Genomic DNA, 68948 nt, shown 5'->3' with positions numbered 1-68948 from the left:
CGTCGAAATCGATGAGTGATGCAAGTTATGTAACGTGGCTCGGAACTTGCGCTCTCGCAAATCTTAGCTGCAGTATCCTTGACGCCAAGCGTTGCAGTCTCCGTGGGCCGCGCGGCGTGGCTCCGTGGCTAACAGTAACTTGTGGCCAATAGCTGACAAAAATAATATCGCGTCTGAAAGAAGTACCTTCAAACGCTTTATGGCGTCCAGTAGTACGTCTCGAAGGTAGTGCGGGCGTATGTTTCACTGGTGCAAGTTTTAGATTGCTGACAGGGACAAATTGACCTTTAAAGTACGGAGAAGTGATGCTGGAATTTGGTGATGGAACTGGAAGGGTAAAGGCAGAATCATCATTTTTCGTGCCGCTGTAACTGATAATCTGTCCAGAGGACATCCTCAAAGTTGGAAAACAGATACACCCAGTCCAAACTCTGAGCGGTGCGAATTAACTTTGAAAGTCTCGGAACCATTATTTCACAACGGCTGCTCTCGGACGCACGGCGCCCGCCACCTGGTGCTAGTGGCAGCGGCCAACACGATTCGGCTGTACGGAAACTACAACCTAGGCCATCGCTGTCCCTGCTCCCGAGATTGTGGGCGCGCAGGCCCAAACCTTTTCATGTAATTTGCTCCACCAGTCGGTTCTGCGAAAAATGAAGGTTCTCAGGCAAACATGGAATGGCCTTGTTCGTTTCTCAACTCATTCTTACGCGCTCTTTTCAATACTAATGAGACCGCTTGTTTCCAAACGGGTGAGGGGGCACATTACTTTTCCCGGCCAAAGGCTGAAGGGCCATTCTGTCCCACCGCGAGGGTGTCCTCCGGTTGCCATTCTGGCGACGCGGGGCATGATCCCCTGGTCGATCCCGAGACCCTTAGAGGAATACAACATATCACATTCGTCCCATCCCTGACCCTCGAAAACTTCCGAACCTCGCAGTTGACCACGGATCGACGCAGGAATGCAATTGACGCAAAGGCCCTCTGACTGGCATTTGAGATCACAGCCACACGAGCAGGAAGTCATCCTTGGTGTGAACTACGGCCAGCCCTTCGGGCCTGTACGTCCTCTAACCGGGCCCTTGATCGTCGGTTCTGGTGGGCCGTCCGGACCCTTTCCGGGCCTCATCGAGCACTGCGCGTGGTCGCCTCGGGGCCTCTTGTAAACACAGGGCCCTCTGCTAGGAACTGTGGGGCCCTGAAAGATGCAACGGCCCCGACTAGTATAAATCGCTGGCCCCAGCTTTGCAGCTGATTTGGAAGTGGGCCCTCAGACCCCAGCTAGCACGAATTCGACTGTGCGGCACTGGTGTTGCCTGACCAGCATTTAGGCCCATGTCGACTCAAGATGCTCCCGATCGGCGCAGAGGGCCCTCTGACTGTGATTTGAGGGCCCGTCCCCGCAGGCCAGGGCCCCTGAATAAAATTCCGACCAGCCCTTCGTGCCCTTAGAACTCCGATTGGGCCCTTGATCGTCGGACCCAGTGGGCCCTCCAAGCCCTGCTGGCCTCCTCGAACACTACCTCTGGCCGAATCGGGGTCCCTTGCCAACACAGGGCCCCGTTAGGTGCTATGGGGTCATGACGTACGCTGGGGCCCCGGCCAATGTAAATCCCTGGCTCCAGTTTTGTCGCTGCTTGGGAAATCGGCCCTTAGGCCCATGCCACCACGAAGCCGACTGTGCGTTACTGGTGGTGCCTGACCGACAAATAAGCCCTTGTCGATTCAGGGGGCCCCTGATCAGAGCCCAGGACTCTCTGACTGGAATTTGAGTGCCGGGCCCGCGGGGCCGGGGACCTTGAACGCGGCATACGGCCGACCTGTCTCTTATTCGCCTGGGCCTTCTCCCCCGTCGCCGTTTAACAGGAGAGCTACTCATTATGAGGGATGTGCCTGTTTCCGACAGCTTTCGTCTTTTCATGGCACGAAGACAATTTGCAGAGGGGGAGTCATCTATTAGACTCTTGGGTTACGGTGTAGCCGCTGTGGTGGTGCTGAAGTGCTGTGCCGATACTACTGAGGTGCCGTTCTGCGGCTGCGCCGGCGCTGCCAGGGCGCCGTGCTACGGTTGTGCTGTTGGGATGCCATGCTGCGGCCGTGCCGGTGCTGCCAGGGTGCCATGCCACGGCTGTGCTGTCGGGGCGCCGTGCTGCGGCCGTGCCGGTGCTGCCAGGGTGCCGTGCTGTGCTGACGCTGCCGCTCCTCACGCTCCACACGCCCTTCAGCACCTTCCATCTCATGACAAAGCACAGCGTCGTGACGGAAGAGCTGTGGGCTTTCCACACGAACATGGTCAGAGTTGGACGGCACAATTCCACTGGACTGGAATCCACTGGTGGCGTTTTCCGGTCCTGAAGCACGATCTTGTAGACTCGTGAGAACAGACCGCCTATGTCTATGCCTGTGATCCTTCGGCCTGGGAGAGCGCCGGGGAAGATCTTTGCTTGCTGGCCCAGGCCGCTTTGAGAGCCCCGAGTACGGTCAGTTCGAAACACTGCAGGACGTGTGAGCAGTGCGGCGGTGTGGTCACGACATCTACCCCATGCTTTCACGCTAAGGCGACGACGTCCAGACTGACATGGCTGCTGTGGCTATCCAGAACTGGCAGAGCTTCTTCGTCAGACACTGGAGCGGCATGCTTGACGAAGTGCCGAAACCAACGTACCGAAAATCAGTGGCTGTTCCAGCCGTTGTCGCTGACGGCGTCTGCAGTGCCGACGTGAGCGTCTTGGCTAGCGCCGGATTCTTCTTTTTTCCCACAGAAGGTCATCATTGGCGGGACTTCCACCCCTGCTGCCCTGTTGCGTCCTGTATAATCGGCAGCTCGTTCCGATCTGTTGTCGTAAGTTGGAAACCTTCCGTTGTCCTCGTTCGGCCACCACTTTCTGGTTGTCGGGCACAGGGTTCAAGCAAGTTTCATCAACATTGTGCACCCCGCGTAGGGGTACGGTCCGTGCTCTGGTATTCCGCGAGCAAGGTTGCCGTAGAATTTCCGCACTTTGTTCTGGTTGACGCTTTTTTACCTTGCCCCACTGAGCCCTTTGGTTTTCTGAGCACAATTTTCGGGTGCCTTTTCAGAAAGCCAGTCACCTAGTCCGGGCCAGTACAGGTCTTCTAGTGAGTGAAGGGTTGCTGTATCTTCTGTCTTTCGACGCCTTCGCATGCAGCGCTGGCTGACACCTCACTCGTTATGCCAATGTATATGCTGGGAAGATACAGAACACTCACTGCTCCAACTCTTCCCCAAAATCGTTGGACTTGACTGTCTGCTTGCCGGAGCAGTGGCGGTGTATCGCGGGGCGGAGGGGGGGGGGGGGGCGACAACGGGGGCAAACTCCCCCCCCCCATCGTTTTTGAGGCGAGGTAAAAGTATCTTTTAGCTGCTTCTCTCATAATTTCAGATGGCCCAGAAGGAGCTCTTGGGTATGTGGTAATGTTTGCTAACAGTGTTACCAAAGTAAGCGTCGAGGGTCCATGTCGGGTCCGGAAAGAGACCCTTTTAAGCTCAGAAGGAGGTCGTTTCGTGCCTGCGGTCTGGTGTTTGGTGTTTGGTGCCTGGTGTTTCTGTGGCTGCGGTCTACCGGTCTCCGCGCGGCGCTGTGGCTACCCTCCAGGCGGACTTCAACCATCTGGAGCTACAACATCAGCGAGTACGTTTACAGCACCCCGGAACGATCGTCACCATCGGTGATTTAAACTGTGATTGACTGTACCCTGCTAGTAACGTTGCAAAGGACTGGTTAAACGAGACGCTCCGATCGTTTCATCTGCACCACTTCGTCAGAGAGCCCACTTTTTCTTCCGGGTCGCTTTAAGACGTGGTCATGTCTAATTCAGATAACGTCGTTCAGCGTGTTGGAGCTTTTTACTGGGCTTTTAGCCCTCACCATGTTGTTCGCACGCTCAAAGTTTCGCTTAACTGTCGTGTCAGGCCTTTCCGTATCAATACTTGACTGTTGAAGCGGATTGACCATGTTTGTTTGCTTGGTGATTTGTACCATGCCGGCAGGTCCGATGTTTTTAGGCGCCATTAGTCGCTGATATGTGGTCCCATTTGCTTGACTTACGTCTACCAACCATTGACAAACACGTTCCGATCAAACTAACATCATTGAAGGAATCCAGCCGCGCTAGCTGTCGCCGCGATGACCCCTGACCTCATGGCACAAAGGAGGGGTGTGTTCGCGTCATGAGGGGAGATCGCCGACTTTTTGCGAACAGGACCGGAGGGTGAGATCGGCGATCAGGCGAGACTGCAGGCAGATATTGAGGAGAGGTTGCGTGAGCAGGGGAGCAGTTCTCTATGCCGTCTTATTTTCCCCGCATTACTATTATGCAGTTTCCTATAATTTATATTTATTTCCTATCAAATATTTCCCGCATTATTTTATTCCCCCCGCTGCTTAGCGCGGAAAAGCAGTGCTCGCCATCTCCCAGTCGCGACCCGGAAGAGATGGATCCTTATTTTGTCAAGTCGGCCCCCGCGTCGCAGCCAGCCTGGGTGGTCTCGGACAGCCACCTGACGACCCGTGTCGCTTGCTACCGGTGGGCGCTCGCGGTTTCTGGGTGACTGGCACGACCCTTGATGGGCTGCACCAGGTTATGTTCTCCGTGAAGCGCTCCGGGGCGTGTGGTTCGTATCCTGCTTCTCCGTTTCAACGTCATCGGTCCTATCGTCCTCCATATTATAAACAGATGCCTCACCTTCTGCGATTTTCCCGATTGCTGGAAGCGCTCCCTGGTTCATTCTACTTTCAAATCCGGCGATCCAACTCTTGTCTCCCATTACCGTCCTATAACTGTCGTTCCTACTATGACCAAAATTGTCGAGCGTGTGGTGCAGCGCCTGGTGTTCACCTACATGTCCGACAATACTCTTCTGTCCTCATTCAACATGGCTTACGTCCCTGCCATCTGACTGAGACTGCTCTTCTCGCCGTGACCAACCGCATCTTTTTTAAGGTGGATCATGGTCATCTTTTATTCCTGTGCGTCCTGGATCTCAGTAAATGTTTCGACGTCATTCATCATGCGCAACCACTTCCCAAACTTCTGCTCTACAGTACTGGCCCGGCTTGCTTCTCCTATCTTTCTGAACATTTCCAGTCACTCTGTATCTCTTCTACTTCTACTTCTGGTGACTGAATGTTCTATTTGACAGCCACATGAGCTGGGACGCACACGTCAATGATGTAGCAAAAAGATGCAATTGGCGTCCTAATCGGTTTCCGCCACCTGAGACATTGCCTCCCGCAAACGAACGCTGTTGACCATGGTGCGGGGTCCAGTCATCTCGCGCGTGAGACACTGAATTCCGTTTTTTGGCAGAGGGCCAGCTGTTAATGAGGCCAGACTGCTAAAATAGCTAACTTCACTATCAGACTAGTTACTGGCCTCCCAAGGTATGACCACGTGTCTCGCGCACGGGATAACCCGTACTTTGCCACGCCTCGCCAAATGTGTGAAGTACAAACTGTTATCGCTGTGCGTAAAGCCCGTGAGCGATGTGAACCTGCAGGTCTTGCTTGTTTGCTTCAAGCATTCGCTGATGCGCGAACCAGTTACCGAACTACCCGCATGCACCATAACCTGCGCCCCCCGGCGCTGCGCACGGCGGCAGGACAGCGGATCTTTGAACACCGAGTGGCGTCTCACGATAGTGAGTTACGTGTGGATGTTGGACAACTGGATTCAATCAGTTTTAAGCGCGCTGCCAGGTCTTTTTGCGCGATCGGGTTATCTGATGCTGTTTATGCGTGCATGCGTTTGTGTGCTCCTTTTCCTTATCACTTTTCGCTGTTTTACGACCTACTGTTTTATCTCTTAGACAACTGATTCGTAATAGGCGCGTATGTAGCTGAAGTGTCAGCTGATGTCAAATGCAACCACATTTTTCGAAGAGACTTGTTTATTGTGTCATCCAAGTAAGCGTAGAGGGCCCATCTCAAGTCGGGAAAAAGTCAGTTTCAAGGCAGGAGACCTCTATTACAGGTCTCAGGCACGAGAAGGGTCCATTGTAGACTCAAAACGGCCCACCTCTGATCAGGACTGGCCTATCGCAAACTCAGGATGGGTCTGTGGTGTCATGTCTGAGTGGAGCCCATTGTGACCATAAGAAGGGGCCGTCTCAGGCCTGGAAGGGGTCATCGTAGACTCAAGAAGTTCCCTTCTTAAATCATGAAATGACACGTTTTAGACTGATAAATGGGCATCTCAGGTCCAGAAAGGGCTGATCTAAAAACAAAAACAAAAAAACTTGAGCCAGAGAAAAGGCTATCTCAGATCCCACTAGTTCCATCTTGCATCAAGAGAGGGGTCAAAGTTGGGTACGAAGGGATGGGGTTGACACACGGCTGGCTAAAGGGCCTCCGGCGAAAAGGCACAAAAAACCCGGATTAGGCCCATTTTTTAGGGGCCCAACTTTCTTCATTTGCCATCATCGTGCCGACGAATGCATTTGTTGAGGGATTCGGTGAATTGAACACTTAAGAGACCCCTTAGCTTTCGCGGACAGGGAGCCCCGTAAGTAGAACACACGGGCCCCGTTGTCTTTCTCTGTCAAGGGTTGAAGGGGTTTCCGTTTCAACCCGTAACCCGGGATATTTGCCGGCCTCTATTTTGGAGACAAGGTGACCGGGGCCCCCTGGTCGATCAGGAGGACCGCAGAGGAACGCATCATGCATCAGTCTCCTCCCTGACGCAGAGGCTCTCAGACCGGAGCGGTTGATCCCGGATCGACGCAGAGAGCTCAACGACGCCAAAGGATCGCTTACCCACAAAGGGGTCCAATAATTGGCACATGACTCCAGTTTGGTTTATCGGGCCCCTAACCGAAATGAGGGAAGGTCTGGGCCACGTACGTTCTTGGGCCCGTGTCCGATACAGGACGTTTTCACTGCCTCGCTATGAACCCTTCCATTGTCATTTATCCTATCTTCTTTCCTCACTGTCATTTATCCTATCTATCAGCGGGCCCGGTCAACTTAAGAGGCGCCCTGTCATTCCATTGCCTCAGAGACCCCGACCAATGTAAAGGGTCCTCTGACTGGCAACCGCGGGCCCCAGGATGGACCCGGATGTGGAAATGGGCCTCTGGTCTCGAGGGGACAGACTGTTCGTGGTCGTGGATCGACTGACGGACCACCATTGCTCCCAGGGGTGCCCATTGGGTGCAAGGGGCCCTCTGGTGGACGTTTGCGGTCCAGTATTCCCCTTGATACAGCCTCTAGCTAACTCTTCAGGCCCCTAGCCGCACCCTTGATCGTCAGTCCCGAAGAGCCCTAAGGGTCCGTCTGGACTCGAGGGGAGATATGTGTACCCCCGATGTCCACTCCCCCTCTCCCTGCATGCGCCTCGCCTTCACCTTATGATGAGCCCATCTCAGGTCTGAAAAGAGTCCACTTCCAGGTAACAAGCGCCCATGTCAGTTTAGGTCTGGAAATGGCACATCTTTTATCAGAAAAGGCCCATCGTGAATTCAGGAAGGGCCCTTGAGGATCTTCCGTTAGGAAAAGGCTCATAATAGGCTCAGAAAAGGCCCTTTAAGTTCTGAAAAGGGCCAAAGCAGACTCAAAAGGGCACTTATTTGTTACGGTACCACTCATTTGAGGCTGTAAAGTAAGCATGTCATGTGTCGAAATTGCACCTCTCATCTCTTAGGCCCGGGGTGGGCCCGCGTCTGCCTTAGCTCAGAAACGACCCAGGTGAGGTATGGGAAGTGTCATTTTTATGCCTAGAAAAGGCACAGGTCATGTCCGGAACGGATAAGTTGTTGCTTTTAGACCTGAGGACATTCCCTCCCAGGCCTGAGAGGAGATGATTCTATCTTAGACCTGAGAACATTCCCTCCCAAAGACCTGAGAGGAGATGATTCCATCTTAGGCCCAGAATAGGGATGGGGATGGGCCCCATCTTAGGCCCAGAATGAGCTTTCACTAATCGGGAGAAGGGCCATGTTGGCACACCCACCTGTAGAGCACATTGGTAGCAAAGCAGGAGTTTTTCTGCCTCCAATATCTCTATGATTTGATAGTATTTGGAAGCTCTACAATCGGCTTCTGCTTTCTGCTTCTGCTTCTGAAAAAGTAGCGCGTGTAGAGAGAGGGGGCACAGGGGCACGTGGTCCCCGCTGGGGTTCCGAAGGTTCCTCCGGGCCCCTTGGGACGGGTCGTATTCAGCAAGCCCGACCTCCAAGGCCGGGCACTCTAATGCCAACAAAGGGTCTTCCGCGCGGATGTAAGGTCCCTGAATCAATAGGGACCTAAAGACCTATATATGTTACTGGTGGTCAGACACCACCAGTAACGCACAGTCGGCTCCGTGGCGGCACGGACCTGAGGGCCCATTTCCCAAGCGAGGACAAAGCCGGAGCCAGTGATTTGCATTGATCGGGGCCCACGGCGCCTGACGGGGACCCTGTGCTGGCGAAAGGCCCAAAGTTGGCCAAACGCAGTGTTCGAGAAGGCCCCAACAGCCTGGAGGACCCACTGGGTCCAACGATCAAGGACTCGGTTGGAGGGCCTAAGAGCACAAAGTGCTGGTAGGAGTCTTATTTAGAGGCCCCGACCTGCGGAGACGGACTCTCAAATGACAGTCAGAGGGTCCTATGGGCCTATATGTCGGTCAGGCACCACCAGTGCCGCACAGTCCGCTCCATAATGATGTGAGCCTGTGGGGCCCACTAGGCCCAATCAGATACAAAGCCGTGGCCAGTGGTTTACACTGGTCGCTGCCCCCGTATCTGCCAGGTGTCGGACCCCTGTATCCAACAGCAACTAACAGAGAGTCCTGTGCTCTCAAGTGGTCCCGAGGCGATCACGTACAGTGCTCGATGAGGCACAAAGAGGGGCTCGGGCGGGCCGCCGGAACCGACGATCAAGGGCACAGTTGGAGGGCAGAGTTCCTAGGTTTGAGGACCCCTGAGACAATGCGGGTGCCTTAGTTGGCCATAGACAACGAACACCAAACAACTGGCTCCCTGTCAGTCTGAACTGGGGGGCCCATTTCCCAGACAGGAGCAGGGTCGGGGGCTACGATTTGCACTGGTCTGGGTCCCTGAAACAATGACTGGGCCCCTGTGTGGGCATCATTGCCAGGACATTTGTGTATTTCCGGCGTGAGTATGATCTCATTGCATTGGACATCCAGGAATTCAGCCGGTCAGATGTTCGGAACATCTCCATCGCCCACCTGAGTATGTTTGTCCGTGATCGCCACCAGTTGTGTGAACTGGGTCATGACCCTGGATAAGGTCCTCTGACCTGTCAAACAAGTACTGAGGCTTGCTCTTTGCTTCTGTGCGTGTTGTGATTTTATACCTGTATGTGTCAAGCTATGTACTGACCTGGTGGTGCAAGATAAGCCGCATTTTTAATGTTATTATTATCTTTATAGGACCTCCACCCAGAGCGAAACGACGGACTTAGAGCTAGAGAAGGCTCTAAGTCCATCTGGACCCTTGAAACCAATTTCCCTTTCAGGTTCATGGTCGGGGCCCGCGATTTGCACTTTTCGGGGTTCCAGACACAATGAGGGGCTCCTGTGTCAGCCAGGGGCCACAGTGCCTAGAAGGGGTCGCGTAGCGGCGAGCGGCCCGAGTCGGTCAGGAGCGGTGTCTGAGGGTGCTCGAAAAGCGACTGAAAGGTTCCTTGAAAACGAAGACCAAGGGTCCGACTGGAAGGCTAAACAGCCCAAAAGGCTAGCTGTGGGTCACATAAAGGACTACAACCCGCAGGGCCGTGATCTCAAACGTAAGTTAAAAAGTCTCTCGCACCGATTGGAGACCCCTGAGAGAGAACGTCCCTCTGTTTCGGCCAGAGATCACCAACACCGAACAGTAGGCTCCCTGTCGGTCAGGGCTCTGGGGCCCATTTCCCAAACAGGGACACGGCCCGGCCCGCGATTTACATCAGACGGGGCCCCTGAAACAATGCGGGGCTCCTGTCTCGTTCAGGGGTCCACAGCACCGAACAACGTGTTCCGTGTCAACAAGGGGCCTCGAGTCGGTCAGAGAAAGATGTGCTCAATAGTGACGGGGACAGGACTCCGAATGACAGAGGCCTTTTACGTTGGTCGGGGCCCTCTGACAATGAAAGGGAACATGACAGCTTATGATGATTGTTCACATTGAGGCAATGGAAGGGTACTGTGCCCGTCAGAGGCCCCAATACCGAACGGTGGGCCCTTCAGCCCACCTCCAGCATGTGCCCGTTAAGCCGAGCTGGGGCCTATGTCCCAATTATTGGACCACCTGCGCCGATCAGGAATGTTGTTACGTCGGTGAGGGTTTCTGCGTCGATCCGGGGTCAGTTACGGTCTGTACGGGTGAGGAGGTCTCCAGCATCGGGGATACCAATGTGATACGATATTTCGCTCTAATGGCTCCCGGATCGCTCAGGGGATCCCGCCCCGTGTCGTCAGGATGGCTGTCGGAAGACACCCCGCGGTGGGACGGAATGGTCCTTCAACTCTTGACCGGGAACAATAATATACCCCTAATAGTCTACCCAAGGGCGAGGGGGGAGGGTGGTGAGACATTCCGGGAAATAGGGAGTGTCATTAGTGTTGAAAAGAGTGGGTCAAAATGAGTTAAAAAAACGAATGAGGCTATTCCATGTCTGCCTGAGAACGTTTATTCTTTTGCAGGGTCGACTAGTGGAACAAATTATCAACAGGATTGAGCCTGCGCGTCCGCAATCTCGGAAGCAAGGACAACGATAACCTGGATTGCAGTTTCCGTGAAACCGAACGGCGTTGGCCACTGCAAGTAAGACCAGGCGTCGGGTGCCGTGCGCGCGAGAGTGACCGTCGTCCAACAATGCTTCCGAATGTCTTATAAAAATGATCCGTACCGTTCAAAAGTCAAGCTGAGTGTATCTTTTTCGCAACTTTCACTTTCTTCCATGGAGAGATTAAGAGCTACAGCGACACGAAAAATGGAAATTCTACCTTTGCTTCTCCAGTTCTACCACCAAATTCCAGCACCACTTCGCGGTGCTGTGAGGGCCAGTCCGTTTAAATTGTCGATCTAAAAATCGCACAGGTGACATATACGTCCGGCTACCTTCTAAATCTTCGGTTTGAAGTCCTAACGCGTGGAAAGGTACTTTTGTCAAATATCAAATCAAAGGTACATTTTCGTCCATCGGTTACCCACAGCTTTGTGCTAGCCGCGGGGCCGACGCCGCGCGGCCTACGGAGATTGCAACGCCTGGTGTCGACGTTTTTTTGTTTGTTTTGTTTTTACTAAGATTTACGAGAGTGCATGCTCGAAGCTACGTTACACGATTTGTATCACCAATCAATTCTGACTGGATGTGGAGCATTTCCAGACAAACATGCGTTGTGATGTCAATTCAAATTGTTGAGCCATTTCGATCTACATTCGCGGGGTCCTCTGCACAGTCCACGTAAGGTTTCAGCAAAGCTTATGAGTTATATCGGTTTACAAAAAGTCTGCTGGACCATTACAAAACTGATAAGCATGGACAAAATTTAAGAGCATCCCTCCATTAACAAATGGGCCATATTTGATGATTCTTGGTTGGGGGGGAGGCTTTACGGCTGTTACTATTAGGGGGCCCTTTGTCAACCCTGTGCTTCTCCCCTGCCAAGGCTCTGGCTGCACGCCTGTACTGAAATGTGGGGGCTCGTTGGTTTAGGGGCCCTTCGTTAGGTATTTGCTCCGCCCCCATCCCAAATTCGAATACGCCGCCCTTGTACCGAGGCATCGAGGGCCATCTGGTTCTAACGGGCCGTCGTCTTTTAAGCGATCCCTGAGGGTTGAGTGGGGCACGCCATACCTCCTACAGACCTGACGTACCTTTAAGCCCCCACGCACAGGTTTTATGGAATTTTGAAAAGGAAAAGGCTTGGGTAAGTAATAGCTACAACACGACTAATTAGTGATATGCAATTTTATTTTCACCGTATCCCTAACAGTCATCAGTTGTCTTAACATCTGTCCAATCATTCTCATTTTTTTTAAAAATCCAGGCAAACACCGCCTGGGGTAACACCGCGCGTGGCAGGGTAGCCCCGCCAAAGCGGGCGGTGTTCCCCGAAGACCTGTCTACAGCACAAGAGCGTAAACGGCGCCATCGCCGACCACTCCTTGTACAATCCAGGGTGCGCAACCTTGACGGAAATACATATAAACCTCAGAGAAATCCTCACACGTTAAAACATAAGACTATCTACCACCGTTGGCGAAATGCGCTCTTTTTAATATCACTACCTGCAAGGGTAAAGTACGCTGTGTAAGAGAGTTCCGGCGCCCTACACTTCTCTTTGGCGTAATGGCTGAAAATGCCCGACAGTTGTTGATGTGCAATGTCAAATATTCTCGATACCGACGCGGGCGGTGTTTCCCAGACGTCGGTGCTGCCCTTCCCTCCCCTATACCAAAACACGCAATCTGCAGTCACCTCTCGCCTCGCCCTCCGCGAGCTCCACTGCCACACCGCTAACTGTGGCTTCACTGCCCTGAGCTTGTTACTGGCCATTGCGTCCAACACCTGCTGCCTTGTACGCAGGCAGTGATGGCAGGGTAGAAGTGTTCGGTCGGGAGAGGCATCCGATGCGAATAGGGTGCATGAACTGCTCGTCTCACCGCAGAGTCGGCTGGTTCGTTTCCACGGATGCTGACGTGACTCCGAATCCAGCAAAGAAGAAGCGTGTTTCTTATCCGGTTCAGTGCAGTGAGACGCAATGCAATGTTTTGTACAAGGAATAAAAAGTGGATGAACAACTCAGGAGTGGATAAAAGGAGTGGATAAAAAGCCCTCGGCGACAGAAGACTGCTCAAGGAGTTCGTTGAAGTGAGGTATAAAATCTCATCACCTACCTCGATGTAACAAATCGCTCTCAAAATAGCCAAGAGTTCCGACGTCAAAAGCGTGGCACGCGCCGGCAGTGAAAGCGATCGGGTCACTGCGACACAAGAAGACACCACCAACGCTGTCTGGTGTCTTGAGGCTACGTGTGAGCATAACCATATGTGATTGGTATGATGCAAGGTATTCTAGAGCTCTGGAACGAAAGACGATCGGTTGTACATCTGCTTTGCTGACCTCCGGGAGCGAGAGATCTTCTGTTGGCAAAATCAACCGCCATGGACAGGCTGGCAGGTGGTCTGTACGCACGACGCCGCTCACACCAATAAGTGCGCGCATTCCCACACGGAACGGAGCAGCGCGTTGTACAGACCAGGTGCACATCAAGGAAGAACGCTTATGATCCCAATGTGGGCGTACGTAGAATCGGCTAATCGGAAATGATGTATTTGGCTACAAACCTTGCCGAGAGCTGTTCATTCGAATAATATGAGCGAGCCGTTACTGTGTGCTGTACGCTTCCACGAGATTGAATCCACTAATTCTACTTGTGCCCATACTTGCAATAAGTGCTTTCTTCATTGCCACGCATCTATGCGGAGATTGAGTCGTAAGTTGATTAGAAGCCGGGCCCTGGTGTCCATTTCCCGTTTAGCCAACGCACGCGTTCCTGTGTGCTCTTGTCAGCCGCGCAACTGTAGTTGTCGGTGCTATGCGCAATACCTCGGTTCTGACGCGTGGATTAACCGCGGCACAAATGAAACGGTAGTGTGGTCCAAGCGACACCAACTCCTCGCAGACGGAACGCCGCTTCTGGCCGTAGCACATCAAACACCGCGCGCCCAACAATGTACAATTTTATTAGAAAATCGAAGTACACGAAGGCGAACTGAACAGAATCGTCCGGCACTGGCTGGCATGATCCGGGCTTTGTCTCTCCTGGCCCGCGCCGGCGGCAGCGGGCGCGGCCGGTCGGTTTCTCGCTGTCAGTCTGTCTATCTTTCTCCTTCTCTCTCTCGGGCGGGGGGCGGGCGGCGCGGGGCCGCCCGCCGGTCGGCCTGCGGCGGCGCGGCGCGCGGTGACGGGAGGCCGCGCCGCCGCGCGGAACTGCGCCCGAACGGCGCGCCACCGGTCGTAGGTCGCGTCCGAGACTGCCGCGCGACAGAGGGCGGCGGGCAGCCGACAGGGCGAGGGGCGCCGGGCACCGCACGGGCGCCGCGCGAACGCAACAAAGAGCTAGCGGCATGCAACAAACGCTAATCAAAAGAACGGAGAAAACGAACTGTCACGTGGTATATGCATGGAGGTCTGTGCAGACGTGCGTGTGGCTAGCGTGTTGAGAAACCCGCTCAGCCCGCCTGTCCGGTCTGTTTCGACTGTCGTGTGTGGGGGCGGAGTGGCGGGTCCGCAAGGCGCGTTCAAAAGACCCGCAGGTTGCGCAAACGGTGCGGGATCACGCGTCTGCGATGAGAGCTCGCCGCGAAGCGAGGTCGGCACGCGCTCACACATGCGCCGACGCAGGTGTGTGACGTGAGAACAGCAGCAAGACGCTTGAGGCAATTTCAAGTGGGCGGCAGCTGAAGGTGGTGGCAGAGACGCCCTCCGACGCTGGCGGAGCACGCGGCGCGCGGGACGGGGCGGTCTCAGCGCGGCTGCCAGCCTTCGCGCCGGACTGCCAGCAGCATGGCGGCTGACGGGTGTCAAGAAAACAGTGGGTCGACAGTCGACGCGTGCCAGGAGCTGCAATCCGGAGCTGTGTGTGTGTGAGCGTGGCGTACCTGTGTGAGTGCGAATGCGAATGTGAATGTAAACGTGTGTGTGTGTGTCCGTGTGTGTTCTGAGCGGGTCGTGTCCGCGCGGTGTGGCCAAGCACAGACGCTGGGACGGCGAGCGTGGCCGCGGCCGCGGTCTGGGCCAGGTGCGGGTCCGTCTACATCTGCCTCCTCTCTATCTCCCTTACACAATAGCTTTCTCTCTCTCTCACTCTCTGGTGGACAGGCGGCGTCACAGGTCAGGGTCCGATCCAGTCCGGGGCTAGGTCGCGCAGGTCCGATGGTCGACCCGCTCGGGGCAGACGGAGGCGCGCGTGGAGGCGGGAGGGACGGGGGCGGCCGTGGCCTACTTGCGGCTGCCGCGCGGCTCGCCGCGCCGCCGCTCGCCGCGGCCGGCCGGCCGCGGGCCGTCGCCGTTGCGCTCGGCGCCGCCGCCCTCCGTGTGACCGTTGTATCTGCGGACGGGCAGACCCGGTCAGGTCGGGTCAGGTCAGGCGGGCTCAGCACGTGGCCCAGCGCCGACTGTGGACTTGTTGCTCATGGATCGCGGGTGTACGCGGCCCCGCCACACCAACAGACGGGCTTTTCACCACCCAGCCCGCCCGCCACGCCGGGCGGCCGCAGTCTCGCGCGTCCGCGTGCCCTCGGGAGCCGACCACGTGTGCCCAGCATCACTATGCTCCACCTCTCCACTCGGGTCCCCGCGGAGCCGGCGCTCACCTGGCGTCTCTGTTGTCCCTGCCGTCGCGGGAGTCGTAGCCGCCCCGGCCGCGACCGCGCCCGCGGCCGCGGTACGGCTGGCCACCGCGGCCGCGGCCGCCGCCCTCGCCGTCGCCGCTGTAGGGGCGCTCGGTGCGCGAGCGCGGCTGGTAAGGCGCGCCGCCGGGCGGTCCGTTCATGGTGCGCAGCTGCTGGTCGATGTCCAGCTTCTCCTGCCGCAGCTGCTCCACCTCGTGCAGGTGCGCCAGGTGATACTCGAGCAACACCCGCGCCATCTCGATGGCGTCCATGGTGCCGACGAACACGAACGGCACGAGGCCCTCCTCGCGCGGCGTGGTCGGGTTCGGCTCGTTCTCGCCCTCGATCTTGATCCGCACCTGCCGAGGGGGTGTGACGTTAGAGAGCGGGCCACCGGCCGCGCAGGCGAGGCGGAACGGGGCAAGCGGATGCCATCAGCAAGTTCTAATGCCAGTTCTAAAGACAGGATGTCTGAAATGACTCCGCGGTCTTCCACTCGGTCAGCTTTGGGATTGACGACATCGATGACACGCGTGGGAGGGAGAGAAGGTAATAGCACGTAGACCGGTGAGCCCATGCAGAGAACAAAGGCAACAGCTTTCTCCTAGTGGATTGCCACCAAACTGCCAAAATGGCAAAAGTGCATGTGCAAGATCTTTGACAAAATCCAACATGAAGTGCGTTCTAATGACCGTCGATCAACCACCCGATCATGCACTTCCAAGGACAATGCCGGGACAAAGCTTTGCTTTGTTTAATTAAGAAACTCAGAACAAGACACTTAATGCAACAACCAAATACCGAGCAGCACGAATGCTTGCACCCCGACCAGGATTGGCAAGTTTTCGGCCAAACTAACAAGATACAAATCAGCATCAGTTTGGACATGTTCAGATTGCTCTCATGCGACGTCACCATGCGGTGGCCCTGCAGCGCTCCCGGAGGACTCACCACGCCGCTCTTGTCGACAATCTCCTGCACCATGCGTCCGTTCTTGCCGATCACCTTGCCGACCAGCTGCCGGGGAACCTGGATCGACACCTCGCTGTACTCGAGGATGCTCCTGGCCTTCTTCACGGCATCCTCGGACTGCGAACGGCACACGCGCGGTAAGAGGGTGTCCCTCGACGCTGCCATGCGACACATAGAGCCACGGGCGGTCCAGCCTGCCCCTGAGTGCGCCGCCGCAGCGCGCCACTCGACGCCGTCAAAACGTGCCCAGGTCTGAGACCTACACAGAGGCGCCGTCAAACTACAATCGTTCAGAACCTCAACCCATCATACCGCACCGCAGCCCCGCTCGGCTGCCGAGTTCCTCAACAATTCTCCACCGCGACGACGAGCGTGCTGTCCGCCGCCACCCAGCTCGCCCCCCCCCCCCCCCCCCCCGAGCCTATCAGCTGACGAGCGATGGACGCCCCGCGCCGGCGCAAGCCCGCCGCCGCCCGCGCCGCTCCCACCTCGCCGTATATCTTGAAGACGCACGTCTTCTCTTCCAGCTCGATGTTGGTGATGCCGTCGAGCCGGCGCGCCTGCTGGATGTTGGCGCCGTGCGCGCCGATCGCCAGGCCCATCAGATCTTCCACCACTGAGAACTCCTCTGTGTACCTGGTCGTGGAGGGAGAGGGCGTCAGGCGCGCCGCCGCCGACAGCCTCAATGCGTACTTGGCGACGGAGCGAGACACAGCGCTTCGTACTTCACCACATCCTCCGTGTACCAGGCCAAAGGACACAGGACGCTGGGTGCCCACCACCAGGGCCTCTTCCGTGCACCTGGCCATACAGTGACACGCACGAGAGGGAGAGGGACATTACAAAGCCATCCAGCACAGGACACATCTGTCAGCACCCAACCACAGAAAAATAGTGTAAGGTCCTCCAAAACCGACATAAACAAACATTTCCTTGATGAGAGGAGCTTGAAACTGAGCTAGTTTGTTACCGCGAGTTCCTCCGTGTACTTGTCAAAGGAGAAACCAATACAATGCTGAATGGTTTGCCGCTTAGACAGCCTGCATATTAATACGCATTTACATGCAGCAAAGAACAACCTCGCTGGACCACGCGGCACCGCTAAAACTCCCGTGTAACGCTGTCAACAGCGGTAGAGAGCCGTGAAGGGCGACGAGAGCTCCCCTGCCGCTCACTCCGGCACCACACGCCGGTCAGGTGCACGCACCACCCGGCAGGGCGCCGTGCTCCGTCCACTCGACACTGCGACAGCCTGGCCCCGCAGCCGACAGGGGACACTGGTACTCTCTCCCCCCTCCCGTCCGGCGGCGCTTACACGGAGCGCGAGTGCGCTTTGGTCGACTCGAGGTGGCGGGACGCCTCCTGTGTGCGCGACAGCAGCAGCGCCTTCTGCTTCAGGCCGCGGAAGTGCATCTCCGAGAGGATGTTGGCGCGGTTCTTGACGGTCGCGGTGCGGCCCTGCGGCGGCGGCGGAGCGTGAGCGGGGGCGGGGCGGGCGGGTAGCCGGCCGGCGAGCCGGTCTGGAGCGCACAGGGGCGTACAACGACGCAGACGACGGAGCTGCTCAGTTAACCGTGAACGTCAAATGTGACAAACGGTGAACACTTCGCACGGCTGCGTATTCCGTTCGATCTTTGTCCCCTTGTCTTGTACTTTTACCACAATTCCTTTCGATAACAGAACCCACAGAGCTGCAAGACCAAAAACTGACAGTTCAGGGTAAATCCAGTCACTCAAAAGCATGAAGACACATATTACATGTAGTGAAACATACCATTAGAAACAAGCTGTTCTTCTCAGGTATGAATTTACATATTGCGGCTCCACAGGCCTTTTGAAACTCTTTGTGGGCATTCTGTAGATGTGCACTGAAACACAAAACAATGTCACAATAAGCCTGAACTATCCAAAAAACAATGCTGACAAGTTCTACACTTGAGACACGCGATAATCGTCACGAAAAACGCCATTGACTAGAGATGGCTTATAACAACTGTTTCAACACCAATGTTAAGCCACAGTCTGCCTTTTTGTATACAGCTGAGAATGCTAACTTGTGTCAAAATCTTAAGCCAGCTGTATAATGCAGGATACAACATGATGAAACATGGCAATCTCAACATCAATGGGATATGCAGTAGAAAAGGCAAGCCCTATACAATAATAGCATGATGTAAAGCAAAAAAGCTACACAAGCATCTGCAAAGGCCAAGAGAGCATACATTTTCTTCTCTGAACAAGGAAAATAATAATCTGTCAATACTGCAGCATGACTGCATTACAACATCACCACCACACATGTCTTTGTCACCCTGCAATCAACAAGGACCGAAAACAGCCATAACACACGCGTGATCGCACGGGTATGGCAAGCCTACATCCAAGAGCTGGCACCTGCTGCCAAGCCCACTCACTACTCTAGTAGGTCTTCGGGCACGGGTATGTAGCACGAGTAGAAGCTGCTGTTGGTGATGGGCGGGTTGGTGTTCTGGGGCCGGATCTCATCCTGGCCGATGATGTCCGTGCGCCGCACGTCCCCCAGCCCGGTGAATTCCACCACGCATCGGTCCCCCTTCACGATCTGCCGAGCCGGGGTCAAGCGCGCCTCAGGTTAGGTCAGGTCAGGTCAGGTCAGGTCAGGTCAGCATTGCCAGCGGCACTGCGCCCCGCCGCCGAGCGCTACTAACCCCTCGACGCAGCCAGACTGTTCCGGCTCTACAACGCAGCAGCCTGCTAATCAATGGCCTTAGCCCATTAAGTAAACAGAAATCACCTAAACAAACCGCGAGACATGCACCCGGGCACTCATCTCACGCCCATCACCGGCGGCCAGCACGGGCGAGCCTGCAGGGGCCACTGACCTTGACCACGGCCGGCAGCCAGCCGAAGGGTGCGTCGTCTCTGAGGCGAGAGAACACCTCCACCTGCTCGCCCTCGGCCGGCGGCGGCGCGTGCGGGTCGGCGGCGGCCGGCGCCAGGCGCGCCTGAGAGAGCGGCACGTCCGCCTCCGCCAGCTGCCCGCTGCCGGCGGTCAATGGAACAATCAGGCGCGTAATGATATGGATGACGACAGAATGGATAATGATGATCTGGATACTCTATGGAAACTAGGCATGCATTTCATGTCAAGACACAGCCACTAGTGACGGACATGTCAATTAACTGTCCTATGCTTAATTTTTTATTAACTTAATAATTAACTGTCCTAACATGTCAATTAACAAGCCCTGTGCATGCAGCAGAAGTCAGACTTGAACGCAGTGATGACCACTGAGGCATGGGGGAGCCACCTGACTTGTGTGAGGGATCATGAGTGGTTGTGGTGCAGCAAATCGATTGTTGTCCATTTCCCTTTCAGTGCACCATGTCTCTTTGCTATGCCTGAAGATGAGTAAACCCAAAAAGTCATTACTTTCTTCTTTAATTCCTTGTGGACTGAATCCTTACCTTCTTCAGCTGAAGGTGGCTGATCCACAATCATGTTTGCATATTGGACACTATTCCCTGCATGCACTCTAAACAGTTCAATGACTTCAATAATGCATGTTGATCACTGCTTTATATTCAACTGTACTATAAACACTTAAAGAAGTGCCCTTTTTGTCTAAGGGAAAGATACTGCATTCATAACCTGGCTGCACTGAATTCTGGGTACAAGTGCCAGAGATGGGCTCCATGGTTTGATCTGACTGACATGACAAACTCCAACTCAGTTTTTTAAAAATCCATGGGGCCAGGCCAAACTGGGCCAGGAGCTGCCATGCCACAGCACTATGTGGTGTTTAACATGGTCAAGTGTTGCCTCACAACAGGTTGAAGGCAAACTGTCTGACAAAGATTGGGCTGGCCAATCCTGGGTGGCATGTACATGCAGGTAATACATGAAGGTAAGGTGTGTTTTGCAAGTGTTTTACACCAAAACCACTCATGTAAAACATTCCACATAAATTAAAGACATTACTTCAGCCTTCCAAGAAAGTTGGGGAGGGAGGCAATCCAGGCAAAACCCCCTGATTGTCATTTACCACACTTGTACATGTAATATGGCATACACTAATGCCACTATAATGATTAATATGTACCATGGCAGAATGTTCTTCATTTTCACACCTGCTTAAGTGTGGGGGCTGGACTAGGCCTCCTGTGTGGGAGCCTGCGACCACACGTGCAGGATTGGTTGTACTTACTCATCAAATTTCACCCGGACTGTGTCTCCTCTTCCTGCATCGATGACTGATGCCTGCAGATCACAGTACGAATGTCAGACATTTTGCACGCGGGTACACCAATGATATGCCAGGGGGACTTGCACTGCTGCAGGGTGTGCAGCCTAGAGACCTTATAAGGAGATCATCACTCTGATCTTTTGGGGTTCCCTGACTTTGTACATAACAGCAACATGATGATTCATGCACAGGAAACCCATGTATATTTTGGCTGTGCCAGGCTTATGTGAAAGGGCAGAAGGCATAGGATTAAGTGTAGTACATGGTAGTGTCAAGATTCAGGGGAAGTACTCATACTGTATGCATGAAATGTCCCAACTCTTCAGCAAGACATGACTTTTGAAACAGGCCAGTATATCACACTCTACATATGATGATAATGATGATGATGTAATATATCATACAGCTAAAACATGTAACAATCTATCCATCAGGCTATATGACTTTCTTGGCAGATCAAAAGTCAATACTCTCAACAGGTACTGTCTCAATGCAAGTTGTTTAACACGCATTCCCACAGCTCATGTGGTCTGAATGTGGGTGAGACCCGTGACCTCATAAATCTAGTTATATGCCTCATTTTGGCATGATGTAAAGATACTTCATTAAAAATTGGACACCAAATTTATTTTGTTTCCTTGTTGGGTTAAAGTGTCCATCCAGCCAGGAAATGGAATAACCATCTCTATGAAACATCCTCAAGATGGCATAAAATGCCTCTTGATATCATGTGCCCTTAATATCAACATCACTGACACCATTCAATGACAGCATAAATATGCAATAAAAACAAGCACAAATATCATTTGCAGGGCTGAACTGAAAGAGTTGCTTCCCCTTTTGTCAATCCTTGTCATAACTTGCATACTTAGACTACAGGAATTCAGCAGTAAAGAAAATCTGGTTACCGATAATTACCCCTTACTGTTCAAGAATAAACACTTTTACCTGTTTCTTTACCTTTACCTGTTCCAGCATAATACAGTGCACTGTAACTGACATGCTTCCACGACAATTATCTAATTCCAGGACAGCAGGTTTGTTATCATCAGATCTTGTTGAGCCACACGTCACCTGTTTACAATTATTACTTCACATGGATTAATATGCCAAAGCATGTCCCACAAAGCCACCTTGCACTCTGGCGCACAACATTGTACCAAAAATTAAAGGCAGGTTACACCATCTATTAGGATCATCATGAAAAAACACACAGGTTTTATTAATTCACACCATGGTTCATCCTTCACAGAGTCTATTGGTCTTAATCGGTGCCGGGCAGCATTATTCCCACCAAAAAAGCCTTCCGTCGAGTTCGTCTCATTCACTTACTAATGCATTTTACTCGCCCCCGGGGCCGAACATACAAAATTTCGCAGAGGAGCTTAGGAAGAAATTTCAAAGAGCGTAACCCATCACTTAAAAATTAATCTTGGACTTACTTTGTAATATCCCCCGTCCTCTCTCCGCACCTCCACGGCAAGTTCCTCCATCTTGTACGACAGTCTGCGCTCGTCTGTGCTCTGCTTCAGAAATGCTGCCAAATTTAACCATGAATGTTCCAAAATTATTCCTGTCAGCAGTTTTCGGAGATGCCGTATAGGCGTGGGCGCGGTCATGCTTTCGAAAACTGGGATGAAGGGAAAACTGCCACTAGCATTTGATTTGGAAAGCTTTGGCATGATTTTCAAATGGGCATAGAGCAAGCCAAGAGACCTCTTGGCCTAATGGCCAACAGCCTCACGCCCCGATCAAGGACGTAGTTTCGCAAAGCGATGTAGGGAGCTGACAAGTGAAAAACGACGAAACCACTTTCCCCTAAAACAAGAAAGCAAGTATCTCTCCGTGTGTTTCACTTCATCTGAAAATTAATTGAAAGCGGGGCTGAAGCAAGTCAGCTGAATAAAAAACTTCCCCATGGGCGTCATGTTGTCTTAGAGATGGGGCACTTGTTCGCGTAATCTCCTCCTACCCAGCGTCTTCTTCCCCTGGGTCCGAAGCTGAACATCAATAACCCTGCAGTGTATGTCAGATGTTCATAGTTAACTATAAGCCGCGAAAAATAGCGGCCGCGGTTGCTTTGATTGTCCACCAGCCAGGCAAACTTCTCGGGGGCATGGCGCGCATGCGCCAAGAGCATTATGAAATCGTGTTCGAGTCCGCAGGGGCCGTGGGTTACCAAAGAATTTCAGCCACCTCACGCTTTTGCTTAGCCATCAACGCGACGTGTTCAGCCTATTTGCTTCACACTGAGATCGATACGTCGGATCCCCCTCTCCCCTACCCAATTAATAACGATATCAAGTATCTCTTGCTTGACATGCAATCGTCCCATGGCTGACGAAATCAAAGTACCAAAATTCTGCAAAACTGTTCATGCAACATGACGTATGGCGGTGTCATAACAAATGATAAAACAGCAAAGCTCATAATGTGCTGTTTCAGAATGGACTTCAATCAAGTTTTCAGAATCTTCGCCCAATTCTGCGACATGTCTACCACTGCTCGCACGTAAAATACGCAGGGTGGTGTCATCGCCATAGGGACTGAGTGCTGAAAGAGCATTCCACCGCACATGATCAGGGCATCCATACCATTCGAAACACATCCCAATCTTTCTGCCTATGATTTGCGACGAGCTGTGCGCGGTCGTATATTGTGAATACCGCCGACAGCGCGTGAGACGGGCCATCCGTTGGACGGTGGGCGGATCGGCCCGGGCACCCACACAGCGGAATGTTCCAGAGCCCAGCTCCGCATCCGCATATCGCGACACCACCGCCAGCTGGGAACGACATTCCATGACTAACAATACGCGACATTCACTACAAAGCACGACAGGCGAGAGAAGAGTCGGCTGGCGGCGGCAGCCGCGGGCCGCAGCCCAGCCCCGCACCGGCAGCGCCGCCCCTGGTGCGTGCGGCGCCGCTGCGTCCGCGGGGCGCCACGAGCCCGGGGGACGAGCACCGCGCCCGACCCCCGACACCGCTCGACACGGCACCGGCGCGGCGGCGCGAGGAAGCCGTCCCTCCGGTCAGGAATGACCAGGCCACGTCATGTCAGGCCAGGTCACGCCAGGTCAGGGCTGCGAGGCGAGCATGGTGCGCGCGGCGTCGACGGCCGGCGCGGGGGCAACGGGCGCGGCGGGCGCCGCAGCCGGTCGGCCGATCAGGCCCGGGTTGATGGTGACCGACTTGGTGGCGTTGTGCGTCTTGTAAATGCCCACCAACCGGTCGGCCAGTTCAAACATTTGCGACCGCAGCGAGATGATGATGAACTGGGCATTCTTGGTGCGCTCCTGTCAGGCACAGGACGGGACGCACGTAAGTGGACGGACGTCGGGCAGAGCGGCACAATACCCGTACAGGCCCGTGGAACCGAAGTACACACGGCGAAATGATGACTGCAGCACTGTACGATGGGGAACAATTAACGCTAAAAATTGTAGAGTCCTCACACGAAAATGAAGACAGCAAGACAACAATTTCAGTGACATATGTAAGGAAAAGCCGGACTACAAAGCACATCAGTGGCAGACTGGCATAAACAGCGCGTGAAGATCACGGCACCACCTAGACAACCCTCACCAAGCGCACAAGCCAACCACATCCTACCCACAACGCCCTCCACTCTCCCCGTAACCTTCGCCTCAGTTCAGCCACCCCCCCCCCCCCCCCTCCCGGCCTCCTCCATCCTTCCCACCCACCCTCCGCCCACCTTGATGTAGTTGCCGACGATGGAGACGTTCTTGAAGTCGAGCGCGGCGTCGATCTCGTCCATGACGTAAAGCGGCGTCGGCTTGTAGTAGTGCAACGCGAACACGAGCGCCAACGACGACAGCGTCTTCTCGCCGCCCGACAGGTTCGTGATGTTCTTCCACGACTTCTTGGGCGGACGCACGCTGTGACGTCACGGGCCCCAACTGTCACGTTTCGGAGGGGATGGCCGGCGCGCCTTCTTTGCGCGTGGACATGGCTGTGCGTGCGTGCGTCCGCGCGTGGCGAATGCATTGACGCGGTGCCCGGCAGGTCACAGGAATGCCGGGCAGCGAGTCGAGGATAGATATGGCGGCCACAGGTCGGCGGCATAATGTTACGTCGAAACAGAACACCCGAACACCATGTGAGTACTCGACTGAGGTAACCACCCCGCCTGCTAACGTACCACTTCACTCACAGCACCGCTGCACTGAGCACGGGCCGGCACCCTGTGGGTGGAATAGTCGGCTACAACGGCCGACCGGCACCAAAATCTGACCCCGACACCGCGTGAAACACAGCAGGCGAAGTCACTGGCATTCAGCTCCCGACGCCAACGATGGGGGGTCAAGCCCCGCGAACATCGCCGTTATCTCGCCCGCCCCGCCGCGTCAACACGCGCGCGCGGGACGGGCACGCTCCGAGCGGAGCGGCCGGGTCCGCCGCGCCGGCCGACGTAAACACCCACCTGAACACGATGCCCTCCGAGAACGGGTCGAGCGAGTCGACAAGCTCGAGCTCGGCGTCGCCCCCCAGTGTGATCATCTGGTACATCTCTATCGGGGCGGAGAGGTCCGTCAGCCGGCCGCGCTCCGCCGGGCCTCGCCGGCCGGCACCGGCCGCACGGCCCGGTGCCGCAGGCCGGCGGCTCAAGTGGCCACAGCGCCGCCCTTGAGGGCGCACCGCCACATCGCGGTGGCCCTGCCGCTGTCTTATCATCCCAGGGGTCACGGAGACAATGATGACGAGGGGAACGATTTGGGACATAGCCTCTAAGAATGTGAGCAGGCACATTAACCACACCATGTGCAGGCGACGGCAGATGAGGTTCAGCGCAACCTTACCGCCATCCTTTCAGCTGGATACTGAGCATCTCGCGAAAGTATATCACTGGGATTAACCTACAACTTTACACGGAACATGCCACCAAAATGCCTGTCGCGACCCATACCCATGCACTACACACCACCACTTTCCGCTGTACAGTGTGGACGGGTCTCGCGGAGCCCACAGCACACAGCGACGCGGCCGCCCACCGAACGGCGCCCGCTCGCTCGCGTCGAACGGCACCGGACGCGCGGCCTACCCTTCAGCTTGGAGGTGATGATAGCGAAGCCGGCCATGAACTCGTTGAGCCTCTGCTTCCTCAGGTCATCGTAGTATTTGCGCTGCGTATCACGCTTAGCCGTGATCTCGTCCAGCTCCGCCACCCGGCTCAGATAGATCTCCTCCTGCGGGGCGGTACGACGGGGTAAGGCCAGACAGCGCACGGGGTACGGGTCAGACACGCACGGGGCACGGGTCAGACAACGCACGGGGCACAGGTCAGACAACGCACGGGGCGCAGGTCAGACAACGCACGGGGTACGGGTCAGACACGCATGGGGTACAGGTCAGACAACGCACGGGGTACGGGTCAGACAACGCACGGGATACGGGTCAGACAACGCACGGGGCACGGGTCAGACAACGCCCGGGGCACAGGTCACACAACGCACGAAACACAGGTCAGCCACCGAACAACCGGACGGGTAAGGACCGAAGTAGGCCTAGCTTAGCGGTTAAGGTCCCGAAATCTTATCGATCGTGTTGGATCAGCCTGCCAGACCTCTTCCAGACCCCCAACCGCGCGGCGTACGACGTTTCGACCCCGTCTGCGATAGCATCACGCCCCACGCCGGCCAGGCACCCGCCGGCGAGCACGAGATCAACCCATCACATCCCCACCGCCCTGGTCACAGACTCAGCACCTGTATCACCTGTGCGTCAACCACTGAGAGAGCCTCAACAGACGCCACGCTGCAACAGTGGGCCCATCGTGTCGGCCTGAACCCCGGACCGCCAGAGCTGCACAACACCGTAGCGAACACAGACAGCGGCACAGGTCAGCCGTGTCTCCGAAGACCCCGGCGCTGCCCCCACGGCACACTGACAGGGCGGCGGAGACGGCACCTTTTTCCTGTACTCGGCGAGCGCGGCCAGGTCGGGCTTGAGACGGCTCAGCTCCTCCTCCTGCATGGTGAGCGTGTACTTGACGGCCTCGTCGTCCAGCTTCTGCAGCTCGTCCTCGGAGAGCTGCGCCAGCTCCAGCACGTCCTCGGGCGTGCGGTCGCTCTCCGGCACCGGCTGCAGCTCCAGCTTCGACAGCTGCCCGGACGGTGGGGGTCTGGTCAGCGGCAAGGCGGGCAGCCGACACCCGGAGAAATCACGCTACGAAATCACGGCTCTTCACCACATCCGACAGATCTCAGGCCATCCAGACATCTTAGTCAACAATGCTAGAGCCATATTCCAACTGCAATCATAGCAAAATGAGAGACGAGTGGACGCACGGCGCACTTGTTACTGCATATAGCAGCAAATTGCATTCAAACACAAAATTGTCAAAAAGTTCAAAAGCTAAAGTTCAATCTTAAAAATGCATCTCACAACACAAAATTAACTCTTACAGAGAACCACGTTGCAGGCGGCGTCCAAGGAAGACACCTACCTGCTTCTTCCAGTGATGGGCGCGCGACTTGTTCTCCTTGATAATGCCGTCGTACTTCTCCATCTCCTGGTCGACTTCGATCTTGGAGGACTTGATCTTGTCCTCGTCCGCCGCCACCTTGTCACGCTCCTCCTTCAGGGCCGACAGCTTCTGGTCTAGCTCCTTCCGCGTGTCCTGGGTCAGGCGCAGGACATCAGCACCAGCCAAATGACGGATGTATCTGGCGCCGCGCTAACCTACCACCTTGCGCGTGCCAGCACGCTGACAGGCTCGGGAGGACACCACCTCTCCTCAGCGCCGGACATTGCAGTGAAGAACACCGAACGAATTAAATGAATTCAACGCCGATGACGCCAAAAGTCAACACAATTACCACTGTGAGGCTGAGGCCGAGGGTTAGTCTGGTTTCGAAGGACGATGGTCCATTCCCGGCCTAGCAGGCAGCACAGTCGCCCGCGAGCCCCAGCACCGACATCGGGGGAGGACACTACACCGAGCCGCTGCGACGCGTCCACCGCCGCTCACCTCCAGATCCTTGATCTTGCTGATGACTACCGCCGCCTCTTCCTCCAGCTTCTCCCGCTGCTCGCACAGCGACTGCGGCGGACAGAACGGAGCGCGTCACGCCCACCGGACGTCACCCACCGACCCTGTCCCGGCGTCCGCCAGCCACAGAGCGGCACCACTGGGGCCAGTGCCGGACGGCCCGCCACGCGGCGCGAGGCAGGCGGCACGCCTCACCCCCGCGGCCCCGTCCACAGTGATGACCGTAAAGCAGCCACGTGAACAAGCTATCGTCCCAAATAACACCACGTGGTCCCCACATCGCGTGAACAGAGGAACAGATGATGGTACATTCGAACCGAGCCGCGCGTTCCAGCTCGTCCGACAGCCTCCAACGACACCGCATCCGGCTAGTGACGAGCTCACGGCCGAAGCTCACGGTCCGGCCCGGCCGGGCGCGGCGCGCGCACCTGTTTCTCGGCTTCCGCCTCGGTCTGCTCCGTCTCCATGGCGGCGATCTTGTCCCGGCACTTGGCCGCGTTGCGCTCCGCCGTCTTGATGGCCACACCCAGCCGCACGATGTCGCCGCTCACCTGGCGACCCGGACGGCGTCAGCCAATCATGGGCGGAGACGGGGGGCAGAGGGCCAATCACAGCCGGCGACGGCGGCCAATCACGGGCGGCGGTGGGGGGCGAAGGCCAATCGCAGCCGGCGACGGCGGCCAATCACGGGCGGCGGCCGGTGACGGCGACCAATCGCGGACTTCCTACCACCGGCTGCGTCAGCTGACCGTGACGGTCAGCCACAGGCGGGGAGTGGACGCGGCAGCGACCAAGGACAAACGGGGTCAGATGGCGTCAGGCAGTCGGGAACGGCGCCAGCAGCTGCCACAGATTGCAGGCAGGCGTCCGGCTAAGCGGTGAGGGGCAAAGCCCGGCACAGACACGCATACAAACACACGCACGCACGCACGCACCCACCCACCCACACCCACACACACAGGCCGCCCTTGGTGGCATAGACAATGAGATAGGCGTTCGCCATATCTCGACGACAGATGTCTCTTCTATTGGGCCGCACAGAATTCCATCGACGCAGACGCGACGTTGAAGCCTTCCGACAGAGCTCCAGCGTCAAACAACATCCCATCACGGCAGAGACTGACCTTCTCCAGCTTCTTGGTGGCGTCATCGAGCTTCTTCTGCGCCGCCTTGACCTTGCCGCCCGAGATCTCCATGATCTTGTCGTGGGCGGCCTTCACGCGCGACTCCACGACGTCGGCCGCCGCCTCGGCCTTCGCAAACTCTGCCGACATCGCACAGCGCGCCCGTCAGCGGCGTGACGTCCGCGCAATGATGCGCGAAACGCGGTGACATCGCGCAGCTCCCATGGCGTCGCGACGGCACAGCACCATGCAGACAGCACGGCGGGACCGGTGGCATCGGTTCGTGCCGTCCGCCTGTCGTTCCACGGCGACCGCTCGTGCGGCCACATCGCCCGCAGCGACATGGGAGCCGCGACCGGTGACAACACCCCCGTAGTGGAGAGGGGAACCAGCCGCCGCCGCCCGCGCCCGCACCGGCACCGGCGAGCTCCTCCCCTCTCCCCCTCAACCCCCCCCCCCCCCCGTTCGGGTCGGACGGCGCCGCCAGCTCCCGGATCGGGACCGGCTGAGGCCGCACGCCGCCGGACGGACAGCGCCGCGCCGGCCGCTCCCTCCACATCGACGGCGCCCCTCTGACGTCACCTTTGGTGGCGCGCTTCAGCTGGGCCTCCATCTTGCGGACGACGGCCGGGTCGGGGGTGGCCTGCGCCACCTTCTCGCGCTGCTCAGCGATCTGCGCCTCCAGCACGGCCAGCTGACTGGTCAGCGCCTGTCCGCCACACGGTCAGGGTCACGGCCGGGGTCAGGGTCAAGGTCACGGTCACGGCCAAGTTCGCCACACAGCCCAAGAGGTGGGGACAAGTAATGATGTGGTTCAGCTACGCGTCCGGGAAACCAGAGGTAGCGGGCTCGATTCCCTGCGGTGCCTGCCGTTCCTGCCACTCAGGGGCTTACAATTCACGATCTCTGCTTCGTCGTTAGGTTGGTGTTACACAAGTACAGATTACAGCTTTACATAAGGATTGAGACGAGTGATTAATACCATGGATGTACTCATTGTTCGCGACCTCGCCTGGTGTATTAGTATGTACGCATGTTACACACGTGTACACCAGACAAGGACGGTGGTCCAAACAATCTATTTCATCTGTGATACCAGCACAACTGTTAAGCCTAACAGTCAGTACCTAAAAGCACCCTGAGCACCGTAAAACAATGAGAGAAGCGGGTCTGTACGTTTTGGCACAAGAAAGCTCCCGTTTTCTATTTTCGCCAAGCAGTTCGTGACAACCGAAGCTTAGGCAGCAGCATGACGAACGCTTTTCGGCATGACACCAAGGAATTTTCCGGCACGGCATCGATGAATGTTTTCCAGCTGCCTTCATATGTTACCGACGGGCCCGCGTAAACATCATCCCCCCCCCTCCCGCCGCTGAGGGCCTCGGCGCCGCCAACCAACCCGGGCGTCCATGTCGTGCTTCCGCTGGTCCATGCGCATCTTGTCCAGCTTCTTGCGCAGCGCCCCGACGGCCTCCTCCAGCTGCTGGTGCTTACGCTTGAGCTCGGCGCACCGCTGGGAGATGCCGCCGAGGTCGGCCTCGGCCTGCTCCACCTGCGCCTGGGTCACCTCGGCCGCCACCACCCGCGAGCCCATCCGGCCGCACAGCGACTTCTTGCCGCCGCCGCTCATCGTGCCTGCCGCCGGCACCGCCACGTAGGTCAGGGTCGGGTCGGACCAGCGTCCGCGAGGCCAGGTCAGAGCAGCGGAACCGAAGTCGGTCAGCGCGGCGGCAGGTGTACGATGATATAGCCCGTCAGCACGCTCGCGCTGAGGGTGACAGGCGAGCGTTGAACGCGAACACGAAATATACAGCGTCGTCCCCGCAACTTTGACGCCGACTGCCGCTGTTCGCCGTGCTGTCGAACGTTGCGTCACGACCAATAGGTCCCTAGCCATACGGATCGGGGACCCCACGCGCTCACAAGGGGGCATGTGGAAAACATTACCGTTGCGGCGAGCTGGAGCGCCGCATCGCCTGCTGAGGGTGCAGTCAGCCCCCCCCCCCCCCCCCGAGCGTCGCCCCTCTGCCAGGCTGACCTGACGTCTCGATCAGGTCGCCGCGCAGCGTGACGACCCGGTGCCGCTGGCGGCCGTAGCCGATGCGCGTGGCCTGCGTCAGGTCGTCGGCCACCAGTGTGTCACGCATGGCGTAGTAGAAGGCCGTGCGCACCCGGTCGTCCTGCACCTGCACCAGATCGAAGAGGCGCGGCACGCCCTCCGGCCTGTGGGTGGGAGAGGAGGGAGGGGGAGGGGCAGGTCAGGGAGGGACGACAGGCGCAGGCCCGCCGGGCGTGGCTCACAAGCGGTAAGCTCTGCAACGGCCAACCCGGAGATGCTTGCGAGAACGTGAAGGCGCTGGGGGGAATCCGTACAGCGCGACAGCCTGTTTTCCAATTGGCCAGTGACTGACGTTTGATCTAATGGGACTTCTGTCAGGCCTCCTTAAGCAAAATTTGCTGCAGCGAAGACGTTATCATCCTGACGCTTCGAAACAAAAGCAAGAACAGGAGTTTAAGCGTTCGCTTACGCTTCGCGCAACAGTCCGTGATGATACAGGTAATATGCGACACGCAGCCCCACGGCATAAGCGCCGGTGATGCCGCCACACCGAACTCTAAGCCGGGAATCTGTCCCGAGGCTTCGGCCGCTGACGGCGTCCGGAGTCGGCGCGCTCCGCGGACCAGCCGCTGCCCGGCCCGGCCGACTCACGTCCCTACGCGGACCGCCGCTGCCCGGCCCGGCCGACTCACGTCTCTACGCGGACCGCCGCCTGCCCGGCCCCGGCCTGACTCACGTCCCTACGCGGACCGCCGCTGCCCGGCCCGGGCCGACTCACGTCTCTACGCGGACCGCCGCTGCCCGGCCCGGCCCGGCCCGGCCGACTCACGTCTCTATGCGGACCGCCGCTGCCCGGCCCGACCCGGCACGGCCGACTCACGTCTCTATGCTGGTCTGCGTGTGGCGGCGCCACTTCTCCATCTTGTCGAGCGCGATGAAGGTGGCCGTGCCGATGTTGTTGCGCTTCAGGAACTGGATGCACTGCTGCGCCGTCTCCACCGAGTCCACCACGATGTTGTCCAGCGGGCCGCACGCCGTCGAGATGGCCACGTCGTACTTCATGTCGATGGCGCCGAGGTCTCCCTGGGACGCCGGGCACACGTGCGGTCAGAACAGGTCAGCCCGTCTCCACGACCGACAACAAGACGCCATCTGGCGCGAGACCGCGCCGGCCGTCGGAGGATTACAGAGCAAAGCCTACAATCAGAGGGGCTAAGCAGCGTTTGGAGACCTCGTCTCACTCCCATATCCCGTCGCTGAAAAGCATCCTTAGATGGCATCCCCGCCTCACACCGCCGGCCACATCTGGCAGTCCCAAACATGTGCGACCTCCAGCGCCTCTCCAAAACACGCATATTCACGTAGCCCTTCGGCGGCGAGTCATGAGAAAAGCCAGCTGCCCTCGGTTACGTCTCTGCCTCCAGTGTTGCCTACTCCAAACACCATGGCCTAAACCGAAAGCCGATGATAATGCTGATTTGGGCTTCAGGGCGCGTCGACTACTCTGGCCATCTAGCAAGACGAACCAATCTCAGCTGTCTGCGGTGTCGCGGTGGGCTCACCAGTCTGCCGAAGACCCCCGGCAGCGAGCCGTTGCGCTTCTGCTCCATAACGGCGGTGAGGACGGCGCCGCGGCCGCGGCCGGCCTGCAGCGCCGAGCGCACCTCCTCCAGGCGGCCGCGGCCGGCGCGCAGCTGCTCACCGGCAGCCGCCAGCTGCTGCGCCGTCTCCTGCAGCTCGGCACGCGCCGTCTCCAGCTGCTGCTCGGCGCGCGGGATCTCCCGCTCCAGCTCCTTCAGCACCCTGCCGATTGACGGCGGCGGCGGGTCACGTCAGGCCAGGCCAGGTCAGCAGAGACGGCCAGTTAGATCGATAGATTTCATGTCAAATCGGAAGGAAGACACGTGAAGCCTGTGCTTGTCACGTGTCGGGCAGATCAGGCAGGAAGGCTAGTCAGGTCAGGTGGCAGTCTAGCCAGCCAGCTCACGCGCGAAGGTCAGGTCACGCCAGGTCCCAGGCGGGATGATCCCGCCCAGGTCACTGCGCCAGTACGAGGGTCAGGTGGGAGAGCGGCCGACGTGACGAACACCGGCCATCACAGATCAGTTACCGGCAGCCCCGGCACGCCGTGCCACCGGGAAAACCTCCTCCACAGCCCATACACACCACCACACACCAAATCACCCACCAGCCGAGCACAGACACAACAGCACCGCCTTCACATGGGAGACAACACACCACATGCTGCCAGAGCACCAGCTGACCTGTGGACCATCTGCCGACGAGTGTGAGCGTCCAGTGACCCTAACTGCGCTGCACAGCGACTCTGACGACAGCACGGATTCGGCAACAGGCCGCGGCGCGCGCGCGCTCACCGAGTCTTGTCGGCGCCTTGTTGCCGCGACGTCTCCAGGCCGGTCTCCATCTGCACCAGCTTGGCCTGCTCCGACTGCTCGTTGCCGACGTACATGTCCAGCTCGTACTTGGCCGCGTCCATCTGGCCGGGCGTGCCAGGTCAGGTCAGGTCAGGTTACGACGGTGATGGTGACGCGATCCAAGCTCGTCCCGTTATGTATCCGCCCAGACACGTTAGACATACATCGTCGCGAGATGTCTGGCTGCAGCGCCTACTGGCAAGCACGCGCCAGTCTCGAGACAGCTCCTGCCACCTGTCGGGCTAAGTCAGGCGTGACCATGGCAACCGACCGCAGCGAACAACAATACGGCGCCGCGGTGCCGCCGACGTCACAACCGACGGTGACATTGCAACCAGGCGGTGACCATGGCTGAAGATCAGATCTGATGGTTTGAGCGCGCGTCACACACTCCAACTGACACCAGGCCCCTTCCCCCCCCCCCCCCCCCATCCCCACAGCATGCGACCGTTCAGCCATTCAGCTGCCATTCGGCCACTGATTCAGCCTCCCAACTAGCTACAGCGGTAGCCGGCGCGCCGCCCTGGCCGCCGCTCACCGTCTGCTTGGTCTTGTTGACCGTCTCCTTGAGTCCGCCGAGCTCCGCCTCCAGCTGGTCCTTCTCGTCCTGGTACTGCTGCGTCTCCGACTTGATGGAGGCCATGACGCGCTGGAAGTTCTCGTCCTCTGTCTGGCGCTCGGCCGCCAGCGCGCCCTTCTGCTCGGTGAGCGTCTCAATCTGGGACCGGTTCTCCTCGGGCACGCGCTCCAGGCCCGCCAGCTGTGGACGAGAGGCCGGCCGGTGTCAGCGCAGGACGCGAACATCCCATTCCGCGAGGCGCGCCCTTGACACGGTCTAGCCAGTGGCGGGCGGGCGGCGATGACGGTATGAACGCTGCTGCTTCTGCCAGGTAAAACGATGGACTGGGCGACTTTTGGCTGAAGCTACCCAGTTAGCTCGGGATGTTTTCGTATCGCATCGGGAGAACCTATGGTAATGAGATGTGACGTCAGAGGACAGCTAGATTTCAGTCGCCGTGCGGCACAACGGACTGCCCGTGTGTCACGTCATCAGGGCTTTACGTCGCACTCAGCTGCTGAGGCTACATGGCGTCGCCTGCCTCTCACCCTGGCAGGGACGGCGGGCACCGCAGGAAATCGAACCCCGTACCTCTGGTTTCCCAGACGCGCAGTGGTTAACGCAGACGCGTTAACCACGCGTTAACCACTACACTACCGGCACCCCACAGCGGATTGTTCCAAAACACCTGTTCGATTTAAAAGCAAGCCGCGAACGTTCCGCTCCGGTGGTACCTTTTCGGCGTCGGTCTTCAGCGCCGTCTTCAGCTTCTTCATCTTGGCCTTAGTGAGCTTGAGGTTCTCCTCCAGCTGCATGTCGTCCGTCTGCTGGCGCTTGAACTTCTCGTTCATGGCCTCATGCTCCTGACTGAGCGCGTCGTGTTTGCTGCCCGGCGGCGAGGGTCACGGTCAGCGAAGAGGCCAGGCCACATGGTGACCTCTCACTGTTAGTGCGGACGGCAGCAACAGCGAGAGCGGTGCTCCATTACAGTAAGTGAGTCCGCACAAAAAACACCGCGAGTCCGCCACAGTCCCAGCGTCATATCCCACCTCAGTTGCACCGTTATGTCCCATGATCATGTCCTACCAGCCTCGCCATTATGTCCCAATGCAGTCCCACCATAGTCCCAACATTATGTCCCACCGCAGTCCCGCCATCACATCCCACCAGTAGTATCTGGACGGCTGAGCCACATCCCGCCACCGCCACTCACTTGCCCAGCTCCTTCATCTCGCCCTCCTTCGCCTGCCGCTGCTCGGCCAGCTCGGCCAGCTGCTTCTTGATGTCGGACATGCCGTCATCGATCTCCTGCCGCTTGGCCTGCGCCTTCTCCACGTTCTTGGCGCACTCGAAGCTGTCAAACCGCGACTGTCAGCGCGATGCCAGGATGGGGCGCCGGGCGCCTCGGGAGCGCGTCGTTAACGTCTGCACGAGAGCGCACTCACGATCGAGGGTCGTCCGACGGCCTTGACGTGTTGCAACTCAGGCAAGGGTACCGTGATCTCCAGCCCCGTCTACGAGGAGCTGTATCTCTCAGTTGGGATAACACTGCGCAGCTTATCAGCTTGATGTAATTTTCACGCGCCTGTGACAGCCTGGGTTATTAACAACGCCGTCCACCACGCCACTCGCAGCGGACGAAGAGCACACAGCTGGCAGCGTTCCCGCGACCCATTCCTATTACGTTCTAGCACCGTCATGCCTGACTTACGGCTGGCTGGTGAAGGTCCAGAAACGAGCCCAGCGACCAGCTGTGTGCAGTTCACTTTTATATCACCAGCGCAGCATGTTAACGTTGGGGAAGCATTCGACTGGTGGGCCATATATGTGCAGCGCACTTTGTCATCACCCGTGAGGCATGCAATCGTTGGAAACAGGTCACGCACACAAATGCTATCTCCCAACCACCTGTCGGGCCCTCCCCCGCTGTTGCTAGTCACCCCGCGGGAGGGCCCCGGTCAGCGCGCTCACATGTGCTTCTGCAGCAGCGTGTTCCTGCTGCAGGCCACCTGGTTCTCCAGCCGGATGTAGGCCAGGGCCTCGTCCTTGGGGCCGGCCAGCTCGTCCTTTTCCTTCTCCACCAGCTTGACGCGGTTCAGCTTCTCGGCCCGCTGCTCGTTCAGCTGGTCCACCCGCTGGTTGAGCAGCTCGATCGGCTCCTGTGGGCGCGTCGACGTGTGATGGCGTGGAGACGGGGAACTGATGGCACGTGATGGCGCAGACTGACAACTGATGGCACGTGATGACATGGACACGGAGAACTGATGACACGTGATGACAAAGGGACAGGGGGAACTGACGACACGCAATGACGTGGGGACGGGGAACTGATGACACGTGATGGCGTGGAGACTGGGAACTGGTGACACGTGATGGCATGGGAGAGGAAACTGATGGTACATGATGGTGTGGAGACAGGGAACTGATGACACGTGACGGCGCGGAGACGGGGAACTGATGACGTGTGGCCGCGAGGAGACAGAGAACTGATGACGCGTGACGGAGCGGAGACGGGGAACTGACGACGTGTGGCAGCACATTGCCGGGAGCTCACGCGGCAGCGACACGCACCGACACACAGTACCGACGTGGAAAGCTTGCACACAGTGCTGAGTCACTGACGTAAAGCGCCGACACATGACACTGGTTCGCTGACATACGGCGCGGAACGGATAGAGCCCACCAACGGCATCGTAGTGGCATACGACAGTCAACAGACTGAAGATACTGACATATAATAATCACGGACGATGGTAACATCAGTGACAGGTGCATTACGCTGATGGAGGCTCGTTATTCAGCAGGTTTCAGAGGGATGATCAATGGCCCCTGAAAGTTGTTGTTCAGCTTATAAATATGGTGTTTTTTGCATTGCAGTTTGGGCGAGCCAACTAATTTCGCAACCTGGCCGAAGTACTCACCTAATGCCAGTAGAAACTCGACACCTCACAACAAATGCTTGGAAAGTACCACAACAGACAGCTAGTAACTCAAGCTGCGGCGTTCTACTAGCACCGGTTCGCGAATCTGCCTTACAATAATTCATGGGTGTACCTTGTAACGCGATGAGCCCACGATATCCTCCAGGTACTCCAGCATGCCCGTCTCATGCTCGGTAAGCGCCTTCGGCTTCATCAGTGAGATCTGCTCCACCTCACCCTGAGGGTAGACGATCCCGGATACTTGAAGTAGAGCGGGAAAGCGCGAACTCTCGCGCAGACAAAGTACGAGTGAATTCGAAAAGGAAATCACATGTATGTATCATATGCATGGATATCATAGTGGCAAAATGGCACTATATGAATTCTTTGCCGCGCTAACAGTCAAAAACTTCATCACTGACAACGTAGCCAACAATTGAGAGGAAAACAGTCGACACGTTCATAGACCCCCAACGGGGGGGGGGGGGGGGGGCAACCATTCTCTCAGGACGGAGCCCAGTCCGCACTGAGAGCGCTAACCTGGAGAATGAGGAAGCGGTTGTGGTCCAGGTCGATGCCGTGCGCGCGCAGCAGCCGCGCCACAGCCTTGAACTGGGTGCGCTTGCCATTGACAGTGTAGAAGGAAGAGTTATCCTTGAAGGCGGTGCGCGCCACCACCAGCTGCGTGTTCGGCACCACCTCGAAGTCCTCGTCTCCCTGAGAAAGGGGAGGAGCGGATGAGCAAGAATGCTCGCCACCAAAGTATCGCCCAGGGCGGTTCTTGTGAGGGAAAGCAAGCTAGAAATAGAGCCGTGACTTCATTTATCCCTTGGTCTTGGGAAACTCATAATGCCTAGATTTGCGCACACGCCCTAAGCACAGAAACACCCTTGTATCACACGTACCTTGTCAATGATTTTCTGAAAGTGAACGGCCACCATGCAGCTCTGAATATTCTCGTTGTTATCTGAATTGTGAATCAGGACGGAAATCTTCTTCGATCTGCGGGAGAGAAAACAAAACGTAACTTGAGTTTTCATCAATCACCGGGACACGACCCCGGCTATAAGGCATGAAGCTGGTTTCACACCATCGGACCTCGTATCCAAGCCATGCAACACAGCATTGCAGACTCCGCGTATTTCGCAACCCGTCACACGCTGACAACCAATTAAACCAGAGAACATCGCCCTTATGCTGCGGCGCGGCTCACGCACAACTACCGCGCCCACTGATGAGCCAGACGGCAAGGGGAGACGACCTCAGCAGCATCACACCGCAGCGAGCTGTGCGCCGGCACGTGCACAGAGCACGGACACGCTGTCAGCGCTGCTTGCACGTGACACGCGTGTCCGCTTCAAACGCGGCCTCAGCCTATGGCAGCGCTGTTTCAGTGCAGATCAGCCGCCAGCGGCTTACCTGATCTTCTGTGCGCGATAGCCGAACACGAAGAGCATTGAGTCGATGACGTTGCTCTTTCCGCTGCCGTTGGGGCCGACAATGGACGTGAAGCTCTGCAGAGGGCGCGCACAGCGGAATGTGAGGGACGGACACAGGTAAATAAGCGGCTGAATGTATTCATGGGTCATATAATAGTGTGCATGTTTACAAGCTGGTAATAGCTAGCTGAAGGGCAAGTTATACAAACTCCTGGTAGGTATGTCTACCAAGTCTGTTCACCAAGACCTGGCAAATAATCTGCAGTTTACTGCTCATGCAATTAGCATTGCAATTACCGGTGCGGACCGTAGTGTCAGACACCGAAACATGGTGGTCCGTACGTCTTGGGCCCACGCCCTGGCTTTGTTGGCTTAGTATTCTGCTACTGCACTTTGATGTTCCCAAGAGGATCACACTCAGAAATGTTTTCATTTGTACTCCACATGCCTAAGCAAAACACTCAGCCAACGCTTCAACACTGATCATGTTACTGACCTTGTGAAAGGGCCCCAGGACCTTTTTGCCCAGATAGCTCTTGAAGTTCTCATTCTCTATGTGGGTGATGATGAGCCGGGGCCCATTGCTCTCGAACGTGCAGGCCGGCGGTGGCGGCGGTGGCAGGTAGATGTCGCCGATCCTGATGCCGACCCTCCTCATCCTCCTCATCTGGCTCCTCCACCTCCATCGGCTCATCTTCGGCCGGAGGCGGCGCGTCGCCGACCGCGCTGCTCTTGCGCTGCCGGCCCATGGCGCGTCCCTGGCTGCAACACAAGAACTCAAGCTTTGGCACTTGGCCAGCATGAGCTGGAAAAGCATAACACCCCTGGCACCAGTTTCTCCACATGCAAACACAAGGCAAATGGCAATGTCAAAATTGGTCTTCTGGACCAGTGGACTTGTTAGTCATGTTTGAGATGAGATTTGCCCACAAACCCTGCACAATATTGGGACCAAAAACTGATCTGGAAAATTTGCTTTTGTTGTATATATATATATAATATATATATATATATATATATATATATATAAAGCTATATAAACACATGCATATATATACATATATACATATGTATTTGTGTGTGCACCTGCTCAATGACAACAAATCATCCAATTTTTTGAACAGGCACGAGCAAACAGGGAATGCTTAGGCAACAAAATAGAGCACATGAAACCGCATCCTGCAATTGTTATTGCTTGCATTGTTGTAAGAATCATCCTGTTCTTGCAAACTTGGTACTGATTTGGTGCAGAAAGTCTAGACTCATCAGACTATTTGTTACTAAGTATCAAACAATTCTGTAAGCCTTCAATTATGCAAGTACATCTCAAACATTAAAGCCATGAGTAAACACATTTGTTGAATGTGTGCTGACAGCCACATATTCATAGCATGTGGTTGTTAGCACACAATGGAAAAGGCAAATTATGCTAAAAAATACCTGAAATGGAAGTGACATTGCAGACATAAATGATGTCACTCAAACTGGTGCATACATGTATTTACCAAACACCTCATACAATTAATGTTGCAGGAAATAGGGCACTATGAGTACCCACCTCAACATTCTGAAATTATACCATTAGCTCTACAGACATCAACCAGAAAAAATACATCCACTGTGTCAAATGCTTTTCTAAATTTTATTTGCTGAACCTCAGGCTTGAGTACGTCAAACTCATGCAATAACAAATTATGCCAAACTTCTAAACTACATTTTCTGAGTACTTTTCCATTAAATTTCCTTTGAAATATTACAAATCTTTGAAATATCAGCTTCCTATGCACTATGGTTTGTGGTTACTGAGCCAGACATTGAGCACTTGGGTTTATGATGCATGTATTGAAATATTGCCATGACATCCCTTCCATGCCTGACATGTCTGATGCTACACATTCCTTTTGAGGTCAGGACCTGATGGTCATCAAGAAGAGTGTAGGATAGTAAAATACCAAGTGCCTAACAACAATTGCTGTAAAAGTAGAGTTGATCCAAAATAACATGTAGAAGGAACATAGGTGTAGTGAATGACAAAAATATGGTTATCACTTAATCGCTTGATTTCCTGGGTTTTTCATCCTATTATTTACATGGGTCTTACCTGATTTTCACTTGCATCTCATTCCTCTAAAAACACCCATGGAAATTGTTGGCAAGAAATTCGCGACTCTAATACGCCCACGCCTCACAATACTGCACAGTACACGACGTACCACCAATACCCACCGTCGAGAGCGAGTTGTAATTAAGCAAACTTCCTTCGTCGGTTATTGACAGCTAACAAATTGTCAGTTACACTCATTTAATTCTAAAACGTGACGGAAATCAAGGTCTGATCATTGTAGCAGCCACCGCAACAACACTCAAAACATATACACAAAACACCGCCACCGGCTTTGCAAGCCCTCGCAGCATATCGCCGCAAGTGGCGCGCTTCAAGCGTTCGAAATGATGATAAAGTACTGCTATGTGATGGTAATTCAGAAAACTGGCCGGTAGCTCGCATTGCATTCGATAACCTACCTTCAAAGATGTATGCCATATGTTTATTTTATATGTATATATATATATATATATATATATATATATATATATATATATATGTGTGTGTGTGTGTGTGTGTGTGTGTGTGTGTGTACGGCTCTTCATGCGGAAGAATTGATGTCCTGACTACATCCAGAAAATAGTTAACATTACCACAAAAAGTCGAAACCAAAAGATGTCAGATCAAAATGCCGAACAGTCGAAATGGAAGATGCAAGGGTAATATTTCGGTCACCCCTCAGGCTGAAAGGCGCAATTCTTTATACCACCCAGCCTCTTGGCCCTTTTTTAACTAAGAAAATGAACTTCATCATCTCTGTCGCATTGACGTCTGTTGTGGGTCAATGCCCTGTCGTAAGTTGCAGCCAAGGCCATTGAACAGAGTTGCAGGGCTCCACTCATTCAAGGCAGCTAGCAGCATGTTCGAATGGGATTTATATTCTTTCCAGAACCAATCATATTGTCAGCCAGTAGCTAACGAATAGGACAATCGGGCTTTCAGCGAATTTAAATCAGCTGTAGTAAAAGCATGCGCTGGAAGCTGCACCCCGAACAGCCCATCTCGCAAAATGTCGCAGCAGCAGTACATTAGGGACGAAAATGGTATGTTATGTCTTTCATGATGCAATGTAGGTGCCGATGCAATGCACCACATTCATGTTCATTAATGTCCGTCTGTAGTAGTCAGTTTCACAATGTATGCGCAATTGATGTGACTTCCCAGGATCTCAAATAGTCTGGAGGCGAAATAGACGCATTCATATTTTTTCGAAAATACTACCTTATGATTTACCATATATCCTAATTAGCGGATTATCTCACGTCAGAATTGTACACAGATTTCGCAATATCATGACTAAGGTATCCGCATAGGTTGAAATTAAGTAAGTTTGATGGGGATATCGCCTACCCTAAAAGCACATAGCTTGCCGAACATTCTGATCATGGACATGTAGTCACATGACCTTTGCCATATGTAGCTCTTGAACTGCTGCTAACAGGTATTTTAGAAAGAGACTGGTTCAGTAATTGAAAATATGCCTTAGACTTTGGTGACATCAGTCAGTTAAACATGGCACATGCTTGTGCCAAACATGGATCATGCTAGATTGCACTGAATTTTGAAGTATGCGGTGAGGATTGGTTATTAAAATTTGCAAACTACCATTTTAACATTCTGATTCTTTGAAACCTTGCTAGATAACACTGCTGAATATCAGGCACACAGATTTACTACATCCACAGCTAAATTTTCTGGCTAAATTTTGTTACTGCAACATAAATTTTTGCATAAAAGTTTCTTTAAAATGGGTTAAGCTTCTGACAGTGTGGTGTATTGGCTTATGTAGGGTATCCCCATCACTGCTTATTGATTTTGTCTACCCTGTATTGGTATTGTCCTGTATCCAAGAGTTGTTACTCATAAATAACACTATTTTTCCAGGAGACGTGTTCATACCAGGATCAAGACGTCCCGATGGAACATTTCGAAAACCTATAAGGGTAAAAGAAGGTTATGTCCCCCAGGATGAAATGCCTCTGTAAGTATGACTAATGTGCAGGTGATGTCTTCTTAGATGTTGGGTCTTTGTTATATTGATAAAAGGTTTTACATAACATGTAGTAATTTGTTTAGCATTTATAGTAGTTCCTACTCTGTCTTTCTTGGTTGCTGACCACCTTATCTTGATAAATTGTTGAAAATGAAGATGCTTTTCATTGACATCTAAAAATTTGTCAGAGTCTTATGGTGATAATCTGGTCATTGCTTCAAATTGATTCATGCTTTGTGAAGCTGACTGACAAGATGTATACTATCCAAGCACAACCATCTATTGTGAGGCTGGTCATGGGGGTATCAATCAGAGTTGAAGGTGAATGAATGCTTTGCAACATTGCAGCACTATGCTTTCATGATTCAAACTGATTTGTACATCCATGTAAAGGCAGACATGGCTTATAGAGCTCCTTCCATGATGGTCATCCATGTTCTTCCATGTTTTTTTGTCATTCACCCATTCATCTGAAAAGCATGGTATCAGTTGTTTCAACATCATTGCACCTGCACCACTTTTGCATGCACTGCTTCCCATCCAGATTTACATTTGCTTGCATGTGGCACTTACCCAAAGATACCCATATCAAATGTACCCCTGTATGAGGTCAGCCCATATACACCAAGCTCGCACTCCAAGCTCGCATCATGGGCCTGGCGTGCTACGGCGACGGGAGCGCGCAGGTGACGGCAGTGCCTACGTCGGTCGCTCCAGGTGTTCCTCGTGCCTGCCAAGACATTACAAACCCGTCGAAACGAGCACGTTACCAACTCTTTGACATGGTGCCCTGTCGCGTTTCTCGGCCAGATACGAGAGCAAGGGCCGGCAGTTCAACAGAGGCCGCGTGGACCATCCGATCGGCCTGGCGCCGGACGACGTGGCGCGCCACAGGGCCGGCCGGGAGGCGGCAGAGCGGGCCGACCGGTTCCCCAGCGCCGCCGGGGACGCAGTCATCCCCGGCCTCGCAGGTAAGGCACTGGGGTGCGGGTCGGGCTCACTGTCAGCTGGTGGTGCGTCTGGTGGTGCGTGCTCCGGTACCGTCGGAGCGGTCTCCCGGAGCCGGGCGGAACGCGGAGCGAGGCTGTGCCGGGGAGGGGACTGGTTCCGTTGGATAGGGGTTGATTGGGTTTGTTAGGAGACTTGTCGGATGTTGGCTAAATGGTGGGCGTGATGTGACTGGATTCCAAACCTGTTCCACAAGTGGAACGCCGAAAGTGTTGTCGCTCGCGACGTTCTTACCCCGCCTTGCGCTAACCCTCCCGCTGACAGCCCCGGCTAAGTCGGCGAAGAAGTCCAAGTCGAAGAAGAAGCCCGAAAAGAAGGAGCCGCCGGCGCCCGTCATAGACGAGAGCCTGGTGGAGCAGCTGTCCAAGGCGAGCATCGCCGCCGCGCCAGAGCTGCCGCTGCCCGAGGCCGAGGCGGCCGAACTCAGGAGTAAGCTGAAGAACCTGAAAAAGAAGCTCAAGGACGTAGTGCAGCTGGCCGAAAAAGTGAAATCGGGCCAGGTGACTCCCGATCCCGAACAGAAAGCGAAAATATTACGGAAGCAGACGCTTATAGACGATATTAAGAGCATTGAACGAGAACTTGGCAAGTGAATAAACGAGTGTTTGGTTGTGGTTTGAAGACTCATTTTCTTACAATTTGAACTCGGTATGTGCAAACTGGCGGAGTAGGTGTTCACGAGTGCTTGCTGGGTGATCGTCGTTTTTGTATTTGTTTTGGCGATGTCATTTTCAGTCCCGAGTTTTCCAACAGTGTGGTCGTTCGACCCGTGCCTAAATGGGTATTAAATTGACTACCCCATGCTTTGCGAATGAAACGAATTGCTTTTTGACCTGTTGTCGTGTACTACGTTTACCGCGAGAGACATTCGGTCCCAGTGGTACGTCCAGGTACCATGTGCGATGGTGGCGTGCCGCTCGCGTTGTTTGCGATGGAGCTTTGGCGGTGCGGCTGGTCAGGCGTGTCGAAATCGTGGTGGATATTGGCGCGTGCACTTCCAGCAGTTGCGATCCACAGGTTTTGTGAAAATGGAGAGGGCCTAGCAGGCTGCTGCATGGGCAGCTGCCGTTACGGTGACTTTTAAAATTGAATAAAAAATGTGAGCGGCTCCGCGTGCATCTAGGAGTAATTTTTCGTGAAATGGAAGGGCTGCAAATGCGAGGCTAGCTTTAAATCGGTGCGTCCTCGCCGCGGACGTACCGGTTTACCTCGCGGTTCGCGGGGAGTACAGCCTGCTCACCAGCCTGAAGCAGCACACCGCGCCCGGGCGATTCACTGGCGGCAATCAGTGAGCACTGCACCGAGGTGAGCACCCGCCAGCTCGCGGCCGCCCAGCCCGCCGCGAAACTTTGCAAGAAGTCAGGAGGCGGCGTAGTCGACAGCAATGCTAGAAGTCGTTGCTGGTGCACAGCTGGGGTGGTGCAGCAGTCGGCGGCAAATGTCTGTAAAGTTAGCCATTTCCTCGGCGACTTTTTCGGCGGCGGGCTCTGATTTCTCTGAAAACACGTCAGATGGTCAGCTATGACACTTTGAAATGAAAGTGACTTATTTTGCGATATCACGTGACATTCAAGGTAAAAATAAGACCAAAAGGACAAGGAGCTTCATGTCATCAAAAATGACCCGCAAATTTCAAATTTTCAAGCGTCAGGATCATCACCACAGAAGGAACCAGCGTCCGTCAAGACGTCCTGGCCTCTCCAGGTTATCCTTCAGAGTCAAATTAAGACTCCGATGACAAGGAACTTCCCACCACCAAAACATATCCCGACCGATCGCAACTTTTCCAGGCGTCGGCAATATTTGCTCGCGCGCACACTAGCGTCCGCCGAGAAGTCCTGCCATCTCAAGGCCGCCCTCCAATATGGAACTAAGGTTCGAATGACGGAGAACCGAATATCACCAAACCATTACCGGGCGATTTGACCTTTTCAAGCATCAGAGTATCCCCAAGCGCATAAAAAAGCGTCCGTGAAAGTCATGTACCCTCAAGGTCACCTTTGCAGGCCAAATTCATGTCCAAAGGACGGGGATCTTCATGACACCAAAAAGCTACTGGGTGATCTGAAATTTTTAACCATCAAAATGTTATCAAGCGAATGAACTAGCGTCCGTCGCTGCAGAGCCGTCAATCGCGTACGGCAGAATGAGGGACGGCTTTTGGATGATTGGTTTGCAGATTGCTGTTTCTGTAGCCGTGCAGGGTACTGCCCTGCTACAATACCTCGTAATGGGTCCAGACGTGCCACATCCACACATCAGAACAATGTATTCATATAGCGTATACTGCAGTGCATGCAACTTCGCGCTATCGTGGACTGACAAATCCCCACACGGATCAGCGTTCCATCAACGCAGGATATTTTTCTCTTATTAGTTCTAACCTTTCTCCGGGCCCAATCATGCTCGATCATACAGAAAACACTCTGACTTGAGACTTATAAAAGCGCACAAACACGAAATAGGATAAAATAATATCACAAAAGCCTGAATAAGCACCCCGAAGTCAAGGTGTTTAGTGTATGATTCCGGACATTGTCATTAGAAGCAGACCACACGGCACGGCCCGGAATGACGGAGGCACCGGCGTCAGCGGGCCGGAGGCCTGATCACCGCGGCGGCGCGCGTCTTCTGAGTTCATGCCTACACAGCTGTGCTGACCGCGGGAGAGGCGGCTCCCCACGGTCCACCCAGTGGACAGACCGGCATCGATGGCACAGCTTGTCGCAGGGTCGCGCGGCTCACTGGGGCTCGGCTACGTCGTTTCCCGGTGGGCTGGAAGCAGCCGATCTCGGGTCAGAGGGTGGCAGCTGTTGTCACACGAACATGTCGCCCTCATTCAATCATAGGTTACCACGCCGGACTTGCACCGACCGGCTGCCACATTCGATGGCAAGTGACGAATACTCTTGCGTCGTTTCGCAATATTCGTCCGACCTATATTCACATGTTAACCAAATATTCAAAGAACGTGTGAGCTGAACGTAGATGAAATACATACCCGAAAATCGTTATTTCTCCACGCGCCGACGCAACCCACACGAACCCAACCTCAAAACACCCGCACTCGATCGCAGCCGACGACCATCGGACGCGTGCACCCAGCCGCCGTCACCTTTGTAGCTGAGCTCCAGGGCGTCGGAGACGATGCGCATGTCGGCTTCGATGGTGCGCGCCCAGTTCTCGACATCGCCCAGCTCCTTCAGCGCCGTATTGAAGCCCTCCATCAGCTGCAGCCACTGCTGGCTCTGCTTGGAGAAGGCCGACGCGTTCTGGTACAGCTGCTTAGCCTCCGCGTCCAGCCGCTTCTGGTTCAGGTACGCCTGGGCCACGCTGAAGGCATGATAAAAGACGGTGTTTCAACAGCTGACTGGGAATCACGGAAGGTTAACTGGTGAGTGGAAGAGGTTTCTTCACGTTTGGACGACATTCAACTTGGTCCACCTCTAGTCTCCACGCCTTAGATAACGCCATACTGGGTGACAATTACATAAACTCCCACATCCTGCTACGGTGGGTCCAAAAGTGAATCCGTTGCTGGGTGGCCACAGCTGGTGTGTGTCGTGCGTCCAGAGCACGTGACCTGTGATTTCAGTGTAAACATGTGCTCCGGGCTGGACGGTGACAGTGACACACTTCCTTCGACGTTGGGGCAAACAGCAGCTGTTAGTTCGTATGAATCGAACGTTTAAGTTGCATCTCGTGCTGTCCGAACCGTACTAACTCGAACGACTCCGCTGCGTAGCTCGCCCACGCTTTGTGGCTTGAGGCCATGGTTCATGAAATACGGTCATGTCGGGAAAAAGCAAAATCAAACACAGCCTAGCTTAAGCTAAGACGTTACAAGAAGCTACCTTCAGTTGTCTTTTACTCGATTTCACCAATTAGTCGCCTGCTACTTCAAAACCACTTACCCCACATTGAGGTGGTCCACCAAAGCTGCCGTCAACTCATTTGATGCTGCTATCGCTTCCTTGCGTCGAATTTCTGAAATAAAAATCCTGTCCATGATGAACCGCATGATAATCCAACGAACTATAAAGTTGCGTCGCATCATAATGCAACAGCATACACAACTATCCAAATCTCTCTTGGCAACGAACCATGGAAAATAAAAAGAGTGCCAGAGTCAGCAGCGGGCAGCAGTGGGCAATGGGAAGTTGGCAGCCGTAGCAGCGGTAGTGGGAAATGGGCAGCAGTGGGCAGTGGGAAGTTGGCAGCAGTAGCAGTGGTAGTGGGAAATGGGCAGCAGTGGGCAGTGGGAAGTTGGCAGCAGTAGCAGTGGTAGTGGGAAATGGGCAGCAGTGGGCAGTGGGAAGTTGGCAGCTGTAGCAGTGGTAGTGGGAAATGGGCAGCAGTGGGCAGTGGGAAGTTGGCAGCAGTAGCAGTGGTAGTGGGAAATGGGCAGCAGTGGGCAATGGGAAGTTGGCAGCAGTAGCCGTGGTGGTGGGAAATGACAGCAGGGGGCCCAGCAGTCAGCACCCCTGATCTTTAGAACAAAATTTTTGAAATCGGTCCACAACTTAGCCTGCGATAGCATCAAACAAACTGATAACTACAACTCTGACCACTCCACCACTCTTTCAATACCAGACAATCACACCTTCCTTGCCAAATAAGATGCAATGCTGGAATTTAGGGAGAAAATAAGATGCAATGCTGGAATCTAAGGAGCACTAGAAGCCAGTAGGGACACGTTCCTGTCTTCCCACCCCATCGTGTGGTTTTACATCGCATTGACTACATGGCCATTCAGCAGCCAGCGAATACACCTAGTCACGATTAGCTGAAGCTGTCCTGCAGTGCAAAGCACGTCAGGACGCATGCTCAGGCTGCCCTGCTAGTCATCTCTGTCTTTTTTAAACGGAGCCATTTGTCTTCTTTTGTGGCCGTGGAGTTGCTGATGCTTTTCAGTGTTCAGTGGGACTTATCAATGTAAATGTCACAGTGAGGAAACCACAAATATCCCGGTACGGAATGAACACATGCGAGACCCGTAAGCATTCCTACCGTGCGAAGAAAACAAAGCGCAGGTGCAATTTTTTCCATTTTGGGATTTTCGCAGTTCTTTTCTTCCGCCGAAGTTCTTCTTTCCCTCCGCCGAATCGATTCATAAAAAAAGACATGTTTGCATTTGCACTATTTTCTCGACGCCGTCCAGGCGCAGCCTCCCGCTTCACACCACCATTTGGCAACACCGGAGCGCTCGCTGTCGTCTAGCCATAGTCTACCACTTCTCCGCCACCGTCTGGCACTACCACAGACCTCACTGCCGTCCAGCCACAGCCTCCCACTTCCCTGATCCTTTAAGGATCGGTAGGTGGAATGCTGTCTACGATGCTCCAAAAGGAACTGCAAACACCGCCCACTTTAAAGTCGGGTCATATCTCGGGTGTTTGCTACCCCAACTGTTACTATAAGTTGCCAAAACTTCCTGTTACTCCAAGTCATCAAATTCCGGCCATTCTACAACGAAAGGCATGGCAAATTTTAGTTGCTGCTTCGCATTATGAACTTTGTAAATATATTTGTGATTACCCTCACCTGCCCTAAAATACACTCCCTTAACATTAATAATACAGCATGTGTCTGCACTTGTACTCGTCATTGCATACGTTCGCGAATTTATGCTTTTTCTGGCAGCATCCAGTGTATTTACGCTTTTCTCACTTTGAGGAAGTCATGCTGTTGTTACAAAATACAAAACATAAAAAACCTTTGCTGAATTTCTGTGAGGCTCCTATGCCAAGGTAAAAAACGGTATAGAGTGATTCCCTTCAATGTGACACATTCCACAGTATATAATCCACGTATATACCACCAACCAATAGCGCGATATAACAGAAATGCAAAAAGGTCCACCCTGAAAAGTTGCCAAATGCACATGCCTTTTTTGTACGCAGATTTGGCGATCTCCTCCATGCCTAACTGTCAAATGCGTCCAATGTCTTCTGTTCCACCGTCTTTGTACGGCATCTTATCACGCGCCTGGGTGTCCATTTGAATGCCCTTTGTTCGGGTGAGGATCAATTGGACCGGCCTGAGATTTTGTAAAAATGATCGGAACCCTTTAAAAGGATGAATTTCCGGGACCAGGGCTCACGCTAAGCAGTGCTTGTCGTGTGAGCCCTGAACCCCACCATCCGATCGCGCAATTCCAGGCAACGGCAGAATTTAGTGACAAAAGCTTAACGTACCACAATGCTCGGCACGGTCCGTCCTGCCGTCTGACGTCAACTAACCTTTAGCGCGACCGCTGGCGTCAGCCGCAGGCCGTGCCTGTCAAGGGCAAATAGCGAGAGCCCTAAAGCGACTCGAACCCACCCTGCCACGGGAGGGTGGATTGGAAGCCAGGCGCTCTAACCAACTGAGCTACCAGGACAGATGGAGATACCATAAAGTAAGGGAGCTATAGGCACCAAAGTCACATGGTGTGTTGGCCTGTATGTGAACTCACTTGTGCTAAAATTTGGGTTTCCCAGGTCATCAACTTTGGGCCAAATAAGGTCAAACAAGGCCTAAGCCCAGATTGGCCAAACATACCCCAAAACCTAGGTGTCTGTTCTAAGCAAAAGATCACTGATGCTCAATGAAGGCTGATGACCTTATTTGACCTTTCAGAGGTCATGGTGACCAAACTCATACAGAACTGCTTTGATCTTTGCACTTGAGTAAGAGTCAAGGTCATGCCAGGCAGTGTGTTCCTAAAAGCAAAATGTTTACCTGCATCATTGTAGGCCAGTTAACTATTCTGACCTTCAAAAAGTCCATGGATGATGTATAATGTGATTCCCATTCATCAATAAATTTGAAAAAATGAAAGTACCAGAAACTACGCCACACAGCAAGCTGTAGAATAATAAAGTTGGTCGGTTTTGACCTACATCTGACCTTCATACCCAGTCCTAGGTTAATGGAAATTGCTCATTCCATTGTTGCACTGCCAAAGAAACTACCTCAGAGATGCATGGCTTCATGTAACAATCAGTTGTTGCATCAGATTGAATGTTCACCTGGAAACCATCTTTGCTAATCCATGGCCTGACTTTGACCAGTCATAGGTCAGTGACCTTACAAGGTACATCTAAATTCGATACCAAACAATCTGCTATTCAAATGTTTACAGCCATACAAAATTTGGTGCTGCTATGCCACTCCATTCAAACAGTATTCCAGAAAAAAATATTTAAGAGGGGGGAGGGTTACTGATACTTTGCTTATTCATCTAATATTTCAATTGGTTCTTTTTAATCTTAGGACACCAATATCCAAAGTAGGTAGGTAGGTATCTAACATGGAAAAATATCCTAGGGTAGGTAAGCAGCTCAGCAAATTTGTTTTGTTTACTTACAGCTGGCCATGGGGGAATTCAAGATGGGTAAAACAGATAGTGTGGAACAAAAGGTGGAATTCATGTGTGCTCATCATAAAGTGAGAAATGCACAAATGTTGTGGAACATGACATAGTGCATTTCCATGGTTTGAGAACCACACCTGATTTACCAATGAATGTGCCCTCCTTAACTTATGCACACTCTGAACTGCTTCAGCCTGCCGTTTCCTGTGTTGTGAAATGATTCTAGCAACATACAAATCAGACTTAAGAATATGCTACACAAATGTCATGTGAACTATAACAAATGCTCTTAGAACCAATGTGATGATATTTATTGATAAAACTTTATTCATGAGCATTGTTTAGCACTGACCTACACAAAATATGAAAAACACAGTGATTTCCCAAAATTTCCGTTAAACTGAGACACCCGGAGCACTGCAGTGAAACACATGATGTCTCAGTTACTGTAAATCAAACTTGAAACGCAGAGAACAAAACCTCTCTCATCTGGCTTGTGCTACTTTACCCTGTGCTTGCTTTTGAGTCTGCTGCTTTGCCTGATGCTCCTTAAGCATTTCAGAAAGCATGGTGAACGATATATGATATTAACTTGACCGACGCACCACGAAATTTATTAAGGTTGCACTACGCACTCCAACTAACTCGTTTTAGCCACTTGTCCAAACATTGCCGCACATGCGCTGAATATGTGTCTGTGGTCCAAACAAGAGGCATTGGGTTCAACCAATAAAGGACATTTTAACCAATTTCGTGACGCCACACGTTCCGGAGACGAAATGCCGGCATCGGCGACGGCGGCCTGTGGGACAAGACACTAACGTTAAGACATGTACATGCAGCCTATTCCATTTGGCCTGGCCCTGTCCACTTAATTATTCTCGGAGTTTTTACAAAGGCATGGACTGGAAACTCGCAATCCGTCACGCAAACCTAATAAGACTGACACCTAAGATGAACATCGCACGTGTCCAGGTGATCCCTTCATTAGGCACTCACTCAATTATAGCAATCCGCCTGTCACCACAAGATAAGTTTCCTCTGATCTTAGATCCAAACAGAGCGCTTTCTGAGTCCTCATGAGTTCTGAAGAGGATAGAATCGGGTATCGATGACGTCATAGAATAGAAAAACATGCCTGTGGTCTCTCAAAGAATGTTGCGTTTCTGGCCTTGAACCCTGACCCTATCTGTCACGAGCGTTGCCGAGAGTACGGGTCGTTTCCAGAGACTGTGCGGGGTCGATTTCGGCGGTCGGGGTGATTTGGAAAAACGACTGTCGCCCACATCGTCCCCTCCGTGCGCATCTTGGCTATCTTTTTTACGGGTACATAATTGGTAGGGATTAGTGTCCGGGGCTCGAGCGTTCTATCTTGATGTGGCTTTTCGTATTACAGCGCCAGGGGGGGGGGGGGGATGATACATTCTCGGCACTGAAAATATTGACTCCCTGACCCCTATTGTTGCCATGCTATGGTGAAGGATTGTAAGGCAATAAAGCATATGCCATCATTCTGTCATATGCAGTGGATATGCTTTCATGTAAATGCTGACCTCAGTATTTAGTATTTAGTACTTATTATCAGTAGTATCAGTACTTAGTATCAGTATTATTAAATATCACTATTTAGTACTCAGTATTCAGAAAGATAGTATTTCATGGCAACTTTGATCATCTTAGCAATGTGTCATTTAAGCATATACATTGTATATTAATGACATGTAGCAATAATGTTTGCCTCCAGAATGCTCTAAGAACACTTTTGCTGTTTCTTCAGCAGTATCTCCACAGATGGTTGATGGTAATGACTGTATTTTGGATCATGAGGCTCTTTGATTTGTACTGAAATGGAAATGTGTATCATTTAACTCATCATGAATGCCCACAGCTCATGTCTTAATCAGTTACTTTACAGATAATTGTATTGGGTGGGTCATACTTTTTTGGTGGTCTTATGAATGTGACGGTGTTATTGACTTTGTGTCTTTTGATCTGATTATCAATAATTTCCAAGAATGTCCAAGATTGTCAAGAATTGAGTTCACAGTGCCTGTGTACATTTCCTAAGGAAAATACCCTTTAATCATTCCTATGCTGGCTTGGATGATATTTTGGCAGTTTAGAGCATATTCATCATTGGTATCTGTGTCATACCAGGGCTTATATATGTATATGAATATTCACTGCATCACAGTGTGCTATATGCTGTGCTTACTAACACCCATGTTTCTTTTTTACAGCTTGGCAAAGAAATCCTCTTCATTAACATTTTCATAAGCATTATTTTTAACACAAACCACATATTCAATAATCATGGTTGCAGCAAGGTAAATACAACTGTTGTCAACAGCATTAGGAGGTTGTGGTCTTGTCAGTAAGAGTAGTGAAAGATCTTGTTATAGAGATGGGTGGCAAAAATGATAATAAAAGAAAATCAAAGTGTATTCATGTCCACTATATTTGCTGATTATATTGACTGAATCCCTTGAAAACATGTTGTGGGTTTGCAATTGTGGGGATAATAACTCATTCTTATTTCAGCCCTGACTTCAAATCTTCAGAGATATTTGAGCAGATGGACAGTGTTCTAAAAACAGATGGAGCAGATATAGTGAAAAAGGTAAGACCTATTACTTGACATTGCATGGAAGGGTAATGTTTTTGTAATTTGCAATGAGCCTTGTTGTATTGAGAACAGTGTTGATAATGGTAAAAACTGTTGCTATTATGCATGAAGGTATGTTACCATGGCCAGTTTGTTATACATTTTCTGTAAGTTTTCCTTCATATTTTGTTCATCTGCTGCTTCAACATGACTGCTGTTCATCTGAGATTTATGTTCACATGCTTTAAACTGTCAAATGTGTTAAAACACTATGAGTAATATGGGCATTGATCACTTGGTAGGGTGCTATTAAAGAATTTAATTGCTGATTTGACCAATATAATATAACTTTGGTTTGGACATACACTTATTAATGACTTGGCTGCCTACTGGTGAACTCCAGGTCATTCCAAGTTGAGTTGAATACCAATCCATGTAGTCTTGGTTTTAGGACTGGTTCTCAGCAGGTAGCATTATTATGGCTGACCATGCTAACTCAGCTGCTGCTACACCATATGCTAGCTGCATGTCAGGCATGTGTGATTGCATCCCAAAATCATAGCTGTGTTCTGTTGGGTTGTGGTGTCAAATGGATGCAACCATTGTCAACCACCTGGCAACTGGCCCAAGTGGGGAAAGAGTGAAATTTTTGTACTAGGTTAGTGGGGTCAGGGTCCTCACAGTAAGAGGTATGAGACATGCACCTGATTCCAAGCAAATCATGCAAAACAGTGGTTGGTCATCTTTCTGTTGAAATATGCTTACATTGTATGAGCTTGCATCACACTTATTAAAGTATGTCACAGTGAGTGGTCGCTGACCCAGCCGATGTGTCCTGCGTACTCAGATGAAGGCAGTGTTCGCATTCTCTGTAAAGAACTCCGGCGGCAAGACAGCTACCTGGACTGTGGATGTGAAGAATGGCAATGGTGGTGTGGAGCTTAATAGCAACAGTAAGTGATATGTGCTGGTGGTGTGGAGCTTAATAGCAACAGTAAGTGATATGTGCTGGTGGTGTGGAGCTTAACAGCAACAGTAAGTGATATGCGCTGGCAGTGTGGAGCTCAACAGCAGCTGTAAGTGATGCGTGCCAGCGGTGTGGAGCTCAACAGCGGCTGTAAGTGGTGTGCGCCGGCGGTGTGGAGCACAGCTGCGGCTACAGTGCAACAGCGGCTGTAGCGGCAGTTGTCCGAACCAGTGCTTTACGGTTTTAGGTTACCACGGCCCTGAGCGTGGCTTAAGTCTTGCAGCTAAGTTTATCCCAGAACTGTGCTATTCTAGGTGCTAGATCGTCTGATCTTCGTCGATATACGCCAACGTTGACAAATATGTGTAAATAGTAAATACATCAATGGTACACTATTTTTTTCCATCTAGTTTTAACTATTTTCTATTTTCAGTTAGCGCTGCCGACTTGACGCTATTGGCGTTTAAGCGCGGTCCGACGTTAGGAGACAAACATTGAGGTTCGCCGTTTGGCGAACACTAACGAACCGTTGTAGGGCAGGACTGTTGTGGCAGGAAGTGGCGTATGATGGCGATGCCTGAGTGGCGTGTAACTGAGGGCCTCTGTTGTGCCCAGCAGTCCCGCTGTTTGCCGTTGCCTTCCTGTCGTGTTACCTGTCGTCTGTCGTGTGCCTGTGTTGCGGCCGTGCGACGCTCATCCGCTTCGCCGTTAGTATGGCACGGCCACGCGGTCCGGGACGGCTCCCTCTCAACGGCTCTCTCCCGCGCTGGTGGCGTTTGGCTGGTCTGCTGGGACGACGGGGTGTAGGTTTTGTTCGCTTGCTGATGTAAATCCGGTCGTCGATATCAGTAAGGGTTCGCCGATAATTTGTACTGTTGCATGTTTAGGAATGTGGGGATATTCTTCTGTTTCATCATTTATTTCATTTTGCTAGACCATCATTTTCGGCTGTAACATTTCTGCGGGTTATTGGTCTTGACATGGGTGCACTGTAAGTAAATTCACAGTAAGGGATACTAGCATGCCGACATTGTTTTGGGCTCTTGCATTACGACATCGTCAGCTCAATAAGAAGAGTTCAATTAGCAATGTCTGTTCTTGTCGCGTTTGCTTTGGTAGACGCGAAAATCATGTCAGCCTCTTAAAATATTGAATGTGAATATCCTTTTTTGCTTTGTACGATCCCTTTAAGAATCGGTTATCTTCTGCACTCGCCAGCCACTCCCTGTGAATTGACCGCCTTTCCTCGCCAGTTCGGTACTCCTCCCCTCGAGCAGGGTGTCCGGCCCCTCCCGAGCGTCGCTTCTCACCGTCCTTCCGTCCTTCCCCGAGCATCCTGAGCGGCGGCGCCACCCGGCTGTGTCGGCTGCAGGTGCATTGTCATCGGCTCTCCCGGACTATGCCACCTGGATCCGCCGTAACACGGCTGGCCGCCGCCGCCGCCGCTGCCCCCGCATGGGCGGCGTCGCTGACCGGGCGCGCTCCGCCGGCCCGCAGAGAAAGCCGACGTCACCTTGACGCTGTCAGACGCTGACCTGGTGGACCTGATGATGGGCAAGCTGGACGCGCAGAAGGCCTTCTTCCAGGGCAAGCTCAAGATCAAGGGCAACATGGGCCTTGCGCTTCGACTCAAGACCTTCCAGAGCGAGATGGATAAGTACAAGGCCAAGCTGTGAGCAAGCCGGCGATGCGGGTTTTTGTCGTGTGATTTTCAGCAGGCGACTGGACATTGCGATTCGTAATTGTATGCAGGGAGCTAGTTAATGATAACTACTTTTGTAGTTGGGCCAACATATTCGTTATGCATCTGTAACGCGCCGTCGATTGCTCTGCCATGCGCTCACCTCTGTGTGTTGATGATGATCACAAGATCCCGCAAACTCTGAACAGGATCCTGCCCGTGGATGGTGCTGCGGTACGTGTTATGGGTGCACGTGGTACGTGGGAACGGGCACTCATTGCAGGCTGGATGGGATGCAGTTAATATACATATGTTACACATATTGACAAGGAATATGCCTGTTGGCTTCGCAGAATATATCGAGTGATCGTGACAGTTGTCTCCTGTAAGAGATAGATTGGTGCTCAGCACTAATTCGCCCGTCAAAATGGCGACGGTATTGGACGTATATGAAGCTGCTTTCAATCCAGGGCCCATTTTACGGCTTACAAGCTGACGCAGGTTCAAATAGTTTCCGCTCACACGGTCAGGCGTGTTGATTGCACGCTAGACTCCCGGGTAGATGTGTTTGAACAGCATGCACCGTTTTCCACCGCGCCGGCGCATTGTGCCTCGCGCTCGGACGGGACTGCGCGTTCACTCGCCGGACGTCCCTGTGGCGAACGTCCTCTGGAGTGACACGTCACCGCCGGCAGCCGCCAGGACGCCGCACTGCGACCGGTTTCGCCGGATCGGCCCCGTCATAAGCCGGGCTTTAACTCGGGGGGGTAGGCGTCACAGCGGTCGTGGAAAACCGCAAAAGATTCGGCGCACCGGCGACGTGCTGTGGTCGACGTCGATGTGAAGAATGCGAACGGCGCTTCTCGTAAAGCTGTACTTGCCAGTGGTTTGTTCCCCAAGGAACACCGTGTTGCAGGTGCTGCGCGTCTCGAACCGTAGGATCCACTCACCAAAGACAAAACCGACATGTTTCAAGGGCGGGGATCACCATTGCGTCTGGAGCAAACAGTTTGCACGCATCCGTATGACCGGTGCCGTGTTTCGACAATCAGCACTGACCATACGCTGAATACATGGCTGCCAAACGACCGTCCCCCCCCCCCCCCCCCCTCCCTCCCTCACCTGACTGCTCGGCACTTGCAGGAATTAGTTTCATCATTGTACACGAATAAAATAGGTGAATCCTGTTCATGAGATGGTGTCACGCCCGCAAATGAGGGAATTTGACTATGTACGTTGTTTCTACGATTTTGCCGTCGGATCATATGCATTGTGCTCTCAACAGTGGCATTAGCTTCCAACCATCAGTGCTTTCGAACAGTTGACTTTAAAAATAACCCTGTAGGGCCTGGGTGGCACACTGTTAGTACCCTCTCTTGACACCAGATGTCAGGATGCCATTTCGTCGGTCCCGAGCTCGCGTATTTTGATTTTTGTTGGACACGGCTGTGGCTTGTCTAAAGCCTCAAACGCTGATGTCAACAGTCGCTCGGGTCGAAACCGAAGAATCTAAAAACTGGGCTGCCACTTGCACTGGCGGCGGTTCCTGGGAGACGCTGCAACGTAATACTGCGGAGCCACAAGGATAAGCCTGGATGGGTGTTGCCCGCGGTGAGTATTTGCTTCCCGTGGATCATCGTCCCAACAGTGGGATAAAGAGAGGCGTGCCTTAGTAATAATCTTTGAAAGGATTCGCTACAGCTCAGCAATTATCGCAGAAGGGTCGCGCGGCACTGTTGTCACCATGGCGTGAACGAGTCGTCGGAGTAAATCCTGAATAAGTGGCGGACTTATCGTTCCCTGCTGCCTGGCTCGTGCGTGACGACTAAGTGACGTCACCGGCGCTGCAGTCTGAAAGGCCCAGACTCGGTGGCGTGTTCAGCGCTCTTTAACAGCCGCGGGCCAGACGGAGTGCGATTGGACCGTTTGGTGATCAATTCCTTCCCACGGCCACTTTTACCCCATTCAATAGCCCAGCTCAAGGCCGGTCGGTGTACCGCCCTTTGGTGGCGTAAAGCTGAAGCGTTTTGGCTAGATATCGTTTCCAAAATAACTGTGACATGTCAACGGGACCTACTCTTGTGTCAACACGTGTATGTCTAATGTGCGCACAGCTCCATTTCTCGGTACGTGTTCGAAAGAAACTATATTATGTCGGTTGTTGATGTCCATGATCCTCCATGTCAGCACCGCACCGAGAACGTGACATGCTATGACGAAAGCCTGCGCCTTCACTGTAGTGCGTTCTCATGACGTAAGCAAGCCGTTCTTTCGACGGAGATGTGCGATGAACTGCGAAATGGACGCAACATCGTTTTGCATGTCCAGCGCCGATCTCAGGCTCCGCCACCTGTTTTCGTCGGGCTCTCGCTCGCGGTCGACCCGTCGGTCTCATCTCTCCCTCTCGACGGCCGCCGCCCCCGCGACCCTCCCGCCTCCTTGTCGCCCTCGAGCCGGCGTGTCGAGAGCGATGAAGCGGGCGGCGGGGGGTGGGCGCGGCGCGTTCGATCGGCCCGCCGCGCGCGTCCGTCCAGCTGGCGGCCGTCGCGTGCCGTCCGGCGCCGTTTGGAGCCGGCGGCCCGCCGTCGGAGTCGACGCCGCCGCCGCCGCCGCCGGCGTCACTCGGTCGCCGCCCGCCGGTGCCGACGGTCTTGCGGCGCCTGGCGGAGGTGCTGCCTGACTTCGCGACGCTCGAGCTCGCTGGCGCGCCACCGGCGATGACGTCGGTGGCGCCGGACCGGCCGGCGGTCTGTGGCGGCGTCGACTGGTCGGCGCCCGGCGCCGTGGTGTCGGTGCTGGCGCTGGCGCTGCTCAACACCACCGTGGTGACAGGCAACGGACTGGTGATGGCGGCTATCGCCACCTCGGCGCGGCTCCGCACCACCACGCACCTGTTCATCGGCTCGCTGGCGGCGGCCGACCTGCTCGTGGGCCTGCTGGTGCTGCCGTTCTCGGCCTCGCTCCAGCTGACCGGCAGCTGGCTGTTCGGCCCCGCCTGGTGCTCCATATGGCTGGCCACGGACGTGTGGTGCTGCACCGCTTCCATCCTCAACCTGTGCGCCATCAGCCTGGACCGCTTCCTGGCCGTGACGCGGCCTGTCAGCTACCCGAGCCTCATGTCGACGCGGCGCGCGCGCGCCCTGGTGGCGGCCGTCTGGTTCGTGGCGTTCATCATTGCGCTGCCGCCGCTGATGGGTCAGCGCGAGAGCGGCGCCGGGCCGGCAGACGCACTCTGTCCGGTCACTGAGTGTCGGCTCATCAGCGAGCGCGGCTACGTGGTGTACTCGGCGGTCGGCTCGTTCTTCCTACCCTGCTTCATCATGCTGTTCTTCTACTGGCGCATCTACCGCGCCGCCGCCTCCACCACGCGCTCCATCAACAAGGGCTTCAAGACGATCGACCACGAGTCGTGGCGGAGCCGCGCCAGCGAGGAGCGCGTCACGCTGCGCATCCACCGCGGCCGCGGCTCGACGTACGGCGCCGCCGGCCGCGCCGCCCCGCTGGAGCCGGAGCGGCGCTCGCGCAGTGCACAGGACCTGCTGCGGCCGCCGAGCAGCAGCCCGGCGCGGCGACGCTCTCCGTCGCCGCGGCGGCGGCGGCCGTCGCCGTCGCCGCCGCCGCGTAGCCTGCCGGCGCCGCCGCTGGGCCGGGCCGGCTCGGAGCGCGGTCCGGCAGCGCGGAGCCTGGCCCCGGCGCCGGTCGAGCGCGCCACCTCGCCGGTGGTGCTGCGGCGGGCCCGCTCGGACCGGGCGGCGGCGCGGCTGCGGCCGCGGCCGCCGCCGGAGCGCGCCTCGGTAGGCCGCCGCTCCGGCCGCTGTTCGCGCTCGCCACTGGAGCGCAGCGCGTCGCAGCTGCAGCCGCCACTCGGTTGCGACTTCACGGCCGCGGCCGAGCGGCGCTCGCTGCCGCCAGCGGGCAGCGGCGCGCGCCTCCTGCCACCCGTGCCGCCGCGCCGGCTGTCGCCGCGCTCAGCTCCCGTCTCTCCCGGCAGCGGCGTCGAGGCGGCCGACTGCCGGCTCAAGATCGGCGTCAACAAGCTGAACCTGAAGGCGCACGCCAAGCGGTTCCGCGTCGAGACGAAGGCAGCCAAGACGCTGGCCGTGCTAATCGGCGTGTTCGTACTCTGCTGGCTGCCGTTCTTCACGCTGTACCTGGCGCGGCCGTTCTGTGAGCGCTGCTTCAGCGACACCGTGTTCACGCTCTGCTTCTGGCTCGGCTACTGCAACTCGGCCATCAACCCGGCGCTGTACGCCTGCTTCAGCCAGGACTTCCGCACGGCCTTCAGGCGCATCCTGGGCCGGATGACGTGCTGGGCCGCCGCCAAGCAGGACAGCCTTGTCATGGTTTCTTTCCACGCGTACTGCGACGACAGCGCGCCGAGCAGCCAGCTGGTGGCGGGGGAGCCCGTCTGACTCGGACCGCGTCCGTCCGCTGGCCGTCGCCCTGGGCCGCCCTGCTGACGCCCGCCGCCGTCCGTGCGGCGGCAACGGTCGGCTTAGCTGACTTGTGGTGCGCGCTCCGGGAACGCCGGTTGGCTGCGGAGAATTGGCTTGGATGGGATCCTTCATTGTGCTGTGGTCTGACTCACGCTCTCTGCGTTGCGAGGTGATCTCGGAGGAGGTGTTTTTCGTCGTGTTGAAATGTCGTCGAACCTGAGGGACCGATCCGCTCTGGGCGAGCGGCTGCGAAATCCGCGTCCGCGATCTGACGACAGCTGTCAAACCCTACTCCTGTGGCACAGGGTCCGATTGAGGGTCGGGGGTCTGCAGACCGTTGTTTGCGAAGTCAGCGACCGGAGGTAGCCCGCGCTGTGGTTGGCCGGCCGGCGGCGTGCCGTCTGATTAGATTGTTCGATACCTGAGCGCGATACTGCAGGAACGGCGCCCAGCGCTGCGATGTTGGCGTCGATTGTACCCGCACTCGACCCATCGAACCGATTCGATAGCGCGGCTGTTGAATTCAGTAGTAGTTGATACCGATGTGAAATCGATTTGCCTGGAGGACGGAAGCCCGTGACGTGTGGTTCGCTTCTTGGCGCATGCGCGGCGGAGACCTCTGAAGATGCCGGTCAAAGAAGCTTCACCCTGGATGTCATTATGGACATTTATGTGCTGGAGAAAATGTGTTGCGTGGGGCCCTCGGCGCTGTGATTGAAATGGAAGTATGATAAACTGTTCGAATTTTATCGGTCGAAACAAACCAGTTTTCGTGTTGGGTCTCCACATTTTGAAGCATCCGATCGCAGAATTCATGGAGCATGATGGACAGGATTGGCTTGGTTACAGCAAAAGGATCCACGAATGAGATAACTCGACGCCCGGATATTGTGCAGACCGCTGCGTAACTCGACCCCTGCCGACAAGATATGAAAGCTTGCTGGCACGGAGCTCTGTTTGTCATGGGCTCTTGCAGGTCCATGGTCGTGAAGCTCTGTTTTTCAGAGTGATGACGAAGATCGGCCCTGATGAAATAGGTTTGTGAACGGCTGACGCGTTTGATATGCGACTTCCTTGTTGTGGGCGCTAGCAGTTCTTCTGTCATGGAACGTTGTTTACTGCGAGCTTCAATAGGTCTCAGGACGCGAGTCAAATTACAGTTGTATATGCCCAACAAGAAATTAATATTATTTGCGTAACTTTCTCGTAGTTGTTTCTAGAGTTGTAGCCATGCAGTAGTCATTTTGCAGTATCTCTTCGCTTTGAATGACCATTGTTTGATCCGTTATTCTATGTGAAACTTCCTAGAGGATTTTGCAACTTTGGCGTCATTTACCAACAGCTGCAGGGCATGGTACTGTCGAAGATTTACCTAATTTTAAAACACTGGATTAATGCGAATGAAATGCATATCATGGCGTTGATCACTATTCGCAGTTGTCAGTTATATTGTCATCCGGTGAATTTTGCTTTAGGATTTTACATTTCTATTTGCATTTAATGAGCGGAGGTCCACCTGACCTCTGGGATCTCGAAATCTCCCGTGTTGATGTTATCGTTCGAGTGCTTAAGCTGATCATTGAAGCGTGAACTCCCTTTTGACGTGAAAAAGTTTTGAAAATATTTTAATGGTGCACTTAAAAGAGGAAAGTGTGTTGTCAAGGCTGCGACAGTTGGAAACGGTAGCTGTGGGACAGGCAGCTGTTGTAAGTACACATCAGTCATCTGTGTTATTGCTGGATATTGGAATCCTTAACAAGGAGGTCAGTTTGATGAACCCTCAGGCTTCCGTGAGAACATTTTGAGCCAGCGCACCCAAATCAGTGACCAGAACAGAGTGCATGAGACCCGTTTATGCTCTCTGACTCTGCCCGTGTTATGGTCGCGGAGCATATGCAAACCAATGCGAAGGGATAGGGACGTGCATCGCAGCATACAAATGAAGATACCCGCAAAAAGATGACAATCCAAATGGCCGCTTCCCGACCATATTGACTGACACCGCTGATTCCACCGACAAAACAAATGCCTGTTCCAGCCTCCCCGATACAATCGCCCGGCGCCGTGGGCGCAGAAGCAGTCTTGTTATTCGCGTACTTGATGCGTGTTACCTGTATGCATTTGATTCCTGGGGGGCTTCATGACGTCCTCTTTTAACATTACGTTGCTTCCGCAAGTCGTTGAGCATAGGTCAGGTGGACATTCAAGTACTTAAACGCGTGTCATTATTGCTCCTGGATCCGGCCCTGGAATTCCATGCTTCACTTATCACATAAATGTGATCATCCTTGACGCGGCGAACCGTATTATAGCTCACTTCAATCGAACGTCGGCCGCATACAGTCGAAGAGCCGTGGGTGGGACATTCGCACCGGATAGCGCGTGATTCGTCCTAATATGTCTTACGAAGATCGTTCCTGGAATCGCCCCTGGGTATCATGGCGGGCCAAATTACGACAGGTTATGTGTGATTGTGCCCAAGAAAAGTCTGTAAGTTTTAGGACGTCGGCTCTAAACACTTGGAACGCAACTGAACAAACAAACGACTGGAATGTTGGGACAATATGAACACTGGAATGAAAGCAAGGCAAGTATGCAACGATAGGCCACAGTCCTTGTCTGCATGACTTGGTAGGCCTTCGCATCTGGGGGTGCATTAAATGACGCTCACCCTCTGTGCCGCAAAAACCTGTCTACCCCGGTGGCTGAACCGGGGAAGGCAGCTACCCGGACCCCCTTAATATACGGATTGGTATTCAGGTCGGCTGGCGGGCCGCATAGCCGCCGCGACTGATCCGTGCTCGCCGATCGCTGTTGACCATGGCGCTGACTCAGGAATGGTGTTTGTCACCGCGCCGGGCTCGCGGAACAATCCGCTCAGCCGGACTTGACGGCTTGACTTAGCTCGACTTGGCTTGACTTGCAAGCCCGTCCTGTGACGACTTTGTCTCATGTCCGCGATGCCAGGATGTCCAGGACGTCCAGGATGTCCAACATGTCACGATGTCCAGGACGAGCACGTGCCGAGACGTGTGAGGCACCACCGCCGATGCCCGTCAGTGATGACACGTCGCGTCCGTCGGCTCACCGCCTCCTTCCCTGACACACGCAGTCTGCGTGACAACAGCGGGCCATGAGATAGACCCTGACAACAGCGGGCCACGAGATAGACTCTGACAACAACGGGCCACGAGATAGGCGGGTACACGTGCTAGCTGAACGCTAGCTGTACGAAGGCTCAGTGTTGATAAGATACTGACGTTGTGTTAATGGCTTATACTTTTGCATGTGGTAGCCAGTAAACGCCATTATGTAAGCACCAGTAATGCGCCTTATGTGGCGTGAGCCCAGCGAGGCGGCGACAGGCGAGAACACTCGGGTATCACGCAGATGACGCCAAAAACTAAGCTCAGAGGCAGCCGCCCTTAGCAACGTACACAAATCGATTTAGTCGTTAAAAAGCACCTTTCATGAGAAGGCTACAAGCTGAATTTCACGTATGGAGTTTTCGCGTGCTAATTCAAAAACACGTTTATTTTTAAATCGGTTAACTCTGAACGTGTTATGCACTTGATATAGGTTGGAAATTTTCATTGACGGCCAATTTCAGAGCTTGATGCAGCTCCTCGTGAAGCGATCGTATTCAGACTCAGAAGAATGAATAGCGTGATCGTGGCCTTGGGTCTCAATCAGGCGAATACTGCTTAGTTTAAAGAACGTGTTATCATTGGGTATGATGAAGCTTCCACTCATAAAAATAAGCCTGGCATTCTTTCTGTCATTCGTATTCATCAATCATTGAAATCGTCATTCTTGAATCTTTAACCACACTTGATGACTTGCTGCTAATTTAGTTCCATTCAATGTTGACAAAACTGCTTCAGTCCACGTCAAAAACCAGGAATTCAAATTGAGCTCGATTCACGGAAAATTTGGGTACTTCTCATTCTTTTCCGAGTTTGAGTCGAATTAGGCACAAGTTGGTCGACGAAATCAAGAACTTTGCAATGATCTTCGCTTTAGAGACTGTGACCAAAACCACAAAGACGCATATTCTTCGGTGGATATTAGCCATAACGGGCAAAACGCCAGTCATGCCTGTATTACAGCGTCATTGGTCACTTTTCGGTCGGTTGCCGGAACACCTATGTGCTATGTGCAGTTTGAGGCGTGTTTGTGGGTTTCATCGGTACATTTGCTACCAAAAATTGCGGTTCCTCCACGCCTTAATGCGCCTTAGCTGTTAAGATCTGACAGCAATGCTTACAGATTTCCCAAAACGTACGAATCAACGGTTTACGTGTAATAGCGCGTGCTGTACCGCATACATGGCTCACAGTTTTGCCGGTACCATTGTCTGTTTCCCTCCCCCCCCCCCCCCCGCTGGTGTTCGTAATAGTCTCGTGCCGCTGCGACGCCGGGCTGTCGAAATCTTGATCAGAACCTGCATCCGGTGTCGATCTATTTTTCATGTTCTCGAACGTGGGAGGTGAAATCGCGGCGATATTGACGCGTTCCAGGAAAAACACGCTCATCAGACAGCTGTCAGCTTATGCCGGACGATTTAGACAGTTGAAATGATAAAAACCGCGCTTTTTGCTGAGTCTGTCATCAGTGGTTGCAAGGGTATTAGTTTCCAGAGGGGGGGGGGGGGGGGTGAGTTGACTTCCCCTGTGGTTTTTCGAGAACAGCTGAACACCAAACGTTAACAACACCAGGTTTTCAGTAACTGCTCACCTGTCAATTTGGCATCCTTTGTGCCAATTTGAAGTCTTGACATACCAAAATCAGTTACCAAGGTGAGGTCAAAGAGGGCGTGGGCTATTTGCCATTGTTGAAACTCGTCATAGTAATAGAGCGTGATAGTGCCTACAGTAAGATGTTTTCAAAGTAGACGAGAGGAGTGACTTAAAGTCAAGTCAATGTTTGCTATTTTTGTAAATAATGCACTCGTGTACGTCCTTTTGTGCAGTTTGGGTGTTTGTTTATGATGAAAGGGACAGTAACTCACATGCCCAACCATCCTATCATCCATCAACAATTCCTTACTGTATGTCGATTTACATGACTCGGGGACAGGTTAAAATGTCGTTTCAGAAGCTTCTAAATTATGTCACGCGCTGTTTGTGACAAAAGAAAACGCCACCACATATCTGCTGAATTCAATGGGATAGGCTTAAATTCAACCCCTGAGCTGGTTAAACGCGAAGTAAGTTGCACCCTACCACCAACTCTGCCTGATAAAAAAAACAGTAGCCCCCCCCCTGACCCACCTGGTACAGCAGAACAGTTTTCTTTCGTATCTCATATCCACGATACAAGATGCTTTGGCTAAATGGACGAACCTGGAATCATAGCTAACACTTGCCTTCGGAGACTGTACTCCAGTACAGCTGACGCCTAGGACCGACTGTCATCGTATTTTCAGGGTAGGAGTCTGTATTGTTTTCTAACCAGGCGTAAAGACTCGCTGCTGAACAAAAAGGCACTACGGCTTGGATGACTAGGTCGCTTGTGCAACCTGTGAGATAATACGTATGTGGGTTGTACAAATTTTGGCTTTTGTCAGTATTGGCGAATGTTGATCACATATATTTTGTGCAATTCTTACCTTAGCGCTGACAAGTTACGTGTAATAGTCATTGTTCTATGGATAATTTGTGCAAATACATGTTAAATGGATGAACTGTACCAGAAGAAGCCTAATCTACACCTAATTGCTACCCTTATAAGCGGCTGGGATGTAATAAAAGAGAAGATATCTAGAAGAAATGGAACACATAGTTTAAAAGAGCGGGAGTGAATATATGACGTTGGCGGAATACCTTCCGTTCTAAAGGTACCAAGCTACGAGAAATCCCTTGACCAGCGAGCCCTGGATTGCACAATTTTAAACGTTCAAATGTAGACGTAATTGACCTTAAACCTGAAGACGAGAGAACAAAGGTTGATACAAATTGTGTGTGGCAAATGCTAGCGTCCATTCCATTTGCATGTGTCGAGAGCGGGGATGTCTTGTTGAAATGAGAGCGGGAGCGAACGTTAGCAAAATCTAGCGTGTTCACTGGCACGTTTTTTTTGTTTTAATTTCCAAGCTTTGCGTAATGCGGATTTTCATTTTCGCTCCGGCCATGCGAGCGTTCGGGTTTCTCTGCGCCACCTTCGCGATCACTGTGTGGGTGTTCTGCATGTCTGCCGGCGGCATGCTTTCTGTTACAGTTGCTCTGTTACGTAAGACCGCCCGGAAAACGGCTGGACTCGGGATGCCTGCAGCGACGGTGCCACGAACTCACTCGTCAGTAGGCGTACAGCTTGCTTGGAGCCTGCGCCGGATGACGGCGTGTCACATACGGCACGCCGCGGTAACTGCGTTTTTGCGTCGCATGTTGTGTGCTCTTTTTAGGAGCGCAGGGGTGGCGTAATTTTTTTTTTGTAAAGCGGCAGGCTCACACTTCAGATAGGTTTTGGAAGGGGAGGTTCTCGCGGTCTTTGCTTTGTGATCGTGTTTATGCCCGTAACTTTGTTATCATACAAGGCTTCATCCACTATGCATATTTGCTCAAGTCAAATGTGTTTTATTGCATACAAAGAGCGTTTTCAGGGAACACGAGATCTGAATTTCTCGAGGTAAATGTGCTAATCCAATCAAGCGTGCATCAAATCCTACAATTCAGTAACGTACAATTGTTCAGGTAATTTTATGAAACCATCCAGTGCGGCTCTACCACTGACCTTCGTCTGCATTATCTTTATATTTTGTGGTGGGGCGCCTTCTCTCGGCCACGTCAGGTACAGACCTCCTGCCGTAACTTTGCCCTTCGTCACACAAGATTGCTACCTTAACCCTAACTCCCTTGCGCACGAAAAGAAGTCCCCGTATAGATCGATGGCGCCGACTCCTGCCGGGAACATGGGGCCCCCGTGCACAGCAGTTTGCAACTTATCCCGTCACCTGTATGACCATGCTGTGAACCACACCGGGTTGGGGTATCCCCTCGGCCTTGACATAGGCCTCCTCTCGCCCTTGACATGGGCTTGTTATCGGCCTTGACAGGGTGTTCTCGTCTGTGGCATGGGTTTCCCATTGGCCATGCCATGGACTTCTTGTGTGTCATGAGTCTCAGCTACTTGAGATGCTTACATTCATGGGGCCACTTCACACTTATGATAAGGGCCCGCTGCGGCACGATCATTTCGGGCCCGCCCACCCATGCCCGCCTGGTATCTGACCCGGCCATATCATACCATACCCGGTCCGACCTTACCTGACCCCACCGTACCCGAACCGTTCATGTCTGGGTAATTCTCACGATCATTACGACCTGACCTTGTTGGTCATGGCCAGACCCGCTGGTTACGACGTTACAGCTGACCATGTACATACCAATCATGCCTTACGAGAGGGCCGTACAGTTTCAGGATGAGGAAAGGATCTGACGACATGGTGAGAGTCCACCCAACCCTGTCCACCCGGCGACGCTAGTCGTGCAACCTGAACTGGAAAATTTCACCTTTTATCGTTCATTTCCGCTTGTTTTTTTTCATCAGACCCAGCGATCCGAAGCCCTTGACCTTTTGCTCTCGAACGTGCAAGCTGAAATTGCGTACATCGTGCTGAAATGGAGTGTTGTTTACAAGATAATTCCTCATCTGTAGGCAGACGTGAGCTTGATTCCGTTCCAGCGGAAACAATTCCGACTCGAACACAAATCGCACATGATTAATGCTGTCTCTGACTCCGTGCAGCACAGCGCAACATCGGGGCGACTCCGATTCTGTCTCAGAGACGGGCCCAATTCTGGAATCGATTCTGATGAGGCCGATGCCGGTCACTGCGGTTGAGGAGATCAACCGCTCTATGGGCTTCATAAAATTTCGAATAGGATATTTGTGCTGGTAGCACTGCACTTATATGACAGTGATCTACTTGGTCCAGATAGGAGCCGTCAGGCTATGAAAAATCCTGTTGATACTCTCCAGTCAACGCACCGATGGCTTCATAGACTCAACTTCGTAGACTCAACCCTGACTCACGATACGCAATCGATTCCATTCCAACCAAAAAAGATTCGCTTGATTCTGAAGCCGACACTGACTTCACCCGGAGACAAGCACAAGTTCGCCTGGAGGATTTCGGTGACGGAGTCGGCTCTAAGAAAGGCTGCGAGTGAGAAAGAGACTACCGATCCTGTCGGCGGCGGGTTCTTGCGAACCGACAAGGGTATCTTCATCGTATCAGTTGCTTTGTCTCAAACTTCGAACAACTTCAGCACCATAGCTAGAGAGTAACCAGAGGGCTTATCAGCAGGACACTGCGGTCGATATGAGGGCTATCTCGGCCTGGGAGGAGGTAAGATGCCTGTCAGCTAGCCCGCGAGGCGCTGTCCAGTTCCCCAGAAGAACGTGCACGCGCCTGGACGCACTGGGCTGTCATGGCAATTGTCTGAATGAGCCTCCGTAGTGAGACATCATTCGTTGCGATACACGTCAGAGGTCAGAGGTCCTCGACGACGTCTACGAAGCAAATGTGTTTCGGATCGTTTTATCTGTTACGGCTGACACACCAGTTGGGCGAAACAAGATCAATTTAAGCAGTATCTGTGGAGCCTTCCTCGTGTCTGCAAAATCAGGCTAGCTGAATTCAGAGAATGACATTTACTTGCAAGGGGTAGCGTTAGGTCATTCCATTTCGATATCGTGACGAG

The 68948-nt window shown here is 53.7% G+C and overlaps 6 protein-coding genes across 12 annotated transcripts; 3 read left to right on the top strand and 3 right to left on the bottom strand.

Annotated features, from left to right (window-relative positions):
• Nucleotides 1-13672: 13672 nt before the first annotated feature.
• Nucleotides 13673-22078, bottom strand: LOC119109644 (FMR1 autosomal homolog 1 homolog B-like). The gene is made up of 10 exons (XM_037233359.1): nt 21984-22078; nt 20503-20555; nt 19177-19336; nt 18730-18896; nt 18090-18183; nt 17631-17773; nt 16804-16951; nt 16295-16432; nt 15326-15702; nt 13673-15060 (listed from the first exon to the last, which is right to left on the bottom strand). Exons 1-10 carry the CDS (start codon nt 22032-22034, stop codon nt 14952-14954), a joined length of 1440 nt encoding a protein of 479 aa, XP_037089254.1. The 5' UTR covers nt 22035-22078; the 3' UTR covers nt 13673-14951.
• A 1387-nt stretch (nt 22079-23465) lies between these two features.
• glu (structural maintenance of chromosomes 4-like protein gluon) lies at nt 23466-40284 on the bottom strand. The gene is given in 26 exon segments (XM_037232788.1): nt 23466-23839; nt 24259-24442; nt 24988-25075; nt 25606-25750; nt 26472-26666; nt 27010-27183; nt 27535-27606; nt 27984-28106; nt 28680-28819; nt 29262-29388; nt 30079-30314; nt 30718-30902; nt 31619-31821; nt 32301-32541; nt 33114-33235; nt 33712-33933; nt 34467-34617; nt 34946-35086; nt 35704-35891; nt 36787-36891; nt 37194-37370; nt 37559-37655; nt 38073-38167; nt 38589-38738; nt 38740-38854; nt 40194-40284. Coding segments are annotated over 26 exon segments (3912 nt in total). The 5' UTR covers nt 40211-40284; the 3' UTR covers nt 23466-23620.
• A 579-nt stretch (nt 40285-40863) lies between these two features.
• Pym (partner of Y14 and mago) lies at nt 40864-44305 on the top strand. Of its 2 annotated transcripts, none has more exons than XM_037232790.1 (4): nt 40864-40990; nt 42081-42177; nt 43000-43160; nt 43462-44305. In XM_037232790.1, exons 1-4 carry the CDS (start codon nt 40981-40983, stop codon nt 43788-43790), a joined length of 597 nt encoding a protein of 198 aa, XP_037088685.1. In that variant the 5' UTR covers nt 40864-40980; the 3' UTR covers nt 43791-44305. The 2 variants fall into 2 exon arrangements, with proteins under 2 accessions (XP_037088685.1, XP_037088684.1); XM_037232789.1 differs by lacking the exon at nt 40864-40990 and adding an exon at nt 41066-41239.
• Nucleotides 44306-45362: 1057 nt separating this feature from the next.
• Nucleotides 45363-51223, bottom strand: Blos1 (biogenesis of lysosome-related organelles complex 1 subunit 1). The gene is made up of 4 exons (XM_037232798.1): nt 51063-51223; nt 47112-47184; nt 46313-46530; nt 45363-45972 (listed from the first exon to the last, which is right to left on the bottom strand). Exons 1-4 carry the CDS (start codon nt 51121-51123, stop codon nt 45953-45955), a joined length of 372 nt encoding a protein of 123 aa, XP_037088693.1. The 5' UTR covers nt 51124-51223; the 3' UTR covers nt 45363-45952.
• A 508-nt stretch (nt 51224-51731) lies between these two features.
• Nucleotides 51732-56180, top strand: LOC119109201 (non-specific lipid-transfer protein). Of its 6 annotated transcripts, XM_037232793.1 has the most exons (6): nt 51771-51880; nt 52299-52355; nt 52795-52881; nt 53096-53174; nt 54007-54112; nt 55624-56180. In XM_037232793.1, the coding sequence occupies exons 3-6, from the start codon at nt 52868-52870 to the stop codon at nt 55800-55802; spliced, it is 378 nt and encodes a 125-aa protein (XP_037088688.1). In that variant the 5' UTR covers nt 51771-51880; nt 52299-52355; nt 52795-52867; the 3' UTR covers nt 55803-56180. The 6 variants fall into 6 exon arrangements, with proteins under 6 accessions (XP_037088691.1, XP_037088690.1, XP_037088686.1 ...); XM_037232796.1 differs by lacking the exons at nt 51771-51880; nt 52299-52355 and adding an exon at nt 51732-51764; XM_037232795.1 differs by lacking the exon at nt 52299-52355 and having other exon boundaries at nt 51733-51812.
• A 2377-nt stretch (nt 56181-58557) lies between these two features.
• LOC119110140 (octopamine receptor Oamb-like) lies at nt 58558-60219 on the top strand (the record flags this gene model as incomplete). Its single annotated transcript, XM_037233876.1, has 2 exons — nt 58558-59274; nt 59809-60219. Coding segments are annotated over 2 exons (1128 nt in total), but the record flags the coding sequence as incomplete, so codon positions are not given.
• Nucleotides 60220-68948: the final 8729 nt, after the last annotated feature.

The sequence above is a fragment of the Pollicipes pollicipes genome, unplaced genomic scaffold (assembly GCF_011947565.3).
Source record: "Pollicipes pollicipes isolate AB1234 unplaced genomic scaffold, Ppol_2.1 Scaffold_7231;HRSCAF=8579_pilon_pilon_pilon, whole genome shotgun sequence".
In the NCBI taxonomy this organism is placed as follows: domain Eukaryota; kingdom Metazoa; phylum Arthropoda; class Thecostraca; order Pollicipedomorpha; family Pollicipedidae; genus Pollicipes; species Pollicipes pollicipes.
Note: the sequence above shows the minus strand (reverse complement) of the source record. Positions and strands in the feature narration are given on the sequence as shown.

What these genes read in the sequence shown, in the direction of transcription:
- LOC119109644 (XM_037233359.1), bottom strand. Translation starts at nt 22,034, where the DNA reads ATGGAGGAACTTGCCGTGGAGGTGCGGAGAGAGGACGGGGGATATTAC. An exon ending in GTCCGGGTGAAATTTGATGA is followed by an intron (nt 19,337 to 20,502) that starts GTAAGTACAACC and finishes GACCGCCGGCAG; the next exon opens with CGGGCAGCTGGCGGAGGCGG. An exon ending in CCCGAAGACCTACTAGAGTA is followed by an intron (nt 18,184 to 18,729) that starts GTGAGTGGGCTT and finishes TTTGTGTTTCAG; the next exon opens with TGCACATCTACAGAATGCCC.
- Pym (XM_037232789.1), top strand. Translation starts at nt 41,206, where the DNA reads ATGTCGCAGCAGCAGTACATTAGGGACGAAAATG. An exon ending in CCCCAGGATGAAATGCCTCT is followed by an intron (nt 42,178 to 42,999) that starts GTAAGTATGACT and finishes TTTCTCGGCCAG; the next exon opens with ATACGAGAGCAAGGGCCGGC. An exon ending in AGTCATCCCCGGCCTCGCAG is followed by an intron (nt 43,161 to 43,461) that starts GTAAGGCACTGG and finishes TCCCGCTGACAG; the next exon opens with CCCCGGCTAAGTCGGCGAAG.
- Blos1 (XM_037232798.1), bottom strand. Translation starts at nt 51,123, where the DNA reads ATGCTTTCTGAAATGCTTAAGGAGCATCAGGCAAAGCAGCAGACTCAA. An exon ending in GTGGACCACCTCAATGTGGG is followed by an intron (nt 46,531 to 47,111) that starts GTAAGTGGTTTT and finishes TCATGCCTTCAG; the next exon opens with CGTGGCCCAGGCGTACCTGA. An exon ending in CCTGGAGCTCAGCTACAAAG is followed by an intron (nt 45,973 to 46,312) that starts GTGACGGCGGCT and finishes GGCTGCTTCCAG; the next exon opens with CCCACCGGGAAACGACGTAG.
- LOC119109201 (XM_037232796.1), top strand. An exon ending in GAGCAGATATAGTGAAAAAG is followed by an intron (nt 53,175 to 54,006) that starts GTAAGACCTATT and finishes CTGCGTACTCAG; the next exon opens with ATGAAGGCAGTGTTCGCATT. An exon ending in TGTGGAGCTTAATAGCAACA is followed by an intron (nt 54,113 to 55,623) that starts GTAAGTGATATG and finishes GCCGGCCCGCAG; the next exon opens with AGAAAGCCGACGTCACCTTG.